The sequence below is a fragment of the Triturus cristatus genome, chromosome 5_2 (genome assembly GCF_964204655.1).
Source record: "Triturus cristatus chromosome 5_2, aTriCri1.1, whole genome shotgun sequence".
Taxonomy (NCBI): domain Eukaryota; kingdom Metazoa; phylum Chordata; class Amphibia; order Caudata; family Salamandridae; genus Triturus; species Triturus cristatus.
This window is the reverse complement of record NC_140588.1, coordinates 362077678-362149766: the sequence shown is the minus strand read 5'-3', so window position 1 is coordinate 362149766 and position 72089 is coordinate 362077678.

Below are 72089 nucleotides of genomic sequence, written 5' to 3'. Positions count from 1 at the left end.
CACTTCCCCACTGTGTAAACACGCCCTGTGGCTGTTTTAAGTTGGGAGATTAAGTCCCCTTGAATCCTGAGGGTCCCTAGGGTCCAACTAGACCACTAGGTACCTCCAGTAAGCGCCACAGAGCTGCGTTGCAGAGAGATGTAAAAAGTGGCACGGCCTAGACCACCTCTCTGCAACGCAGTGGAGTGGTGCTTACTGGAAGCACCTGGTGGGCTAGTTGGCCCCCAGGGTCCCTCAGGATTGAAGGGGAATTATTTCCCCAACTTAAACGCGCCACAGGGCTTGTTTGCACACGTTAACTCAGGCCCCGTCCCCTCCCTTCACCACAGTGTGAACACGCCCTGTGGCCGTTTTTAGTTGAGAGATCAAGTTCATTTGAATCCTGAGGGTCCCTAGGGACCAAATAGCCCACTAGGTACCTCCAGTATGCGCCACAGAGCTGCGTTGCAGAGAGGTGTAAAAAGTGGCACGGCCTGGACCACCTCTCTGCAACGCAGCTCAGTGGCGCTTACTGGAAGCACCTGGTGGGCTAGTTAGCTCCCAGGGGCCCTCAGGATTGAAGGGGAATTATTTCCCCAACCTAAAATGCGCCACAGGGCTTGTTTGCACACGTTAACTCAGGCCCCGTCCCCTCCCTTCACCACTGTGTAAACACGCCCTGTGGCCATTTTTAGTTGGGAGATTAAATTAATTTGAATCCTGAGGGTCCCTAGGGTCCAACTAGCCCACTAGGTACCTCCAGTATGCGCCACAGAGCTGCGTTGCAGAGAGGTGTAAAAAGTGGCACGGCCTGGACCACCTCTCTGCAACACAGCTCAGTGGCGCTTACTGGAAGCACCTGGTGGGCTAGTTAGCCCCCAGGGGCCCTCAGGATTGAAGGGGAATTATTTCCCCAACTTAAAACGCGCCATAGGGCGTGTTTCCACACGTCACCTCAGGCCCTGTCCCCTTCCTTCCCCACTGTGTAAACATGCCCTGTGGCCGTTTTTTAAGTTGGGAGATTAAGTCCCCTTGAATCCTGAGGATCCCTAGGGGCAAAATAGCCCACTAGGTACGTCCAGTAAGCGCCATTGCAGAGAGGTGTAAAAAGGGGCTTGGCCTGCACCACCTCTCTGCAACGCGGAGCAGTGGCACTTACTGGAAGCACCTGGTGGGCTAGTTGGCCCCCAGAGTCCCTCAGTATTGAAAGGGAATTATTTCCCCAACTTAAAACGCGCCACAGGGCGTGTTTGCACACGTCAACTCAGGCCCCGTCCCCTCCCTTCACCACTGTGTAAACGCACCCTGTGGCCGTTCTAAGTTGAAAGATTAAGTCCCCTTGAATCCTAAGGGTCCCTAGGGTCAAACTAGCCCACTAGGTACCTCAGTAAGCGCTACAGAGCTGCGTTGCATAGAGATGTAAAAAGGGGCGTGGCCTCAGAACACCTGTCTGCAACGCAGCTCCCTGGCACACACTGGAGATACCTGTTGGGCTAGTTGGCCCTCAGGGACCCTCAGTATTGAAGGGGAATTAATTCCCCAACTTACAACTGGCCAGGGGGCGCGTTTGCAGAGTGCTGCAAGGAGGGGGCGTGGCCTCCAGCGCGATGCCGGTCTTTTATTTATTTTATTTTTTTAAGAAGGAGGGCTGTGTGGCCCCCCTTCTTTTTCTAATTTACTGGCCCTGGGGACCCCATCCCCCAGGGCCTGCACCCTAATTTTTTTTGTTGAAAAAAATAAATGTGGCCCTCCCAAGGCCTTAATCGGCCCCGGGGACTCCAACCCCCGGGTCATGGCCTTTTTTTAATTTAAATTCTTTAGGAGGGGGCTGCGTTGCCCCCCTCCTCAGGCCACTTATGGCTCCGGGGACCCCACCCCCGGGGCCGGCCTTTGTTTTTTATTATTTTAAAAATATATAAATTTATAGAAACACCTAGGACATGCTGGACAAACCGTATGTACCTATCACCATGACGATTTACGTGATATTCATTAAAAGGCGACTATGCATAGAATGAATCCACATATCTTTTTTAAATATTAAAAAACAAAGGCCGGCCCCGGGGGATGGGGTCCCCGGGGCCATAAGTGGCCTGAAGAGGGGGGCAACGCAGCCCCCTCCTAAAGAATAAAAAAAAAAAGGCCATGACCCGGGGGTTGGGGTCCCCGGGCCGATTAAGGCCTTGGGTGGGCCAAATTAATTTTTTTCAACAAAAAAAATTAGGGTGCAGGCCCTGGGGGATGGGGTCCCCAGGGCCAGTAAATTAGAAAAAGAAGGGGGGCCACACAGCCCTCCTTCTTAAAAAAAGAAAAAGAAATAAAAGACCGGCATCGCGCCTGAGGCCACGCCCCCTCCTTGCAGCACTCTGCAAACGCGCACCCTAGCCAGTTGTAAGTTGGGGAATTAATTCCCCTTCAATACTGAGAGTCCCTGAGGGCCAACTAGCCCAACAGGTATCTCCAGTATGCGCCAGGGAGCTGCGTTGCAGACAGGTGTTCTGAGGCCACGCCCCTTTTTAGCATCTCTATGCAACGCAGCTCTGTGGCTCTTACTGGAGGTACCTAGTGGGCTAGTTTGACCCTAGGGACCCTTAGGATTCAAGGGGACCTAATCTCTCAACTTAGAACGGCCACAGGGCACGTTTACACAGTGGTGAAGGGAAGGAAAGGGGCCTGAGTTAACGTGTGCAAACAAGCCCTGTGGCGCTTTTTAAGTTGGGGAAATAATTCCCCTTCAATCCTGAGGGACCCTGGGGCCCAACTAGCCCACCAGGTGCTTCCAGTAAGCGCCACTGCGCTGCATTGCAGAGAGGTGGTCTAGGCCGTGCCCCTTTTTACATCTCTCTGCAACACAGCTCTGTGGCGCTTACTGGAGGTACCTAGTGGTCTAGTTGGACCCTAGGGACCCTCAGGATTCAAGGGGACTTAATCTCCCAACTTAAAACGGCCACAGGGCGTGTTTACACAGTGGGGAAATGAGGGGACGGGGCCTGAGGTGACGTGTGCAAACACGCCCTGTGGCGCGTTTTTAGAGGTAGTTTTAATCCCCTGCCCTATTATATACTAGGGGCTTACAGAGTAGGTCATGCTGATCACAGGGGGACCCCAACGCATAGTGTTCCCTAGTGTATGTAGGTGTTTTCAATGTATTCTGAGTGTCTTTTAACATAGCACTGGCTCTAGGACTGGTTAGTCAGACTCAGTTACCACCAGTATCCGTCTGAAAAAGTTGAGGGTACAGGATGATTTTGCAACAAGGCTTCTTTCTGCTCTTCTGTTTGTTCTTTCTGCACGTTATCCTTCTTCCTTCGTCTTTGAGGACTTCTGTTGCTTCTTTCTGCATTGCTTTTTTTTCTTTCTGTGCGTTTTTTCTTCTTTCTTCACATGTCCTATCTCTGTAGGCATAGTTAGATATTAGCATTTAAAAAACCTTTGAAATTCACTGAAAAAACCATAGGTTTTAGGCAAGTTATAGTTAGGAATTAGCATTTCAAAACCCTTAGGTTTCAGGGGCGTTAAAGTTAGCTGGACTTTTCACTCGTACAAAACCATTGAAATTCCCCCATTATAGTTAGTTCAGCTAACTATAACTTGCGCGCCCGCAATATACTGCTGATGACGTCACATATTACATCACTCATGACATGGTCAGTGACATCACTCATGACATCACTGATGACATCTCAAATTACATCACTGATGACATCATCCTTGTGAAAGAGTGGCAGACCTCCTCTCTCCCTAATATAACCTTTGATACACACATTCAAAAATAGAAACTAAAATTTGCAAAACAATGGACATACCATTATCAGTTACAACAACCTATTCAGTAATTCTAAGATCCACATACACATCCACTCATTCACCAACAGTCCTATACAGTCACTCATACATGTACTCACTCATCATATGTACTCATACACCTATACATCCTGTTACACAATGCCACTCATCCATAGAGTTACTCACACACATAGTCACTCATGTTAATAAAGAATCAAACATCCATTTACTTGCATATACAGTTATACACACACCACCACACTTACTTCTACCGAAACTTACACATACTAAGTCTTTTAAACAATCACTTATAGAAACACATTCTTATTCATACAGGAACTCTTTCAATCTCTCACTCTCACATATACTCACTTATATACACCAATAGTCAGATATACTAGTTTAAAACATATGTAGTTACTCATAAAGACACTATTGAGACAGTCATTCACTCACTAACACACCCATGCACACACTCATCCACCCATACAGTCCTGCACACATGCTGTCTTCAACATATACAAACAGTGAGTCACTCATTCATGCACCTATGCACTGCGTAATACCCTCCACCGAACCATACAGACACTCAGACACTCATACTGATACTCAAAAAACCAACTAATAACCTATATAGACACTCATGTAGCTACTCACCAACCCATGCAGCCACTTATACACAAAGTGAGAGACTGATACAGATATTTACACATTTAAACATTACTCACTAAGCCATGTATTCAATAAGATACACTTAATCAGTCAGTTATACAATCAATTTTTCAAAAACAAATCATCCATTTAGACACTTATATACCCATTTACTCTTCCAACGACCTTGAGATATACATATATAAAACAGTAACAACAAAGTATTAGCCAAGACATCAAACATTTAGGCAGCTGATCTTTTGAGTCACGTACCAACACAACCATTATGGTGCTTATTAGACTATGTCAAATGTTTTTAACTCCATTGTCTATTTTTATTCACATAATAGAAAATGCTATTTTACACCTGTACGTTATTTATATATATATTTTTTAACACTTTTTTTGGGTGAATAACAATGCCTTTTAATTCTGCAATCGCCTTGAGAACCAAATAATATTGTAAACCCTGACCTAAAAAAACTATTTCCATACCTACAAGGGAAAAACATAATGCTCTAAAAAAATGTCTTTTAACTATTTAAGAGTGTTTTTATGTAAACAGCAAACAATGAGCAGCAGTTTATCATATGGGATAAAGTACCTATTTTACATCAAGTTTTGAAATGTTTGGTAACATAAGGTTTCTTTTATGAGGCATTGAAGCCAGAATTTTAAAGAAACCAGAAAACTAAGGTCAAATCTGTTTTACTTGCCATCTCTGCACACTTCATCCTAATGGTATTTGCACAAAAATATATGTTCTATTTGCACTGCTTTGCTATTTTGCACAATGTTGGCGTTTTTGGGTCTCTAATGGACACCAACAAACAGATTAGAAGTATATGGGTCATCTAACATATGTACAAGTCTTAATGCAGAAACTTGGCGCATTGTTGTTAATGTATCAAATGGGTATAAAGCACTGTCACTTTAAACAAAGTTGCAGAAAAAAAGACCCAAAAAAAGCAAGAAAAAAATGGTTTAAAATCATGTGATTATTGTTGGACGTGTCATGTGATCAAGGCCCTCCGGGGCTGAAACGCGTAATGGCTGTTCCATCGCTTTGCTGAGGAAACAATAAATTATTTTAACCGCTAAAGCTTTGTGGTCTGCGCTCCTTCTGTCACAGGATTGGACAACTTTAAGAGGAGTTCGAGTCATATGTAAAACATATGTAATTTTCAGAAAAACCCACATTCACTGGATGATGTCATCAGTAATGTCATCAGTGATGTCATTTGAGATTTAATCAGTGATGTCATGAGTGATGTCACTGACCATGTCATGAGTGATGTAATATGTGACGTCATCAGCAGTGCATTGCAGGCGCACGAGTTAGCTGAACTAACTATAACAGGGAATTTCAATGGTTTTGTACGAGTGAAAAGTCCAGCTTACTATAACACCCCTGAAACCTATGGTGTTTCCAGTGAATATATATATATATATATATATATATATATTATCTACTGGCGGTCGCCAGTAGATAGTTATAGTTAGGACCGTGTTTCCATAGGAAATCTAAAAATTCTATTTTGAATAACTTTGGCGCCGGTTGACGAATCTTCGCGAAATTTTCAAAACTAATGGGGCGCTCCGCTCAGCTCCTACCCTGAAAGTCTCGGGGGGATTCTTCAATCGGGGGCCGAGAAAAAGGGGGGTCCCAAAACGCGTTTTCCCCATGCATTTTCCCATAGGACCTTTAGTCGAAGGTACAGCCCGAACAGCTGAACAGAATTACTTGAAATTTGGCAGAGAGGTAGTCCTCAGGTCAGGGAAGTGCCTTTTGCATATATGGAGTCAGTCTGTTCAGTAGTTCCTGAGAAAATTGCAGTTAAAAGCACATACATATCTATAGCCACGCACCGTGCGCGCACCGTGCGCGCACCCTAACGTGCGCGAGCGTAATTCTGATTGGTTGTTACATGTCAGTCAACGTTCGAATCGGTCGAAATCAGGAAGTGCCGGCCGCCATTTTGTTTGTTTTCAGTGCGAGAGTGGAAAAGGAAGGTGGCGAACGTGAAAAGGGGGCAGGGTAGAGAGTTCCTGACCCCCTAGCCATTGTCAGGGGGTCCCTGAAGGACCCCGAAGGCAGAAAAAAATATTAAATTTTTTTTTTTTAAATCGCGGGGCTGCGCACACCATGCACGCATGGTGAAAAACCATAAAAAAAAAAAATGTAATACGTAGTTTAATGAAAAATAAAAATATATATAAAAAAAAATACATACATAACTTAGCATTTAAAAAACCGTAAAAATTCACTGAAAAAACCATAGGTTTCACATACGTTATAGTTAGGGATTAGCATTTAAAAAACCTTGCAAATTCACTTAAAAAACCATAGGTTTCACACATGTTATAGTTAGGTGGATATTTCACTCGTAAAAAACCAAAGAAATTCCACCGTTATAGTTAGTTCAGATAACTATAACTCGTGCGACCGCCACTCTATCACAAGGATGATGTCATCAGTGATGTCAAGAGTGATGCCACTGACCATGTCATGAGTGATGTAAAATGTGACGTCATGAGCAGAGGATTGCGGGCGCACGAGTTATAGTTATCTGAACTAACTATAACAGTGGAATTTCTTTGTTTTTTTACGAGTGAAATATCCATCTAACTATAACATGTGTGAAACCTATGGTTTTTTAAGTGAATATATATATATATATATATATATATATATATATATATATATATATATAAATATATATATATACATATATATATATTCACTGATAAAAACATAGGTTTCAGGGGCGTTATAGTTAGGAATTAGCATTTATAAAACCTTTGAAATTCACTGAAAAAACCATAGGTTTCAGGTATGTTATAGTTAGGAATTAGCATTTAAAAAACCTTAGAAATTCACAGAAAAAACTATAGGTTTTAGGGGTGTTATAGTTGGCTGGACTTTTCTCTCGTACAAAACCATTGCAATTCCTCCATTATAGTTAGTTGTAGTAAATGTAACTCGTGCGCCCGCAATCCACTGCTGATGATGTCACATATTACATCATTCATGACATGGTCAGTGACATCACTAATGACATCACTGATGACATCTCAAATGACATCACTGAGTGCACACCTACTATTGCTTTTCATTGCAAAACAATGGCTTCAGGACATCAGCAATCATCTGAGTCTGAACATTCATCAGATAATGGATTTGTGGCTGAACCTCCACGCCCTGAGAGGTACACATCAGTTTGTGTGGACATTTTTTATGTTTCCCGAAGGAGAAAAAAAAGTTAATGTGACCAAAGTAACTTGTAAGATCTGCAAAAGGGTCCTGTCACGTGGCGATCCAACCAAGAAGTACTCTTGTGGGACCACAAGTATGCTCAAGCACCTAAAAAGTCTGCACCCTGTAAACCTGGCACGTGAGGAGTGCAGAAGACTGTGTGAGAATCCACCACCTGCAGTACCCAGTACTTCTGGGATGTCTCCATCTGCACAACATCTGGACATACGTCCACAATTCGCCAACCCGAAGGTGCACTGCATAAAGTGTAACAGATTGCTCTGTTACGGAGAGCAGTCCGTGGATTTTATTTGCAGAGCACAAGAAAACCCTGAAGTTCATTGCTTTGTTCCTCCAGTTCTCTTTTTTTTCCTCTTGAAAAAAAAGCAAAAAAATCCAAAAATTGTTCAGAAAAACAAAAAAATATATAAAAGAAAAAAAAGAAAAAAAAGTTATTTTCCAAACTAACTTCTCTGATTAAAAAAAGAGCTATATTTGTATCATAGTGTGTGAAAGTTTAGATGAAGGTATGCATAGTGCATAATTGACTGAAAGAATGCATTAGTAGTGTATTGTGAATGTATAAGTGCAGAACTATAAGGAAGTGCTGCAGCATGACACTGAAAGCTCTTTAGCTGCAGTGTGCTGTGGTACTTCTGAAGCACAGGGATGCAACATATGTACATACATATGTTGCAAGTCTATGCTTCCCAATGCACTGCTGCTTAAACTGCAGCCATGTGGTGACACAGGCACCCTTGCACCATGGTGCAAGGATATCTGTGTTGTGTGGAGTTTGTTGTTGTGCAGGAAGACACACCTTCCTGCACAAAAACAATCAGTAACGGCATTTTTCTCCCTCAATGTATGCTGTGCATTGTAGCATATATTGAAAGAGAAAAAATGAGGAGAAGTGAAAACAATTCTCCTTGTTGTGCCTTGCTACACCAATTGGAGGATGGTGCAGCATTCACACACATGTCCAGATTTATGATTTATGATAAATCTGGAGATGTGTCTTGTTCTATGAGTGTTCTATGCAAACACGTACAGCAACACCTATAGAATGCCCTTTCAGTGCAAAGTGGTGTGTATGATGAGGTCGTATTTACATGGAGAAGAAAAGGTACACAGAGTGCCTTTTCCTCTCTTTGTAAATATTAAAGAGTGTCTTGCGCTATAACTATGTTACAAAAAGTGACATATTTTTGGCACAGGATGCTTCTAAATTTGCCCCATAAGTGCTTAGGTATTGGCAGACTGTTAAAATAAGAACAACTTGCTAGTACATTGTTTGAAAAATTGCATGAGAATGATAGGAGGTAAGCACAGAGTTATGTCTCCAAAGATGCTCAAAGAAGAATGATTGAAATGATTGCGGTCCTTCAATAGGTACAATGGGAAATATTATGAACCAATCAAATCTTTTTTTTCAGGTGACATGATATTCTATGACAGGGAGATTCCAAAACTACATAGGTATAAACTGGGTGTTTTGAAGACTGTATTAATACTTTGTAGCTTCTTGCAGATCTGCTTGCATAGTATATAAATAAATTAACTTGTACTAGGGTTAATGGCTAGGACAATCCTTAACTATATGACTAATAAATAGAGTAATTTCAGTACTGCAAAGAGAGAACAAGATACATTTATAAGTACTTATGTTTTGGCAAAGTGCTAGGACATGTTTATAGAGTGGTGAAGGGAAGGGAGGGGGCCTGATGTGACATGTGCAAACCCACTGTGATGTGTTTTAAGTTGAGGAATTTAGTGTCTTTTAATGTCAGTCAGTCAGTCAAATACTCTTTATTCGAATCGTTAGACTCATAAAAGACATATTAAAAACAGCAATACAAATACAATCATCAAATACATATAGGAACATTCAATAACAATTTTACATAAAAAGGGGAACAAACCCTAAAAAGTACCGGGCGAGTGTCTTTTAATCCTGAAAGTCCCTGGGCCCTACTAACCCACCATGTCTCTCTATTGAACACCATACAGCTACATTGCACAGGGGTGATCTGAAACCATGTCCCATTTTATACCTCTCTGCAATGCAAGTCTTTGGCACTTTCTGCACATATCTGGTGGGTTAGTTGACCCCAGGGACACTCAGTATTCATGTTAACTTTATCCTGTAACCTAAAATGCCCACAGAGCATCTTTCCACACATATCTACTCTCGTCCATCCCCCCTTTCTTCACCAGTGTGCAAACACAGCCCATTGTGCATATTAATACTTAGTTAAACTTACCTTCACAGTAATAGAAATAAAAAATGCTACACATTTTTTCAGTTGTTTTTTATAATTTAAATTTCCGAAAATTTCTAATTTTAGAATTAGTATCTGTGAAAGAGAAGAAAAAATACAGTTATAATATATAATATTATAATTTTTACTACACAACATAATTTTAACATTTTATATATTATTTTCTTTGCCTTTTTTTGCTGTTCTCAGAATATATTGAATTTCACTACAAACAGTGATTTCAATTGTACTCATCACATAACAGCAGGCAAAAGAAAACCAATCAATTAGATTGTTTAAAAAAAAAAAATACATCTAACATACTTACCATATACCCAACTATTTTTGAACATTCCACAAAAACTACATCCTCAATAACAAATCATAGAATACAAATCACCCATATGTAAAATGCTTTCTTCTAAGAGAAATTTCTTACTTGAATATGAATGAAATAAAATAATAATACGATGAACAATTATTTTTAATTTTCATACACTGTAAATAATGTTCTTTAAAAATATATGGTGACAGAATGTGCAAGAAAAAGTCATTAATTCAAATAAAAACTTTTCCTCTAGGCCAAATAGTATTCTTGAAATCCTTTATATTGCAATTGTTCAATAGTAATCGTATTAATACATATTAATAAATTCCTCAGAGGCCGAATTATGTTCCTAAAACTTTGGCTTTAAAAATATTAGGTAGGAATTTGGTAATTCGCTAGGCAAACGTTGTTTAAAAACCAACTGAGCATCATTACAATATGTCCATCCTTTCTTGCATTTTAAAAAATAGGCAGTGTAATTTCCAGATGTTGTAGAAGGGCCATCATGGAAAATTATTGCTACTGCTACAAATGTTCTTCCTGATATTGATAGTTGACTTGCTACAAAATGTTTTATTAAAGTTTCCAATTTTCTTCCATCAGCTGTACAACGTTGCATCATTAAAATTATATATTGTCCATATCTTTCTATAAATAATGTTGATAACATTTCTGATTTGCATTGGCTACACTCCATGTTTTGATTTGCTGCTTTAACTAGTTTGTTGAAAGACACTGATTTACAGTCTGGTGATGTCAAATATATAAATCTTTCAGTGTCTATGTTAGTGGTACATGTAAACATACAATTTTCATATTGATGTTCCCATTTATAACGAAGGCCAAAAAGATTTTCAATTTCTATGCCTTAATTTTCCAATACGTTAAGCATATACATTAGAAATTCCTGAGCATCTTGTTGGATATTCTGCGTAAATTGTGTGGAACCAGAACATATATCCAAAAGATTACGAATATCAGAAACGCTTTGCATTTTAGTTTTATTAGTTCTCAATTTTTCAGAAACAGAATGCAACAAGGAACAAAATCTTTTTTCCCGATTCTCCATAGTTTGCTGTTGCAAACTTTCTAGAAAAAAAACAACATTGACCACTACATTAGCATAGCAGTTGATACCTGAATTATGTTCAAACTGATAACCAACAATCTCTTCAACAGTGTCCTTTTTCTTTTTGCTTGCAATCTCAACATTATCTTGATTTTTTCCTTCTGTTTATCTTCACTACAGATATTCTCATATCTTCTTTTTCGACCTACCACACGCTTTTCAAATACAGGATATTGACCTAAATTGGGAGCATACGCTCTTCTTAACCTATTATACTCTTTTACACAGTTTGCATCTGCAGTTATCTTTGACTCATCAAAATCAATCAAAAACAAACCAGATAAAGTTCTGACTCAGGACAAAGCAACATATGCCATACCCTCTTTAAACACAGTACTTCCAATGTTCACCAGAGCACTCTCTACACTTAATCCTTGGATTTATTAATAGTCACTGCATGCTCCAGAGAAAATGGAAATTGTTTTCTACGGACATTTAAATCTTTAACAAGCAAAAAACTAACTGAACAATGACCAATTTCTTTTACTTCTTCAATTTGATCAAATTTGATTTTTAAAAATTCAATTCCATCTCTATTTTGATAATTAACAAATTCAACAACTTTACCCATTGCTCCATTTACTAAACCTTTTTCTACATCCAAATTACGCCCTAAAATAACCTGACAGTTTATACATACATATAGATTCTTTTCTCTCTAAACCAGCAGTTCTAGATTTCGATTTCTCTAAAGAATCCAATTTTGTTTTCAATTTTCCCATCAAAATAATAGTGATTCCTTCATGCTCTATTTTATCAATGACTTCCATTTTTATTATTTCTTCATTTTCTAGCTTCAAAAGTTGTTCATTAAATATAGAACACTCACGCAGTATTGGCATTAAGCAGATTATAGATTTACTTTCTGCAATTTTCATATATATTTTCTCAGGAACTATATTTTCATTTGGAAACATATTCGAAAGTAATCGACTCTGCAAAGCTTATTTGCCATGTTCTGTCAGTACTCCAATTCTTATATCTTGAAGAATAGTTCCATAATCAACATCATTTGCCTGTCGCATATTTGTAATGAGTTCTTTGTATTCAAAATATGACCAAATATTAACGTTTCCAACACAACCCAAAGACTTTCTGGTGTCTTCATGCGCAAGTGTTTTAAATACTGGTTGTCCTTTTACGGGAGTAAGTTGCAGTAGATCTCCAAAAACTATGACATGTTTTCCTCCAAATAAGACATCGTACTCTGTTTTAAGAATTTGCTGCTTTCTTAAATGCACAAAAGTAAGCATTAAGTTTCAGATCATGCTTACCTCATAAATAATCAGAAGTTTCATTTTCTTTAGCACTCTTGAAACTTCATAACAAGCTACTCCAGATAGCTTGTGATATTCCAATTTGTTTTCATGCTCCACAGGTAGCATAAGTAAACGATGCAATGTAATTCCTTTAATGTTGTGTGCTGCCAACCCAGTTGGAGCAGTTACAACACAAGACAAATGTGAGTCAGTTGTTTTCTGCAGATAACTGGTGACTACTTTAATTAAGAAACGTTTTATTGTTCCAGCTTGTCCAGTCACATACATTCGTATAGGTTGAAATGAGGTGCATGTGCATTCTTTCTTTTCATGAAGAAATCCATGGTAAATCTGTTGTCTCACTTGCTGATATATTTCTTTCTGTTCAACATTTAGTTGTTCTTCCAAGTTGGCTAAGTCCATAATATCTTCTTGAGCTTGATGCATTGCTGTTTCCACCTCATTCATGGCGATTGCTGCTTCATTTTCAACAGTTGGTTGTCCTAGTGGATCTTGACTCAGTGGAGCAGAGCTTTGAGTGTCTTGAGAACTGTCTCTAGCAATCTCAGCTGCAATAGTAGCTTCTTGATCAATTTAATTGTTCAACATTTTCACATAATTTGCAAAAACAGTACATTCTTTGGTATCTTTACAATCATTGAAGGAATCTTCATAGCTGTGAAAATCTCCAAGTAATTCCAATTCTGAATGCCACGGTTTGAACAGTTGCAAAAGTGCTAAATAGTAAAATTCCCTTTTATCAGGAGTGTCACAACTCAGTTTCCTGTGATTAATTACATTTCCTTTCCTTTGTTTCACCAAACATCCTTCGGAACCAATCACTGCATATTTTCCATCATTGATGTTTTCTGTAGTATTCTGTTTAAAAGTGTAGTTTTGCAGCACTTAGAGACATATGTTCTCAAGATGATGACTTCTATTTAGATAATATGTGTCCAACATATTTGTTTTCACAATATCTGTACTTTCCAGTTCATTTAATGCTTAATATTCAATTTCTTGTACAGATTTAAGTACTCGATTTCACGTTGCAGCAAGACCTAGACTCACCCAAATGATTCTTCTAGATTTGGAGTATAAACTTGCAGATGATAACCGATTTGAGCATTCATACGCTCGAAGTTCTCGATGGGATAACATCTACAAACTGAAACTGTATAATTTCTTACTTATACTCTTCTCGTGAGAAATCTCTTCCCACATTTCTTTCAACTCCGTCTTTTCTGATTTTGTAATGTAGGATGTTTACATACCGAGCGACAGCAATGGAATTATCCGCTACGCACTGAATATCCATGTTAGCATTCCACATCTAAATGACCATCTGTCTGATGTACTTTATCCATAAATTCCTTTGCAGAAACATTTTGAAGATGTACTCCTGTTTTCAATATGTGATTCACTGCATATGAAAGCCCAGACAAGTCACTCTCAACAAAAGATGAAATATATATGGGATACATTGTTGAAATCTTGGATCTTCTGCATACAATCTTGTTGTGCGATATTCAAATGCAGGAATCTGCACAGGTCGTTCATCATATCGTCCACTTTTTCCTGTTGGGAACAACTGCGGAAAACAACGAGCTTCCAAGCTTTTTTCCCATACACTCATGGGACTTCCCTTTGCTTTTTTCATTTGTAATAACTCAATAGTATTCCCCATCACTTCTTTGGAATGAAGTGGATGTACACTGTAATGTTCATAGATTTCTTCACTTCTGGACATGTCCACTTTTTCAATTTGTCCACTTGGCGTTTCAGTATCCTCTGCTGAAAGTATTTCTTCTTCTCCCACATACACATTTTTATAGTACTCATTGTTTTTAATCAGATACAATGTTGCCTTCTGCACTTGGCCTAACATCCACTAATTCTTGCCAGATTTTCTTACTCTTAGTAGGAACGCCATTAACTAGAATAACTAGTGCTTCATTTTCCACATTTTCTACACCAATAGTTTCAATATTTGTCTTTAAATCTAGAGGTAAATATACAACTCTTCCTTTTAATCCTCTCTGTAAATCTGAAGGAGGCAATTTGCCTGTTTTAGGCTCCATATACGAACAATAGCCTGAAATGGGTGCACGCATTGAATGAGAATAGACTCATAGGTATTTAAATCTATCAGTTCTGGAGGAATAGTTACCAACTGTAGATTATTATGCACAGCTCTAGCGGGCATTTTATTCTCATCTAATTTATTATAGCAATATTTACAAATACGCTGATCAGAACCCAAATCAAAACAATTCTCTACCAACAAATAAGTTGCAAATTCCTTCCACTTATCATTATTTTCTCTTTCATTTTTTAAATACAGATCAACAGTCCTAGTCTGATTTTTATAGTGAGTTCGCCAACAACAAATACAAGAATAATTTGGCCTTTCACCTGAAATCACCTTAAACTTTGTAATTTGTTCTTCAAAGTTTTTTGTAGTACTATGTTGCACATTGTCTTCAACATTTTCTTCTATTATTGTGTCAGTTTCTGCACTCTCTTGTTCAGGACCAAAGTAACAAAACTCAATTTCATCACAAACCTTCTTCACATCTGATACTGATCCACGCAAAAGACCACTGTTCAACTCATTTAAAATTAGTGCTGGACTTTTTGCATAATACATTCTTCTGACTAACTTCCGCATCTGAGAATGATGTACTGCTAACATTATGAAATGGTGAAAAACACTTTGACATACTTTCCTAGAAAGACAAGCCAAAGAATGACCTTGCAAACCAGTATTTTTTCTCACTCTGCAAGGGTCGAATCTTAATCTTTTGTTTAACACTTTTTTTTACTATATTCTCGTAAGAAATTGCGCAAAATATCAATAGATTCTTGTCGTACACTATAAATACTACTGCAATCCCAAATGTACACTGCGGCTTTAGGATGTCTCCCTAGAACTTCATCAGCTAACACTTTTTCTACATTTCTGGGAACCATCTTCTCTTTCTCAATTGGACAACCCTTTCTAACCTCATAAGTTCAACCACTGGTATCAACTGCATGCAATAAATTATTGGTCTGAAAATAACTCTCTTCATTAAAGAAAGGCTCTGAACTTGAACTGTGTTTCCATTCACCCCAAAAAAATCACAACAATGAGCTCTGTTAATTACTCTTTTCCTCTTACTTTTGGCCTTCATTAAATGGATTGGTTTATCTAATGATCGAATTCTGTTTAAAACTAAAATGAATAGTTTTCTTTTTACTTCAAAAGCCTTTTGAACAATGGATTCAATATGCTTCTTCTTTTTATAAAATAGTGCTCTTTTTCTATATTTTTTCACATCTTTGAGCAAGTTAAAGACCACTCTACTAAAAATAAATAAATCCGGATTGCTTTATACTGATTTTGCCTTCTTCTGCCATACATCGAATCTTTTGAATTTAAATTTTCTTTTTTTTCTTTCCTGTTATTCATAGTCTTTTTTGTGGTCAAACCATTCTCAGTAGTTTGCACATTCTGCACACTGCTTCTAGGCTTTGAAAGTTTTTTAATGAATGCTTTTGTTGTCTTACCGCAAGACTTTTTCTTTTTACCCACATGATGTTGGTCATCCAATACTTGTTGTTGAATTCTCTTCAAATAATTGTCCTTTAACTGTTCTTTTCTCTTTCTTGATTTTTCAGGCATGAGAACTTTATTTTAATGATGATAAACAATATCTGTAAAAAATAAACATAAATAAATGTATTTTAATACATTTATAAATTATACTTTTCTAATATTATACAAACACATTCTATATAAAAAACATTTAACCACTTTCTTTTCTCATCACTAATTGAAATTGTAATTCAAGGTGTATACATAACTGTATAGGTGATTACAGGTCTGCATGTGTAATGGGCAAAGGTTTGTACCAGTGTTTGTGTTAAGCCTTAGGACATTATATGAGTACTTAGGCACTGACTGAATGATTACAGTCCTGCAAGGAGAATGCCTGGGTGAATGTATAAGTGGTTGGGTTTTGGCGCAGTGAATGGTTTAGTATATGGTGGTGGATGAGTCATTATAGGACTGCAATGGGAATGACAGGGTGTTTGCTGGAGTGTATGGACACTGACTGAGGAATTGAAGATATGAAAGGCAAATGTCTAGGTGCTTAGAGGACTGTATGCATAGTGGATAGGGTTTTGAAGCAGTCCATGTGCTAAGGCCCTGGATCGCTGCATGAGTACTTGGATACTGACTGAACGATTAGAGTACTACAAGGATTCCATTAGTATAAGGAGAGACACTGGGTACATTTATAATTGATTGTGTTTTACTGCAGTAAATACATTAGTACATGGTGCTGAAAGGGTCATTAGAGGAGCGCAAGGGGAGTAACAGAGTGTTTGCAGGAGTGTATGCATATGCATACTGACTAGGGAATTGCAGGCCTGAAACACAAGTGTGTAGGTGATTACAGGACTACATGCATATTGCAAAGGAGTTTGAAGCAGTCCATGTGCTAAGGCCCTGGATCACTGCATGAGTAATTGGGTACTGACTGAATGATTGGAATAGTACAAGGAGACATGAAGTTACCAAATGCTTCTCTCACAATGGTTGCCCAAATGCACACAGACTCACAGTGTGATTCTAGACAAGCAAGACTATTCCCTGGACTTTAGCAGAAGAGACTCACTAGTCTGGAAAGGGTTAGGTGGCTGCATACATTCTAAACAGTTCACTACAGCACTGCTACTGTGTATGCCTGACTCATTCTGCAAATGCATAAGCAATGACTGGTTTATATTTCTACCAAAACTTGAGAACAGGATAGATTTTTAAGCAGTTATTTATCTGCAAAGTCATGAAGTACCCAAATGCTTCTCTCACAATGTTTCCCAAATGCACACAGACTCACAGTGTCATTCTAGACAAGCAACACTATCCCTTGGACTTTACCAAAACACATTCACTAGTCTGGAAGGGGTAAGGTGACTGCACACATTCTACATATTTCAATACTCACACTACTGTGAAAGCCTGACTCATTTTGCGATTGCATAACCAATGACTGGCTTCTAATGCTACTAAAACTTGACAACATGACAGGTTTTAAAGCAGTTATCTGTCAGCAAATACATGATGTAACCAAATGCTTCTCTCACAATGGTTGCCCAAATGCACACAGACTCACAGTGTGATTCTAGACAAGCAACACTATCCCTTGGACTTTACCAAAACACATTCACTACTCTGGAAGAGGTAAGGTGAGTGCACACAATCTGCATATTTCAGTACTGCACTTTAGTGTCAAAGCCTGACTCATTTTGTGAATGCATAAGCAATGACTGGCTTCTAATGCTACTAAAACTTGACAACATGGCAGGTTTTAAAGCAGTTATCTGTCAGCAAATACATGATGTAATCAAATGCTTCTCTCACAATGGTTGCCCAAATGCAGACAGACTCACACTGTGATTCTAGACAAGCAACACTATCCCTTGGATTTACCAAAACACATTCACTACTCTGGAAGGGGTAAGGTAACTGCACACATTCTACATATTTCAGTACTGCACTTTAGTGTCAAAGCCTGACTCATTTTCCGAATGCATAAGCAATGACTGGCTTCTAATTCTACCAAAACTTGAGAACAGGATAGGTTTTTGAACAGTTATCTGTCAGCAAAGACATGAAGTACCCAAATGCTTCTCTCACAATGGTTGCCCAAATGCACACAGACTCACAGTGTGATTCTAGACAAGCAACACTATCCCTTGGATTTACCAAAACACATTCACCACTCTGGAAGAGGTAAGGTGAGTGCACACAATCTGCATATTTCAGTACTGCACTTTAGTGTCAAAGCCTGACTCATTTTGTGAATGCATAAGCAATGACTGGCTTCTAATGCTACTAAAACTTGACAACATGACAGGTTTTAAAGCAGTTATCTGTCAGCAAAGACATGAAGTACCCAAATGCTTCTCTCACAATGGTTCCCAAATGCACTCAGACTCACAGTGTGATTCTAGACAAGCAACTCTATCCCTTGGACTTTACCAAAACACATGCACTAGTCTGGAAGGGGTAAGGTGACTGAACACATTCTACATATTTCAATACTGCACACTACTGTGAAAGCCTGACTCATTTTGCGATTGCATAACCAATCACTGGCTTCTAATGCTACTAAAACTTGACAACATGACAGGTTTTAAAGCAGTTATCTGTCAGCAAATACATGATGTAGCCAAATGCTTCTCTCACAATGGTTGCCCAAATGCACACAGACTCACAGTGTGATTCTAGACAAGCAACACTATCCCTTGAACTTTACCAAAACACATTCACTAGTCTGGAAGGGGTAACGTAACTGCACACATTCTATCAAAGGTTATATTAGGGGAAGAGGAGGTCTGCCACTCTATCACAAGGATGATGTCATCAGTGATGTCATTTTAGATATCATAAGTGATGTCATGAGTGATGTCATTGACCATGTCATGAGTGATGTAATATGTGACGTCATCAGCAGTGCATTGCGGGCGCGCGAGTTATAGTTAGCTGAACTAACTATAACGGGGGAATTTCAATGGTTTTGTACGAGTGAAAAGTCCAGCTAACTATAACGCCCCTGAAACCTATGTTTTTTTCAGTGAATTTCTAAGGTTTTTTAAATTCTAATTCCTAACTACAACGTGCCTGAAACCTATGGTTTTTTCAGTGAATATATATATATATATATATATATATATATATATATATATATCATCAAACAAAAGGCTCAGCCTGCGAGGACGCACTCGGGAGGTCAAAATCATCCGAGGGAGATGCCAGTACCACGACCACAGAGTATGCCTGACGCGTTTCGAGTTTCCCCTTAATCATAGGCAAAAGTACTCATTTCACTCAGCTGCAAACAATTTATTTAAAAATGGTGGCCCGCCAATGGGCTTCTAGATAGAAAGTCCTGGAGACTTATGGGACTTGTAGTGTTGCAGCCTTCATCTTAACCCCAATGGGTATGGTATGTATTAATATTTCACATCAGCCTTGGATAGGCCGCGAGGCAGTGGCAGTGTCCAAAATCCATGGGCGGCCTCCCCACATCAGCGCAACATCATCTATTGCGCCCGTGGCCCCCTTCATGTCCTGGGGTGGTGCATCCTCCGCGCCCGAAGCCGGCGCGTTAACATCATCAAACAAAAGGCTCAGCCTGCGAGGACGCACTCACAATATATATATTTGCAAGCATCACCCACGATACCTCTAATGCCTTCCAAAAGGTTGGAGTGGTTCAAAGAAATTCGTTTTTACTCTTACTTACTCCATTTCAATCGCATTTTAATGTAAACCAATGTCAATTCCATATGATAAAACCAATGTGGCATTGTTTTATCCTATTTAGGTAAGAATGCTACTGAATGGGCGGTTTCTTCTTGAGTACAAAGGATGAGATGATCTCGTCCACAGCACGATTGAGGCCGGCTGTACTGAGGGCAGGGCCATCTCGTCCTTAGCCCATAAGTGGTAAATAGAGAAAAATTACCAATTTTTGTATACGTTTTCTGCCTTCTGCATGCAGATGCAGACATTGTTTAATAGAAAATCGCATTCCCCCTCTTTGGAAAATTAATGGTTACATTTGGAAGCTGGACCCGTATATCCATTTTTGTAATTAAGTTTTGTTCGCCCAAAGAAAAAAACATGCATGAAACAACACTTGAGGTAGTCGTTATAATAAAAAGAAAGAGTTTAGTTTTCAGGAAATTACAGTTTCATATTGAGCTACAGACAGTTGGTTGCACAGAGATAGAGTTCAGCTACATCTATCCACAATTATAAGAAGGCTTAGTTCTAAGAAAGAAAGAAAGAACACTTCAGCTATCTCTGTGTAGAAATTCATTACATTCTACAAACCTCACTGGCCAACCGAGTAATGAGGCGGAAGTGGAGTGCTGCTTCTCTCTGTTCTACCCTTTGCCCAACTTTATCTCTTGCCATCATATTTCCATATATATGATCAGTGACAGGAGTGGAGAGAGGCTGAACTATGCATCGCTTCTGCGCACTATGTTGGTGGTAATCTCATAAGTGGTAGATTCAATGAGCAGAAGTGAGGAGGGTCATCAAACTGCTACTGTGCTCCCGTCATGGTAATGCCCTTGGAAAAACAGCAGTCTCTCAACCTAAAGTATGTCTGATGAAGTACAACAGAGCAACTTTTGTAATGTATCCAAGGCCTACGGAGAATGATAGGAGCATGTTGTGTACACGGTGCTTCAAAATTCATGCATTTTAGTTGATTCAACTTTTAGCAAGTGTGTGAAAATAAAAGTTGATTTGCCAAGTAAAGCATCTCTCTATACTCCTGCACTGATAATGCCTGCACTATTAATCTTCCTAGCATTCTCACAATGACCGGTAAATCTCTGTCCACAAATCAACAATGTATCCACCATGCATGCAAAGATGAAGCCAGACAAGGATTACTATTGAAAATGCAATTGGACGAGCAGATATGTATGCATGACTTCCACTCACCTGAGATGTAGTCGGCAAATATATGTATATTTTGTCTGTAGGGTCCAGAGCAAGCTTGGGAAGGACAGGAGTTTCTTCAGCAGTTTCATACAGGATGTCTGGACAGCCTGCTCTGAAAGTGTGGTCAAGGGAAATCTACGAAGAATCACAAGTAGCAACATATATTGTCCAACCCTTTTCTTTGAAATAACACAACAGAAAATGCTGTGACTTTGCAACCTATGTGCCCAGTTCCTGGTTTATATCACAAGTGTAACCCTTTTTCCCTCACTGAGTTTCCTAAGACCTCCCTCTCTGTGGCATTTCCTTACGTTTGGACCTTGTTTGATGCTATGTGTGCAGAAGCGGATACCCTACCTGCTCCATGTGTTATACATATTAGAGGGACATGACATGACGTGTACTCAATTAATCATAATGCCTCTCACTGGCTTATGCCCTATTGACTAATCTGCAGAAGGGATAAAAAACCTATCTTCCCACACATTCTTGGACAGGGTTACATCCGTCCTCCCGAAGGGCGTCAACTTCCCAGAAGGGTTTTACACCTGCTCTGGGAAGTGAACTGCAAATTTGCCCTGACGTCTCCTTTCGGTCTGCAATTGTTGGTCTTTGCTAATGATCTCTAGCTGTCAAAGCAAAGGTTTGCATCAAGCATTGTGGGCAAAGGCTCGTGAGAAGGAACCACATGCCCAATAACTCATCATACAAGAAACCATTATCTCAAAAGCTCTCGTGCCAGTCTTCCCTCCTGGAGGACTTTCATTGCTAGCTTGCTTTCAGGCCTCCAAGCACATGGCTTGGCTTGGGGCTGAAGAAGTAAAGCACCAGCTGCAGTCTGCAAGTTCTCACATGCACACTTATACACACCTGCAGGGTAGGTGGCCCTGGACAAGCCTTCAGCAACATATAGATGGTGGCTCAAAAAAACAAACAAAAACAAAAAAGTGATAGTCGTTGTTGTAAATACTCATCGTTTTGTATTGTTAGAGTGAAATAACAATGCCCCTGATGTATACCAGCAGCTCAGTGCCTGAACTATTTGAAGGCATTGGGTCTTTGTTAGCTGCTGGTATTTCATCCCTTTCATATAAAAGAGACTACACTTATTGCCTGAAGCTCCAGTTATAGCCAGGCAGCTTTCAAACTATGGTTTATCACTCACCACACGTGCTCTAAGTGTTATTTCCGGGTGAGATTATCACGTCTTCTGGTCTCTTTATTTATTTGAATGATATGTTTATTTGTACAATTGGTATATACATGCCCCTAGGTCTGCCGTTGGAATATAGTGCAAGATATGGGCTGGATAACTGGGGCACAAGAATTGGCTAGAAATGGACCCCCTCTTTGCCTTCAGCAGACCCTAGTTGACTGTATTCCACAAAAAAGGCTGTCTTTCAGCTTTCTGTCATGTTTTCAATTTGTAATGTTTGGTTGTTACATGGGTAAGTTGCAACACAGCCCCCAAATGCCAAGCCAGACCCTGTTACATATTGCTTTAGCACCTGAAGCAAGTTTGGTGAATTCTAATCAGGACTTTTCCAGATATTGAATGCACATAAGGGCCATCAGCCCACACCCGAATCTGTTAATGTACCTGCCTCCTTCTCCGCCGTAGACGCTACACAGCTTTCTGTTATGGCTCACAGCTTTAAAAAAAATCAGAATAAGACGTAATTTAGCACTCTCCAGGCTAGAACACACTATTATTCAATAGGACAGGTGGGTTTTTTTCTAACCAAAGGTGGCATTTACTCAGTCTCTCACACAACACAACATTGTATGATGGAAAGATGCCCCTTCCGACCAGAACTGATGATCACCAGTTCTAGAGCCGCTTTGGTCCAGCCCGGACTGGAAGTAACTCTACGTCTGTTTTCTTTGTCTATAGGCTATGATTGTTCTCTTGTGTCTAGCCTACTGTAGTTACTTTTATGATTTTTCCTGGGGACTCCTGCTGGAAGGTGACACCATGAATCAACAAGCCATTCCAGAATTGTGGCCTCAGGAAGTGAGCACAACTCTCTTGGTGTGACCTTATCAATTATCAAATCACTTCTTCGCTCTGCTTCTTTAAGAGTACCTCTCCCCCACATTCTCGCGGTTCTTTTAAAAATCTTTTAAGTACTTGGCTAAGACCTGCTTCTCCTATGCCTCAAAAGCTAGACTTTAGATTTCAGCTTCTTTTAATGTTGCTTACAGCTTTGAAGATGTATGTTCAAGTTTTCCAAGACCTTTCTTTTCAACGACTTTAATTCACTCCGAATTTACCTAACCATCTGGCAGTCTTAATTCTGTCAGATGCAGGAGATTGAATTCCTTGTGCAGTTTAAAATGCATATATATGGAAATTACATTTCAAGTTTCCCAATGTTATATTTTAATGACTACACATGAAATATCTACCCTGTTCCCATAGGCCAAACTAAAAGGATGGACTGTCTAACCAATTATTTATGTACATGGAGTGGTTATACAGCAAAGAGCACAACATCTGCCAACATTAAGAGATGGAAAGGGTATTTTAAAAGTAAAAGGAGTGATTTGTCAATGCTGCAAGTACAGTTCCACAACATGTCCGCATTCAGAGACCCACATTTAATGTAAGAATGGCATTTGCATCACTTCCTCTAAACCTCTGGGCAACTCTGTCATACTTTCACTCGAGGGTCTGGAAATATCATGGGGCTCTTAGAAGGTACAGTGCGTGAGAGGTCAGTGAAAGTATGACATTTTTAAGGCTCCACTCTTTACAAGACTGCCATTGTTATCAGTCCCTGACACCTGTTCCCCACGTGGAAGGCTCAGTGTGTCTTAGCACTGTTTTAAGACGGTTTTTTAATTAAGCATGCTTACCTCAAGAATGATATGCTCTCCTCATCTCGGTTGATATTGAGTACCCTCCAGAATCATTACAGTGCTTCCCTCAGAGGAGGCACTCACTGTACAAAAAAGGCGGTGCAAACATTGACGACATTGAAGTGGCAGAAAAGGACACATTACTTGTATCAGGATTCATACGTTTTTGTGTTGTGGCTTCTGAGGAGGTTTTCCTTGTGAATTGTATTTTCTTTTCTTTTGCAATGTCCTCTGTACTGTATGTCGCAATGTGAAACAGGCTGCCCAGAGGTTTAGAGGAAGTGATGCAAATGCCATTCTTACATTAAATGTGGGTCTCTGAATGGAGTGCTCCCAACATTACTTCGCTGAGAACCAGGGCTCGGTAAATTCCCAGTTAACCCTGTGGGAAGCTTATAAAACAGTCCTGAGAGACCAGGCCCAAGCGCTGATTGGAGCCCAGAAAAAGGAGGAATCGCTTCAGATCAGGCAGTTGGAAAGGGAAATTGAGTCTTTGGAGCAACGGGCCAGCGAGACGCCCTCGCTGGACCACTGTCATGATATCACCCACAAGCAAAAGGAACTTTGTTCACTGGCGGAGGGCGAGGCGCGTGCCTACTCCCTCGCCACACAACATCGGATATACAACGCGGGGACACGTGCATGAAACTACTGGCATGACTCGAACGATGGGATAGGGAGCGATCCCGGGTGACCGAGGTAAGGGATGAGTCGGGGTCCTTGGCATCCACCGGCACCGACATAGCGGAGGCCTTTGCATTATACTATGAGAGGGTCTACACCCCGGTATGCACCAGGACGGAGCAGGATTGCGAGGAGTCCCTACGGGACTTTGCGTTGCCCACAGTGTCTCAGGAACAAACAGACTGTCTAGAGGCTGAACTCACAGGGTTGGAACTAGGAGAAGCCCTGAACTCCCTTCACGCCGGGAAAGCACAGGGACCCAATGGGTTCCCAGTGGAAATATATAAGAGGCAGGCCAACGTTGTCATTGACCCTCTAAGACAGATGTTCCTTGAAGCACGAAAGTGGGGAAGCTCCCGCCTGATCAGATAGAGAAGCCACAATTGTGGTCATCCACAAGGCTGGGAAGCTGGCTGACCAATGTTCGTCTTATCGGCTCATCTTGGCGACGAGACTGCTATCGGTTCTACCAGACTTGATCCATGTCGACCAGTCAGGTTTCATACCTCATAGGAGCACTCGACACAATCTGCAATGGTTATATGGGGTCCTCTACATGACGGAAGACGTGGGCAGTACTCAAACGGCTTTGATGGCGCTGGACGCCTCAATGGCCTTCGATAGCATCGAATGGCCATGTTTGTTCATGGTTCTCCAGCGACTGGGCTTCGGTCCGGTTTTTTGTAGCTGGGTGAACAGCCATTAGCGATGGTGAGAGTTAATGGAGCGATGTCCCGAGCAATTCCCCTGTGCAGGGGCACCAGACAAGCGTGTCACCTGTCCCCTCTCCTCTTCGCCCTGGCCCTTAAGCCGCTGGTGCACTGGATTCGGAGGGACAGGTCTTTCTGGGGCCTGGCACTCACTGATCAGTGGGAGGAGCGTATATCTCTATACGCAGATGACATTGTGCTCTACATGACCAGACCCTAACACTCAATACCGCAGGCGCTTCATCTTTTCGAACTGTTTGGTAGCTATTCCGGCTACACGATCAATTGGGCCAAATCTCTGATTTATCCCCTCTCGGGCCCTCTGCTGCGGATCCCGACGAGGTGCTCTGCCTCGATAGCGATAGATGGATTCAAATACCTGGGGATGTATGTCACCAGGGACAGGGCGGAGTTCTTCATCAAAAATCTTGAGCCCCACCTGGCGCGGCTAGCATCGGACATGACCCACTGGAGGTCCTTGCCTCTCTCCCTAATAGGACGTGCCGCGCTATTTAAGATGCTGGCATTGCCGCGACTCCTATATATCCTACAAAACACACCATACCTGGTTCCAGGTGGGGTGTTCAGACGTATATCCCAGGCTTTGCGAGCACTGCTCTGGGAGGGTGGGAACCCGAGGATAGTGCTGCGAAAGCTCACAAGAGGGGTGCATGACAGGGGGCTGGCCCTCCCGGACATCCAGTTGTATTATTGGGCTTCCCAGCTGCAAGTGGTCAACGACTGGGTATACGTGACAGGATCGGAACCAGCGTACAGAGTGGATAGGTATTTTATTTAAAAAGTTTTATATAGCGCTGGTTAGACCTGGTGGTATCAGAGTGCTTTACACAAGGTTCCACAGAAATTATAAAATTACTTCAGTTACACGTTACATCAGTCACTAGAAAAAAAATTCAAGAGTGTAGAAGCCTAAATAAATGGAGTTTAGAAGGGTAAGGGGGTGTGGTAAAGGGGTAGGAGTTAGATAGAAATGGAGAGACGAAGGAGGGTCTGCCCAAAGTCCGGCTGGGCAGGTGACGACCGAGGGGGAAGTCCACAGTCCATTTCCTCTTTAGCTATCAGGTAGCTCCACCGGGCATCAGCCAAACAGCTAGGTCTCAGCAGGAAAACAATTAAAGAGCAAAAGCAGCGACGGGGAAGAAACGAGACAAATGTCAGAAGTCCGGCTGGGTAGGTGATGGCCATGGCAATGTGCCGGAGCCAATCTCCCCTATAGCTGTCGGTGCAGCTCCACCGGGAATCAGCCATGTATGCATTTCAGGTTCCACCAGAATAGAGAGAGGAACAGGAGGTGATCCAAAGTCAAGACTCGAGAGGGGTAGGGGGTAGGGAGAAAGGGGAGGAGGGAAGTAAGGTCAGGAGAGAAATCGGTCCTAGTGTTACTGGGGAGAGCCTTCAGCTACATTCTCCAGCTGGCCACTGGGACAAAGATGGTGAGAGGAGAGGTGAGGAAGGGACAGACTCCAAGTTCAGAGCTCCTCGTGGTGAAAAGTCTCCCCTGGCGGCCATCTTAAGGTCAGGCAAGGAGTGAAAACCCCTGTGGGTCCCCACATCCGGGTCCTTTTCAAGGATTACTAAGACCCTTCCTGGGGCCCTGCTATTACTGCTTTCCCCCCTCAGGGTGCATCTGGGGTGCCCCCGTTCCATACCAGTGTCTGGTAGAGTGCCCAGGGTGAAAGGAACGGCTACTGGCACCACTCAACCTCTAGTTCTGGCTCCTTTCGAGAGGTTTGTACTAGACTTTGGTGCTGGCCACACTGCTGGCTCTCGCCAGCAGGCACTCACTAGCGTGGCAGTGGTGCACTCCTCACCTCCTGCAGCAGGCGCGGCCACGAGTGGCAGCCGCTGTTATCAGGGAATCTGGTTGTGGGCTCCGGCTGGAGGCAGCCAGCGGTGACGATCGTCAGGTCCGCGGGAGCGCACTGGGCACGTCGGCTCCCCGCGTGGTGTGATTTGCGGGTGGTGGCTGGTGAGTGTCAGGGCGAGGAAGCGGCCTCTGGTGTCGGTGACGAGCAGCTCGTCAGCCACACGGGCTCCTCGGTAGGTGGGGCGCTGTGCTGGAAGTCCGGAGGTCGGGTGGCATTGCCAGGTCAAACAGCTCCCGGTTAAACGTGGGTCTGTCCGGGGTATCAGTTGCGGTAGCTTGAGGGTAGGGTCTGGGTGGGCAGTGCGACATACTTACGGAGCAGGCTGGTCTCGGAACCGGCGGCCGCCATAACATGCCATCTGAGGAGGCTCAGGCATGAAGACCCATGCGGAAAACCAGGAGGAGATAATATTGCCACGTTGACACGGCTGGCCCCCTGAGTCGCCCGCCATTCCTGTCACCGCAGGGCCTCCGGGGGATTGTCAATTGGGCTTACTTGTGCTCTGTTGCTGTGCCTCCTGGTCAGCAAGCCCCCGATCCAAATGCAGTAGTTCCGGGCGGGGCGTCCGCTTGGCTCCGTGCCTCCATCTTGCATTCACTCATCTTTAGGTCTCCAATCATCGCGGTACTGGAGTGCTGCGCACATTCACACGTCACCGACCTGGCTGAATAATCGAGCTCCCGGGGACTTGGTGTTCGCGTCTCGTCTCGGGTTCATCGAGACCTCCGCAGCTCAGCGTGTCTGGGCACTCCTTTGATTTGACAGCTAGAGATCATTAGCAAAGACCAACACTTGCAGACCGAATGTAGACTTCAGGGCAAATTTGCAGTTCACATCCCAGAGCAGGTGTAAAACACTTCTGGGAAGTTGACGCCCTTCGGGAGGAGGGATATAACCTTGTCCAAGAATGTGTGGGAAGATAGGTTTTATATCCCTTCTGCGGGTTAGTCAATAGGGCATAAGCCAGTGAGAGGCATTATGATTAATTGAGTATATGCTGTTCTGGTTACTGTTTGTTTTTGATTTGCTGGAGTGCTGTGGTTCTGTTTCTTTATAGTTTGTCCTGCTGTGGCAGGAGCTGGAAATATACGGAGAGTGACACTCAGCTAGCTTCTTAGTTTACGCGCTGCATTTACACTGACACCTCATATCATGTCCCTCTAATGTGTATAACACACGGAGCAGGTAGGGTATCTGCTTTTGCAAACATAGCATCAAACAAGATCCAAACATAAGGAAATGCCACAGAGAGGGAGGTCTTATGAAACTCAGTGAGGGAAAAAGGGTTACACTTGTGATATAAACCACGAACAGGGCACATAAGTTGCAAAGTCACAGCATTTTCTGTTGTGTTATTTGAAATAAAAGGGTTGGACAATATATGTTGCTACTTGTGATTCTTTGTAGGTTTCCCTTGACCACACTTTCTGAGCAGACTGTCCAGACATCCTGTATGAAACTGCTGAAGAAACTCCTGTCCTTCCCAAGCTTGTTCTGGACCTTACAGACAAAATATACATATATTTGCCGACTACTTCTCAGGTAAGTGGAAGTCATGCATACATATCTGCTCGCCCAATTGCATTTTCAATAGTAATGCATGTCTGGCTTCATCTTTGCATGCGTGGTGGATACATTGTTGAGTTGTGGACAGAGATTTACCGGTCATTGTGAGAATGCTAGGAAGATTAATAGTGCAGGCATTATCTGTGCAGGTGTATAGAGAGATGCTTTACTTGGTAAATCAACTTTTATTTTCACACACTTGCTAAAAGTTGAATCAAGTAAAACGCATGAATTTTAAAGCACCGTGTACACAGCATGCTCCTATCATTCTCCGTAGGCCTTGGATACATTGAAAAGTTGCTCTGTTGTACTTCAGCAGACATACTTTAGGTTGAGTGACAGGTGTTTTTCCGATGGCATTACCATGACGGGAGGACAGTAGCAGTTTGATGACCCTCCTCACTTCTGCTCATTGATTCTACCACTTATGAGATTACCACCAACATTGTGTGCAGAAGCAATGCATAGTTCAGCCTCTCTCCACTCCTGTCACTGATCATATATATGGAAATATGATGGCAAGAGATAAAGTTGGGTAAAGGGTAGAACAGAGAGAAGCAGCACTCCACTTCCGCCTCATTACTCGGTTGGCCAGTGAGGTTTGTAGAATGTAATGAATTTCTACACAGAGATGGCTGAAGTGTTCTTTCTTTCTTTCTTAGAACTAAGCCTGCTTACAATTGTGGATAGATGTAGCTGAACTCTATCTCTGTGCAACCAACTCTCTGTAGCTCAATATGAATCTAATTTCCTGAAACCTAAACTCTTTGTTTTTATCATAACAACTACCTCAAGTGTTGTCACATGCATATTTTTTTCTTTGGGCGAACAAAACTTAATTACAAAAATGGATTGGTCCAGCTTCCAAATGTAACCATTAATTTTCCAAAGAGAGGGAATGCGATTTTCTATTAAACAATGTCTGCATCTGCATGCAAAAGGCAGAGAAATTATACAAAATTGGTAATTTTTCTCTATTTACCACTTATGGGCTAAAGACGAGATGGTCCTGCCCTCAGTTCAGCCGGCCTCAATCGTGCTGAGGACGAGATCATCTCATCCTTTGCACTCATGAGGTTAAAGAAACCGCCCAATTAGTAGCATTCTCACCTAAATATGATAAAACAATGCCACATTGGTTTTATCATCTGGAAATGACGTTGGTTTACATTAAAATGCGATTGACACTGAATAAGTAAAAGTAAAAATGAATTTCTTTGAACCCCTCCAACCTTTTGGGAGGCATTAGAGGTATGGTGGGTAATGCTTGCAAATATATATATACACTTAAAAAACCATAGGTTTCACACATGCACACGTTATAGTTAGCTGTACATTTCACTCGTAAAAAACCAATGAAATTCCACGTTATAGTTAGATCAGGTAACTATAGCTTGCGCGCCCACAATAAACTGCTGATGACGTCACATATTACATCACTCATGACATGGTCAGTGACATCACTCATCACATCAATGATGACATCTGAAATGACACATTGTGGATTGCGGTCGCGCAAGTTATAGTTACCTGATCTAACTATAACGTGGAATTTCATTGTTTTTTTACGAGTGAAATGTACAGCTAACTATAACTTGTGTGAAACCTATGGTTTTTTAAGTGAATTTGCAAGGTTTTTTAAATGCTAATTCCTAACTATAACGTGTGTGAAACCTATGGTTTTTTCAGTAAATTTGTACGGTTTTCTAAATGCTAAGTTATGTATTTATTTTTTATGTTTTTTTTCTGATTTTTCACCGTGCGCACACCCTGCGCGCACGGTGCGCTTCGCGCACCGTGCGCGCGCTGTTGCGCAGTTCATACCGTGCGCGCCTCGCCTTTTTTTACACAGTAACAATTTTTTTTTCTCCCTTGTGGGTCCTTCAATTTATTTAATAAGTCAAGTCAAGTCAAAATCCACTTTATTCGATTAATTAAAATCATAAAAGTATTCTACAACAAATATCTTACAATTCATATAAAACAGTATTAAACAATTGGTAAATTTAAAAAGCAGGTTAAAAAGGCATTATTTACACAAAATTCATTACAATTTGCACTCAGCTTTGCAATAAACGTGGAATCAAATATCTATCCTCAACTGTTCTTCCAATCTTAGCCTTGATCTCTTACATCTAACGGATGCGGCCAAAAAACTAGCAGTGCAGTACATGATTATAGGAGAAAGCGACATCTGTAAATATAACAACGCAGGCTTATACTGGATAAAACCCAACTCCTTCAGAATAGATTTTAAATATCCGGTACGAGGTTCATGATAAAAGGAACAAAAGAACAGAAAATGGGCATTATCCTGAATAGAGAAACCATCGCATTTGCATGGAGACGATTCCTCGAGCTTGCACCAGTCTTTCTCGTCCCACAGTACCATATAGATTTGATTAAACCGAAATTTGGATAAAAGCCATCTATGAAAAGAATTGGTTACCACTGTTAAATAAGGAGCCAGCTCACAAGATGGGGTTATCAATACATGAGCCCTCACAGAGGGTTTACATAAATCATAAGCTTCACGCTCGGCCATACGTATTCTAAAGAAATTGGTCTTCACCCACGACAAATCAGCTTTACACAGGGCTTCTGGGCTACTAAAAATTTCAGGGCGACCCAGAAGTGCTGCCGTAGATTCAATATAAGACAGCCACTGAATATCCCTCCTGTGATCTAGTGCAAGACAATCTTTGATGATCCGATGATTAAGGCTAAGGTTCGGGTTAAGCCAGAGCTTAATCCACATCAAGAGTGGGGCTAGATTGATTGTGTCTAGAATATAGCCCATCCCCAACTCAAGATGTACTGAGTGGGTGGCAGTTGACTGGGGTAAACCCAACAATGAACAAAGAAATGTATTTTCCTCTATCTGGATGCTTTTTGAATTAACATAACCCCAGACAGCTGCACCATATCTAGCGATTGCGACTGTCTTGGCTTTGTAGACGGTCAAAATAGCCTCCATAGGTTTCCCCCCCAATCTCTTAGAAAACCCCAGGATTGCAGCATATGAACTTCTTACCGCATTCATTTTAGATGTTAACTGCGGTGTCCAAGTTCCCCTTTGGTCAAAAATCACACCCAAATATGTAAAGACTTTGACACTTGTGATCACCTCTCCATCGCAAAAGAAGGTTTTTTCTTTACGCTTACCACATCCTACTGACATGGTATGCGATTTATTTTTGTTGATCACCAGGTCGAGACTAGACATAAAATTACCAAAGGCATCAAGTAACTTTTGTAGGGCAACTGGGGTCCTGGCTATTAACACCGCATCATCGGCATAGAGGAGCACCGGAATTGGTGCGCCCCCCATGCTCGGGATATCCTTTGTGGCAGACGTTAGGTAGCCCTCCAAAGAGTTCACGTAAAGCGTGAACAACATTGGCGCCAGGATGCATCCCTGGCGGACCCCTATAGTTGAACTAAAACTCTCGGTACACTTTCCGTCGGTGGTCATTCTAATGCGGGCCCTCAGATCTTTGTGGAGCTCCGCCAGAAAGGGTACCAAGGAACTATCGAGGCCCATCTTCAGGAGCATTGCCCACAGCTCAGATCTATTAACAAGATCAAAGGCTGTGGACAAGTCCATGAAGCCAAGGAATAAACTACCCCCCTTTGCTCTGGTGTATTTAGAGAGTATGAGGTGGGGGTTGAGGCATTGGTCCTCAGTACTCCTCCCTGACCTAAAGCCAAATTGTGCCTCGGACAGGATGTTGTTCCCCTTTGCCCACGCAGAAATCCTCGCCAGGACAGCCTTTCCTAGGATTTTTACCGAGGAGTCCAACAGCGATATAGGTCTATAGCATTTTGGATCTCCTCTCTGCCCTTTTTTGAATATTGGGACAATTGTAGCTAAAGACCAGGTTTGGGGGAATCCCACTACAGCAGCAGCGTTAAAAACTCTTGTTAAAATATTAGCCCAAAACAGCGGATTTGCCCTGAACATATCCGCTGGCACTCCATCGGGGCCCGGGGCCTTGCGTCCTGCTGTCTCCTCTATGGCTCTAAGTACCTCACTGGTATCAAATCTCACGGGCTCCAGGGGGATCTCATTAGTAGGGATTGTGAAAGGTTCCGGCTCCCTGTTGCTATCATAAATTTTTTCGAAATGTCGAAGCCAGTCCTCCTCTGAAATGTTTAATTCCAGCACTGAGTTTTGGACACCTGTAAGTAATGGGGAATTAATTATTGTCCAAAACTCAGCACTGTTTTTTAGAGTGGCTTTATCCCTTAAGTCCTCCCAGGCTTTGCTTTTTAATTCATTTTTACGCAAAGTAGTGGCCGTGTTAAAATCCTTTCTTAATCGCGCCACTAACGCCTTGTCCCTTGGGCGAGTATTGAGGGCTTTTTTAAGGCGGTTATGGGCTTTGCTACAATTTTTGTCAAACCAGCCTTTAGCCGGATTATATTTGCCCCCCTGCCCTTTGGCTGTGAGACTGCTAGACACAAACCGGCAGATATCTTCGAAGGAAGATATAATCTCCTTGCTCCCAGCTGACGAATTGGCACACACATTTAGCTCTTCCGAGACTGAGGAGGATAGAGTTAGGAAAAAGTTGTCCGGTACGACCATCTCCCATTTAATTCTTCTCCCCTGATCCTTTTCCTTTACAGGCAATATAGTCCGATGGAAGGCAACTGATTTTGACAAGAAGGAGCTATTCGCTAGCTCCAACCCCACAGGGTTATGGTCACTCATAGGCATAGCAATTGCATTATATGAAATCACATAATTAAGAAAACATCTTGAGACAAAAATAAAATCAATTATCGAATCGCAAGCCCTTCCCGTATAAGTGGCAACCCGTGTACTTTTATCATAAAATTCTGGTTCAAATAGCTCATTTTCCCGCAATACATTTTCAAGCACCCGACCCTTCTGTGTATGTTCTAGGTGAGGGGGGGACACGCTATCTGGCCCGTCTTCTTCCACTAGGACACAATGTGAGCACAAATGAACATTAAAATCACCCATTAAAATGAATCGACACAAAGTGGATTGCTTGTCTCCGTAGAGATTTAAAAAGTCTGATAGCCATGTGAAATGCATAGATTCTGGATGGCTGTTTGGAGCATTATAACAGTTAACCAAAAGCAATTTGCAACCATCCTCTAAAGTTAGCTCCAGAATGATGAAACTATGGGAGGCACAGTCTATCGGGATAATTTTACCTTTTATGTTCACCGAAACCAACGTCATAAGACCTCCTTTGTTCCGGCCTGCAGGGGAAGGCAAAGCAGGTACAAAATAAGATGTGAAACCGTCTAACCAGTAATCACACTCCAAATCCCAAGTTTCTTGCATAGCGATAATATCGTGACGCTTAACAAAATTTTCCCAGTCAGGGTCTCCCTTCTTAGACCGCAACCCAGCAATGTTCCATGATAACAGTCTAACCGTGTCCCCTTTATCAGTAATGATCTCTGATGAACTGTTGTTGACCGCCTCAGAAGAAGGTACAAGGATCGTTGGTGTTGGGACCACTACGGCGTCGTCCACTGTACCCTCTCCCTCACCCCGTCAATCACAGAGGTCAAGGCCTGAGAGCGCATTGAATCTGTTATAAGTTGTAATGGGGGGAACAAAAGTAAAGAGGTTATCTCGGCCCTGCAAAGAACTTTGATGAGCCAAACTGGGCGTGATTGGATGTTGTCGGTTACAATCGCGTTTCAAATGAAAATAGAGCTAAACAAAATACTTCAATCGCAGAAATACTTGTTAAAATCCATAAATATATAAATAACTTTAAAACCAACATATTCTCACACATATGTATGTGTGTGTATATATATATATATATATATATATATATATATATATATATATATATATATATATATATATTCACTTAAAAAACCATAGGTTTCACACATGTTATAGTTAGCTGGACATTTCACTCGTGAAAAACCATTGAAATTCCCCCGTTATAGTTAGTGCAGGCAACTATAACTCACGCGACCGCAATCCTCTGCTGATGACGTCAGATATTACATCACTGATGACATATGTGTCTTTCTGAAAAAAAAATATTTGTAATATATGTATAGCTAAAAATTAATGGAAGAAGACATGGGTAAATAAGTGTCTAAATACAGTGATGTAATATCTGACGTCATCAGCAGAGGATTGCGGTCGCGTGAGAATATGTTGGTTTTAAAGTTATTTATATATTTATGGATTTTAACAAGTATTTCTGCGATTGAAGTATTTGGTTTAGCTCTATTTTCATTTGAAACGCGATTGTAACCGACAACATCCAATCACGCACTGTATATAAATCATGTGTTTCACCGGGGGGTCATGTGATCAGGGCTGTGTGTCAACAGCCGAAATGTGTCATGCTGACCGTGGAGAAATAAATTAAGCATGTTAAACTTACATGGTACTTTGTGGTCTGTGCCTGTTCAGCAATTGAGAATACAGGACTGTTGGAGGAAAAAAAAAATATATATATAATATATATATAAAACCCGACATGAACCAGGTGGGAGCAGCGCTAAGGGGAGGCTGGCTCAACACACTACACCAATCAGAGCGGACTATTCTCTATTCTGGCCCCCAGGTGTTACTACAATCACTTGATGGAACGTGGCACTGAGAAAAGCCGACAGGCTGAAACGGGTCTGCCTAGCGTTTCATTAATTTCTATCTGGAGCGCTTGAATTTGAAAATAAAAAGCATCTGACAACTCCGAGCATGTGTCGGCCCCGTTTTTTCTCTGGAAAAATAGGGGATTGGAGTTTATATATATATATATATATATATATATATATATATATACACTAAGTTGTTGTGTACAGATATATGTATACACAGGTACAAGAGAGAGGTACTATCAGTATTCGTGTTACATATGTACATTTGCCATAAGCGTAGCTATGTTTGCACAGGTTATATACTTGATGATTTTTAATATGATTTTAATATTAGAAACTATGTAAGCACTATGCACTTTAGTTTCTGATGATAAAGCGTTTGGGGGCTAGAGCTATTGAGAGTATACTGAAAATATATAGTGCAAAGTGTGTAGCGATTGCGGCCTATGGTTCCTCTATATGGGGCTTTAAAGAACAGCCTGGCATTCAAATAGCCGAAAACAAATTTTTACGCAGTCTCTTATCAGTCCCACAATCCACGCCAGTTTTTTGTATACACAAAGAACTTGGGATTGGTCATATCTCAGACATTTTGAGCTTAGCTTCGTTGCTTCGTTGCTCTGCTGGCTCAAAACGTGGATAAATACAGAATTGATTTTGAATCATAAGATTTTACGAGACTGTGTTCAGTTAGACAACTCTAATAAGATCAAGTGGCTGTCTTACGTTAAAAGTATGTTAACCAAATTGGGGCGGCCAGAGCTATTTGAAGCTCCCAAAAAGATCCAGAAGGAGGATGTGCTGTGGGTGAAATCTAATTTTAAGAATCTATTTTCTGCAGAAAGGGAAGAACTAGAGCTGCAGAAAAACTCTGTTAGGGCTCATTTTTTAACTAAAACGAATATCTGTATTGAACCCTATTTGGTAATAGTAAATAAACCCTTCCATCATTGGCTTTTAAATAGGTTTTAACCTAGTTCCTTTTTTATTAGGCGACTTCCAGGAGTGGTGTAACCCTGAGTATGCGATTCCTTGTAAGTGTGACAATTTTTCTTCCCAGAATACCCTCCGTTTTATGATGTTTTGTCCTTTTTATACTGACATTCGTAACAAGTATATAATTCCCATCCTGAGAGGAATTGGCTTCCTGCAGGTTAGACCAGCATTACTCTATCTCCAGTCATTGAGCACATCATGGGATATTTTTAATATTGCATGTTTTTTGGTTGCTGCTATGAGGTTCAAGAAAAACAGACATTTGTTATCTGATTATTGTTTAGATTCTTAAATGTCACCATGTAAATTATAGAATCGTGTTTTTAACATCAATGCAAACTCATATGAAGGATTGTTTTTAGGAGGACAATAACGTGTCAAGATACTAGTAGATCACCCTAAAACTATGAGCTTGTCTTATATGCACATAGCACTTTAAATAACGTTTTTATTGTATGTAGAGCAGCCCATGGTACTTCTCATGATTGTCTGGAATGAAATGTTTGCACTTTATCCCGTATGCACTTTGCACTTTACAAAAAATGTTTTACTCTAGGACGTATTATGGCGAGAGAAATTTGAAGCCTCGTATCCTAATATGTTTACCCTTTTGTTATTGAAATGTTATCTTGAGGAGCAATGTGCCATTTTAATTCATGAGCTTTTTAATTGCATTCTGCACTTTATATAAAACTTGTATTGTATGCCTAGAAAAGCTCTAGCCCCACAAGATGAAATACAGGAAAATACATTTGTAGTTTTGCACCCCAATACTGTTTGTATGTTTCTATCTCTCAAATCTTGCACTTTAAGCTTTTTTTTTATTGAATTGTTATGAGTTGCTAGTTGATATTCAGTACATTTTATTTTTTAACTGTAATGTATGATTGATTGAACTGTTTACTTTTATGACATTAAGTTGTCGAATAAAGCATTTGATGATGATGATGATACACTGAACATCAGATTGCACTATGTACTTTATTTTGTCTGTTCAAGACATTAGCTGCTGTGAGCGCTAAGATATAACATTGTCACATATCATCTGTTTGTCAGAACTGAGTAATGCATAGCGATATTTGCACAGTGTACATACAAGGTTTGTTTTAATGTGTTTTCAATATTTACAGCAACATATGCACTATGCACTTTATAAACTGATGTTAAAGTCTAAATAATTTGCACCAGTGTGCATCAGTGTGCACTATACACTTTAGTAACTGAGGATGTAGTTTACAATAATTGCACTATGCGCTTTGCACTTTCGGCAAGGATTCATTTTGAGTTTAATCATTTGGGAATATGTTATTTTAGGATTTGCTTTATTATATTTATGTTAGAATTCTAGGTGTTGGCATACATATGAACATTGTATAATCTTTGACATTTGCGAGTATGTACATCATGTTGGTATACAATTTGATGTTATAATGGTTGCATTTATACGGTAAAAAAAAATGATGTATAACCATGTATGTAATTATGGCACTAAAAGAGTTATTAATAGCATAGCACCATATGTACCCAATGTAGCTGTTTACATCATGTATTGGAAAGTAGATGCTCGCAGTATAAGTATTACTTCTGTGTTTGGTAGGGTCGTTTACGTCACAGGAAGCATCCCTGTACCTTTAAATTCCGTTTCTGGTTAGCATATGTTATGTGATCAAGGCCACCGTTTGTGGCCAAAAAGCCAGAGACAAACACCGTTCATTTCGCATTTTTTAAAAGCCCACGGCATTTGCTAATTATACATAGGCCTTACTCTGGTGCGGGTTGGGCACTGAAATAGGTGCTGAGGGTTTGGTTTTACTTAGCCTCACCTGCTTGCTCTTGTGAAAGCACAAAAAAGAAAACCTGAGTTTGAAATGTAATTACTTGAAGTGTGCATTGACAGGCTGGGCAGCATAGATAATAGGGGTGGTGGTAGCAGCTCCTATAGAAAAGGTGTATCTGCACGAAACCCCCTTGGAGTGTTGGCCGTACTTATCTGACTGTTACAAGGGATTCCTGCGTTAAAAAAACTCAGCCTTACAGTTTTTAGAGGCACTGCTCTAATATGGAATACACCCTCATTGCTTCAGTCTAGTCATATGTTGCATGTAACAGCCTAGGGCGTACTGGGCACTTATCTAACCTCTGCACAGGTTACCGGCGTCAAGCCTTCGTTTTTTACATGTCTTGCTTTAAACTGGGATACACCCTTCGTGCTCCATTCTGATCAATTTGGGGCATGAAAACCCCTCGGGTTTGCTGGTCACACTTATCTGTCCTTTACAAAAGTTTCCTTCCACAATACCTCTCTGACTGGCAGTGTTTTTCGAGCCTGTGGTGTAAGGAGGGATACACGCTAGCTATTCTATGCTGTCCAGGGACTGGATGAAGATTTCCTTTTTTTTTGTTTCTTTTTTTTTTTTTTTTTTTAAAACAGGCATCCACGAGTCTGAGGGCTTGGGGCTTGGGCTGTCTGCTTATTCTCAACTCCTATTTCTGAGAACCCCACCCTCCTGTCACATCTCTGCAGCCCTGTTTTTTTTTTTAAAGTGGGCTTTGGAGAGCGCAGAGCAGCAGCCAGTGCACCTACCACAACTGGCCCCTTGTAATGAGCAGACACCGGATTTTGGGGAGCCCTACCATCTCCTACATATGCTGAAGACCACCAACACTTAAGATATGTGTATAAAAGGCATTGTTTTATTTTGTGATTTCTACCCTCTTAAAACTGTTGGGTCTCTATGACATAGTACTACAATAACACCTATATGCATGCTTATTTTTATAGTTATTCCTTGTCTAAAGTTTTTCACAAATACCAGAACTGCCTTATATATTAAAAACAAATTCCATAGCTATTTACAATAAGTATAAAATTTGTTTTATCAGCGTGGCTGTTACCCCTCTGTGCCAAGTTAACTCTGTAGTCTTCGCCAAAACCTGTTCACTCGCAAAGATACAATAAGGTATTCCAGACAATTTTCAGAGTGCAAGTGTGTGCTTAAGTTATGTTCCTATTTTATACCTGTTACAATCTGATAACTAGGCCATGGGGGTCGTCCTCTAGACAGGAGGAAAACTCATGGAAAAGAGTTTACATGTTGCAATTCAATTTTTTCTCTGCACACTCCCAATGTGTAAAAAGCGTGCCTTAATAATGTCATACTTTCACATCTGTTACAATCTGATAAATAGGCCATGGGGTGGGCGCCCTCTAGACAGGTGGGAAACTCATGGAAAAGACTTTACGCAGTGCACTTCAATTTTTTTTTCGAGACCCTCCTAAGGTGTAAAAGCGCACCTTAAAAATGTCATACTCTCACTGCCTCTCTCACGCACTACCCCACCTAAGAGCACCATGTGCGTATTCCACGCCACTCTTGTACAAGATGACCATGCTTATCAGTCCCTGACACCTGTTCCCCATGTAGAAGCCTCTTCGTGTCTTAGCACTCTTTTAAGGCGTTTTTTTTAATTAGGCGCTGAAAATGTTACATCAGCAAACTTACATTTTAGTTTGCCGCTCTTATGGAGCAGTATTTCATCCTGCTCTTTCTGGGGTGCAGCAGCACTTTTTTACCCTGCTACATCACTATGACTGGTTGGTTTGCCGCCTCTTATGTGGAACTTGCTCAATCCAGCCCTTTCTGGGCTGTGGCAGCACATTTTACCATTACAGAACGATGCATGGCCATGTTCCCATACCCGCGGTGCATGCTTTACAAGATTGCCATGTTTATCAGCCCTGACACCTCACTCCCACGTAGAGCGAAGCCACAGTTGCATAACACACGTCTTATTTATTTAAAAAACATTTTTTTCATAACTAGCATCAGAGCCTTTAAAATTAGTGGGTAAAAATGTTGCACCAGCAAAACTTACAGTTTAGGGTTGTGGCAACACCCATTACCCTGTTAAAGAACTATGTATGGGCCTGTTTCCCGGTCTACAGCTCATGCTTTACATGATGACCATGTTTATCAACCCTAACACATTACTCCCCCGTAGAAAGAAGCCGCAGTTGCATAACACGTCTTTATTTATTTATTTATTTATTCCTTTCATAACTAGTATCATTTTACATCAGGGAAATAACACGTCTTTATTTATTTATTTATTAATTAATTTTTTCTTTTCATAACTAGTATCAGTTGACATCAGCGACTTTAAAATTTGGCGGTGCAAAATGTTGCACCAGAAAACTTACAGTCTAGGGTTGTGGAAGCACCCTTTACCCTGTTACAGAACCATGCATGGACTTGTTGCCAGGCCCCTGGCGTGACTTGGCATTTATGTATTTATTTTATTTTCATAACTAGTGTCACTTAACATCAGAGACTTTTTTAAAAATAGGCGGTAAAATTACTGTACCTGCAAACTCGCAGTCTAGCTTCCCACCTCTTGTGGGGACATTGGAATTCCCGCCCATGGCTGACTGTGGGTAGGCCCTGCACCACAGTCCACCACTCAGGAACTCCATATGCATCAGGCCCGCCTCCTTGGGGGCTTGGTCTACCTCCAAAAAGACCCCAGCAACCCTCTAGGGCTCCCATTCCACAGATGAACCATGCCACTGCTGAAGCAACACCAGACAACAGCCGCAACTACCCACTGAACATGCCCAGACATGTCCCGGCTTGCCCCACCAACATGGCGCACACAGGTAAATCTCTGCTTACGCATCCTATAACCCTAAACACCCCTAGTGGGCCCTATTGGGGTGGCTTACACCTAACCCTAGACACCCCTGACCCCTGTTCTACCCCTATGACACACCTACACATCAATTATTTCCTGTGTTGAGGGCACACACACACTACACCTGCCCCACTTCCGGGGCTGCACTTCCGGAGCTGAACTTCAGGGGCTGAACTTCCAGGGCTGAACTTCCAGGGGCTGTACTTCCGGGCTCAACTTCAGGGGCTGAACTTCAGGGGCTGAACTTCTGGGGCTGAACTTCCAGGGGAGGGACTTCCGGGGAGGGACTTCCAGGGCGGGACTTGAGGCTCCTACATCACTTCCGGGGGGCGGGGCACCTGTCAAAAATGAATGGTGATGAAAGGTATCACTGTATACTACTGAGGGGACCCCATGCATGCTACCTCCTTGCATGGGAAAAAATAATACTACGTCCCCTGGGCCCTGGTCCACCCCAGGGTTAATTGCTGACCGGGCAGCAGAGCTCCACATTCTCTGTTTTGAAAGACTGGGCCAAAGGTCACCAATATTTAAAAGGCCATAACTCGGGCCCCGTTGGACCTATTTTGGCGGTCCTGGGCTTGTTTTACGCCTGGAGCAGTTCCAATGGCTCCACCTGCTCTCTGTGCCAGTTTTCCTCCTGTCTCTGGTGTAGAAGTCCAGATCTTTCACTCAACTGGTCCTCAAGGGGATGTAAGAGGGCCAACCTCAATGGCCCTTGGAGAGACCCACTGGTCCTGGGGTGCACTGGGACATAGTCCTTGGTCCTTTTGGGCATCAGGGGGGTTTCTCCTGCCAGTTTTGCATGGTTGTCACAGTCCCAGGGTCCAGCAGCAAAAAGCACAACAGGTCCTAAAGCCCTTTCTCTTCCTTGTGCAAGAGGATTTAAAAGGGGTTGGAAGATTCTGAAAGCCAGGCAAACCCTGGACAATCCTAGGGTGCCACATTACCTCTCCAACCCTGTCCTAACCCTCCTGAATAGCATGCTGGGATAGTTCAAGATGGCATCATACATGAGTCGCTGATCACATCTGCTCTTGTGGTCTCAGCTCCGTCCTTCACTAACATCACTGCTAGGGGCTTTCTCACCAAAACGTCACAGAGGAGCCCCCCCCCTGTGTTGGCGTCAGTTGTCAGGGCTTCCTCCTTTGTTCAGTGGATGTAGGCTATCCCCAGCCCTGGTAGAGTGTGACAGGTAATTAACACATCCCACCCCTTACTACTCAGGTGCTGAGGGAAGCCCTGATAATGACTCCTTTTGTGTGGGGAGGCATTTGTTCCTCCTGCTGGAGAGAAACTTAGCCAAGCAAGGTGACAAAAGACCTGGTCTCTGATCCTGAGCTGAACCAGAGAAATATGACAATTCTGGATGACCGATAAAATGTACATATATGGTCTTGGAACTTGCGAATATGAACTTGGCCCACTTTTTCCACCCCAGTTTCCTACCCCTCAGGAATTTGTAGGCATAAGGGAATCAAAACTGCACTCCAAGGCAGATTTCCCCCAAATTTTGGTCTATGTACACAGATATCCCCTTCTCTCATAAATCACTCTTTCCACAAGCATGCACCAGTTCAAATACACCTTCTAATCGCTCAGTTCCGATGGCTGTTCGGCTCTCCAAACAAGAGCAATATTACGTTTAGCCACCATTAACCCCAAAAGTCATCCAGATCTAGTCCATGCATGTGAGCTCAGTTTCTTCCCATATATTTAACAAACACCAATTTGGGTAAATCTCAACTCTGCTTCCACAAACATTTAAACAAGTCACCACTGACCCCCAATACCCCTGTATGGCAGAGCAACTCGATATCATAGGATAAAACGTGTCTCTTTGCCCACATTTCCAAAGACAGTTTGACGTAGCTGCTCCGGCCATCTACGCAAAGGTAGTACATGCATAATAACATCAATGTAGAATTTTCAATTGCACCAGACGGAATCTAGATTGTATGGCTACCTCCCTTGGGGATGCCAAGGCCACTGGTCACTCGTCATCTTCCAGACCCCCAAGGTTGTGCTCCCAATGTTCTCGTAGGCTCACTAGGGTGTCAGGTGAGTTGTGCATTAGGTTGGGGTAGGTGAGGGAAATCACCTTTTCTGGCATATAATCCATCAATAATCTGTCCTCAAGTGGAGATGATTCCGGGAGTTCCTCTCCCTTGAACAAAGTCTTGTGTAGTGCATGGCAGATTTGAAGGCAGCAGTAGGCCTCAGTGGGTGCCAGCTGGTAATCAATGTGCAAGTCCGCGAATGGAACAACCCTGCCCGAATCCAAGGGTCACCCACCCTTAAAATTACAATGAGATCCCACTTATGAAATCCAGAATGTATTCCCAATGTGCCCAGTCGCACAGTGTCCCATAGGACAGTGGCCTGAGTGATCCTACCCGCCAACCAAAGGAGTGTAGTGTTTCATGCCAAAGTGTGAGAGTAACAGCCGTGGGGCTGGGAAAGGATGTGAGACATGCCTCTCCACATATTGCCCTAAGGTAGTCTCTTGGTTGCATGGCATGCCAATCCATGCAGTGAGCTGGTTCTGAGTCAGGGAGATGGAACCAATAGTTGGCAGTTGCGAGCTGCACTGCCCAGTAATATTTCCGTATGTTCAGCAGAGCAATGCCCCCATCGTACCAGCCATTCGCTAATTTCTTGTTAGGAATTTGTGCGGCTCCCCCAATCCAGAGTAGTGTTCGAATTTCCCGGGTGATAGCCTGAAAATAGGTAGCTGGAACTGGCACATAGTGGAGCACATAAAGGAAACAGGGTAGCACCATCATTTTAAATTAAACAGCTTTCCCCAGAAGTGACAGGGGAAGGGACCGCCAATGCATAACATCTCTCCGAAGGCTTGCCAGTGAGGGCTGCAGGTTATGAGTGTGAAAATCGCTCAGTTCCTCTGTGATGCACATCTGCTGGCAACTGTGGGGCACGTCCATGAATGAGATAGCTGGGGTTCATCCAACTTAATAGTTTGTCCAGAGTATCAACAGAACAGAGTGAGCACATGCATTATTCTGTCAAGGTGTGGGTGGGATCCACGCCGTAAAGCAAGATGTCATCTGCACAGAGGGAGATCCTATCCTCCCATTCCTCCGTCCACCTAAGACCTCTAATCAGGGTATCCCCACGTATTAATACCACGAGGGGTTCCAGGACTAGTGCAAAAATCAAGGGGGAAAGTAGGCATCCCAGACGTGTGCCCCTCTAGTGCGGGAACACCAAGGACATGCCACCATTGCTGGTCACCTGAGCCAGAGGGTCAGCATAAAGAAGATGCACCCATGATAGAAAATGTCGGCCAAAACCAAACCGCAGGAGGACCTTGAACATAAATTACCAAGCCAGTGTCAAAGACCATACGTGCATCAAGCGACCTATGACACCATGAAGGCGCCGCAGTTTGAGGGCGAGGCTTTGCCCCAGCATGAAGCCAGACTGATCCAAATAGACCAACGACTTGACCACTGGAACCATTCAGGAGGATGATAGTTTTGCTAAAATCATTACCTCCGCATTGAGAAGTGAAATAGGCCTGCAAAAGTAGCAGTCTTCTGGTGGTTTGCCTTCCTTGTGTATGACAACTATGCTGGCCAGTCTCTGATTTTTGGGTACGGAGCCCCTTTCATGGCTTTCTAGAAACAATTTGAGGAGACGGGGCAATCATGAATACTGTAAGCTAGTAAGGCTTGATAGGGAGGCCTTTGGGTCCCACAGTCTTACCAGAGGTCATGTCTTGCATCGCCTGCACTATATCGTCTTCTGTAATTTCTAGTTCTAGGAGCATTTTATCCGATGCGGAAAAGGTGGGGAGATTAATATCAGACAGCAATTCTCGTGACTCATCAGCTGTGGCCGTAAGTGTCTGTGAGTACAGTTGGGCATAGTAGGCGAGCGCAACCGAAGAAAATCCAAAGCAAGACTACATCCCAGTTAGATTCCTCAACGCGGGCGGACGCTGATGGTGGTGACCGCTCGCGTTGAGAAACCTTTTGTTCGTGTTGAGAAAGCTGCCACTTCAATTCAATTCAAAAATACTTTATTTCGGCCTGCAAAGCCATAAGAGTAGGAAAACAATCAAATACAGTACATACATAGCAAGCTTTTTTTTTTTATTAATACGCTCACCCTTCACTCTATTCATCACATCAATATGCATCTGATTCGTTAGAGTTCATGGTGAGTTTGAATGAGTCCCACAGGTAGGTGTTGACAATCTAAGAGCTAATCTATTGGCTTGCTCATATGTAAAGTGCCTGTGCAGTTTATGAGCAGCAAACTTTGACTTTGGTACTGCTGCCCTATGGTCCATTTATTAACCTGCTCACTTTAAAAAATTGCTCATTTAAAAAATGTTTTATATACATTGCACCGTATCGAATTTGGAAAACTGCTCATTTAAAAACTGCTTTTATAAATTGCACCGTGTTGAATTTGAATTTGTATTTTACCTTTCCACTGCTTCTTTGTGCCCTTGATCTCGGGCCCAGTTACTTCTGGCTGTTATGCCCCCTCTGGCGCCTATCACTGAGAAGAGGGTGGAGCCAAGGCTGCCACCGGCTATTTCATGCTGGTCACAGTGCGGTAGCGGGGACTTTGACTTTGGTACCGCTGCCCTATGGTCCGTTTTTTAACCTGCTCACTTAAAAAAATGACTCATTTAAATTTTTTTTATACATTGCACCATGTCGAATTTGGAAAACTGCTCAGTTAAAAACTGCTTTTATAAATTGCACCGTGTTGAATTTGGAAAACTGCTCATTTAAGAACTTCTTTTATAAATTACACTGTGTTGAATTTGAATTTGTACTTTACCTTTCTACTGCTTCTTTGTGCACTTGATCTCGGGCCCAGTTACTTCTGGCTGTCATGCCCGCTCGGCCGTCTATCAGTGAGAAGGGGTGGAGCGAAGGCTGCCACCAGCTATTTCATGCAGGTCGCAGCGCGGGAGTGCAGCGGACGCACGCCGAAGGCACGCCAAAGGCAAGCCCATCTGCGCCCGTCTGCGCCCGTCCGTGCCCGTCCGCGCCCATCCGCGCCCATCTGGGGCCGGGGGCCAGCCATTATGCCCAAAAAGTAATCTATTCCGCTGCTGAGCTCAAACAACTACATGTAGATAAACTTAAACTCAATCCTCTCATTTATTCCAGTTTTGTTGACTATGGGATTATGGTAAAAAGAACATCCTATCCTGAACTGGTCTGCCCCACTCATAGTGCAGGTCCCCCCCCAATTACATGAGGGAATTGGAGCTCGGAGGCTCTCTGTTATATATTTGAATATCCGCTCTATGGTTAAACATCAGTTAGACATTTTTCTTCTACTTAAGGTTGAGCAGCCGGATATCCTTCTACTCACAGAAACCTGGTTGTCCCAGGAATCCTCACCAGATATCCTTGCAGCTATACCCACGGACTACTACATCCTCCAAGCCAACCGTCCTCTGGGGAAAGTTGGCCGAGGCGTAGCTGCCATCATACGCCAAGACTGGAAATTCACTGCCTTAATGCTGCTAGACCTACCATTAGTAGACAACCTGGTAGTTAAATTAGAATCTGATGCCGCCCCCCTAATTTGTGCTCTGCTCTACAGGCCTCCCCACAGTATGCCCCTATTCCCTCACTCTCTGGGAGAGCAGGTAGCTCATTAAGGAACCAACTATGGAAAAATTCTGCTGATTAGTGACTTTAATTACAGGGCCAACTAGACATCGGGTGGACCCCAATCGGTTGAACTCTCTGAGCTATTCACCGGGCTAAACCTTACACAACAGGTGCCCTCTGGTACACATATTAAAGGGCACACCCTAGACACGTTTGGAGAGCTAACCTCACCATATCCACTATGTCGGTCTTACCCTGTACTTGGTCGGATCATGATTTGAATAAATTCACTATCAATGACAGTTTCACAACCAAAATCTCCATTCCTGAAGGGGGAATAAGAAGAAATTGGAACAAAATTGATAAACCTCTATTCCTTAACACACTTGCCAATTCCGTTCCACTGCCTAACCCTTCTATAAATATGGCAGATGGACACTTAACCACTTGGCTAACAACAGCCAGTGACAAGTTCACACACCTCAGGAAGATACACTCTGCCCGATGCCATGACACTCAGAAATGGTTTTCTACTGACTTAAAAAATAAAAAATTGGCTCTGTGGCAACTTGAAAGAAAGTGGAGCCGTAACTATCTATCTGAAGATAAAAAGATCTACTTACACACTATGAAAGCATTTAAAAAATGTATTCGGATCGCCAACGTGGCATAATTCTCCTCCAAAATCCTTACTGCAACCAAAAGTTCAAAGGAGATCTTCTCAATCGTGAATGAGATGTCTAATCCTGAAAGAGTTGCAAACCCCTTTTCAAAACTTTTGCAGCTCTCTGAACTCCTTTTTTATTGACAAGATCATAAAATTTAAGGCCAGCTTCCTGGCCTGCCTAACCTCTGAAACTAATTTCAGTACAACTAAAAATCCTTGTACCTTCACTCAATTTCCTACTATCAGTAACCAGACTTTTGTTGATCTCCTATCCAAAGTCAAATCTGGCTCCCCTAGGGACTTATGCCCCCATAGCATTTTAAAAGAAATATTTACTGCTTTTCCTTGCCCGGCCCTAAATCATCTGAATGAGTCGTTGACCCAGGGCATTGTCCCTGAAACCTTCAAGGAGGCAACTGTTGTCCCCCTCCTGAAGAAACTAGGTTCAGAGCCCCAGATCCTGACAAATTATTGCCCTATTTCTCTCCTCCCATTCCTAGCTAAGGTCCTGGAGGCCTATGTAACTAGATGCCTCTCCGGGTTTCTAGAGGAGTCTGAATATCTCGATCCTCACCAAGCTGGCTTCTGTCAAGCACATTCTACTGAGGCAGTGATACTAACAGTGTTGAACACACTTCGTAGTGATGCCGACAATGGCTCCCCGCAGGCTCTTGTCCTGCTCGATCCTTCTGCGGCCTTTGACACGTCGACCATGGTTTACTGGTCGACCGTGTGAGAGATGCTGGGATTTGGGGACCCGCACTGGGTTGGATTAGCTCTTTCCTGGAAAACCACTCCCAAGCAGTTTGCACCGCTCAGTTTATGGCTCCCAGAATCAGGATCTCATGTGGAATCCCACAAGGCTCCTCACTTTCTCCCCTGCTGTTTAAATCTTTACCTTCTCCCCCTCATCCGGGCTCTGCAGGAACGACAAGTTTGCACGTTCAACTACGCTGATGATTTATAACTTATATTACCCATCAGCAACTCCCCCAACTCGGTCAATGCCTTTCAGTCCACTATGCTGTTCATTAGTGAATGGGTGAACAGTAACCACCTAAAACATAACCCGGATAAGACGAAGTTGGTTCTAACAGGAAATATTCATAAAAATCCCTGGGACCCTCACTTCTGGCCCAAGGAATTGGGTCAACCTCCCTCCCCCTCCAAAGCGCCTTAGGGTAACAATCAACCAGGACCTCACCAGATTGGGTAAGTAATTTCCACCTGTTTCTTCCATCTGAGGGAAAAAAAGGACAGAAGATTACTCACCCAGGAAGCTTTGATTCAGTTGGCTCTTGCCATGGTTATGTCCCATATGCCAATTCTTTGTACTTTGGCATCCCCTTATAACTATCAAAACGTCTGCAGCTGGTACATAACCAAGCCGCGTGCTTGATTTTCCATCAACCCAGGAACCACCATGTCACTCGGCTCCTGAGGAAGCTACATTGGCTCCTGATTACTCAATGTTGTGCCTTCAAGGTTTGCTGTCTCATTTTTAAATCTCTAAATGGAAGAAGTCTTACATTTTTTAACAGCCTGATTAAAAGGCATGCACCTACACGCAATCTGTGCTCGGCCCACAGGCGATTCTTGTCCATTCCCTCATTTAAATTGAAGCATGTAGGCGGTGCGAGGTTTGCTATCCTAGCCCCTAAACTCTGGAGCTCCCTTCTTCTGAAATTAGTTTTGGCACCGATCTCCTAGGTTTTAGGAGACTCCTTAAAACAGGCTTATGAGTAATTCCTTAGGGCACAGGTAACTATCAGAGTAGTGCCATGAAACCATCCCGGTGTACGTGCGCTATACAAATCCTTTTAACATAACATAACTTAACAAAGTGCTTTTTATTCTGTACCAAATATCGATTTATGGAAAAGTGCATATACACTGAATGTGCAATAGCGCAGTTGTTAAAATGTACCATTATGCACTGACATAAGCGTGAATTCATTTGTGTCCAAAATGATACAAAGGGGTCTATTAGCATGGCGGGCGGAGGCACTACTGCGGTGCTGGCGGAAAATGCTTTTTTCCGCACTCCAGCAGTGGTCCTCAGGGCTGTCATATTAGTATGGCCAAACATAGCCCATTTCTCATCGGCTGCGGTGCAACGCGAACCGCCATCAAAGTGCGCCCGCCACTGCGGCAGTGGCAGCCAATGACGTCCAGTCCACTGTACAATTCAGGATGCCCCAAACAGCCAGTCGCACCGCAGCAGAGAAACCGCCCAACCAGAGACGACGGAAGCACGACAGTGGAGCGCAAAACCAGAATCCCGGTCCCTTCCACCCGGTCCCGACCTCAATGGATCCAGCTTTACACGTCTTACTGGTGCTGTACTTGATACATTACCAGCAACTCATGGACCATCGCGGATGCCACTGCAGGTAAGAAAACACACAATTCCACACACAACCACAACACACAACTCATGGGCTGATATAGGGTTCCTGTCCACACCAGACACCCTGGTGGGGACAGGAACACATCCACAAGTGTACCCACACATGTCCTACCTGTCACCAAATCACCCCTCTGCATCCAGGTTACCCATCTACCGCAATCATGAAGTAATGTCCCGGTCACGTCACTGCAGCGGTGAAGACGCATGAAAACATGTGCACAATGTAGAAGGCAGGGCCAGCGCCAGGCATGGGCAGTGCACAAAGATCATAGGGTCACACCTCCACCTTTGACACACTAGCTCCCCCAACATGAAGGGACATGCCATGTGCCCCTCCTGTGCTCCCCCATGCACAATAACCAGCCAGGTGAACCCACACCCTGCACCACACACCAAACAACTAGGGAGACAGCCACAGCAGGTGTGGCTGCAGAGGAACACACAGCAAAAAAGCACAGGGCCAGGGCAACCCACACACCACAACAACACCACACTCATGGCAAGAAAATTGAGTCCAAGCACAAAATGAACACACACACAGATAATGATCAATCACTCTACTAGACACACAGCCTGCCAAGTCACACAGACATACCCCACACTGACACACTGCCACATACACAGACCACATGTCTGAAGCAATGGAGTACAACATATAGGAAAGCTAAAGTGAGGTGCACACAAATGGAAGGCCAAGGAGCTAACCACCAAGCATGTGTACATCACATGCAAGACAAGGAACATTTAACAACACCCTCAGCCCATCAAATCACACATGGCTGGCACAGTGAGTGAAGTCAAACCACAGTCACCTCAGTGAAACAACTCAGGGAGACAGCAAGGCAACCCATGCATAGGCACAGGGATGAAAGGAAGGGTATGGAGTCAAACAGTGAACAGCCACACATCTTTATCCAACTACTTTACAGGAGTATGTCAGCATCACAACACACAGGGCCCATTACAACACTCCATGACTGTCAAACACAAGTAGGAATCTTCACACATACCCATCACACCTGCAGCACACAACACCAGTGTCAAACACACAGAATGGTGCCAATAATGTCCAGTCAATACACTGACAAACAATCACACTCCCTGGGGTTATCCACAAACATCACACACCCAGGGATGCCTGAACCAATGTTTGCACAAAAACAACAGCCAAGCACATAACTCAACAAAACACACACAGAACCACAACAAGACCAGACATGACCTGTGCAGCAAAACTGTGGAAATGCAATGGGAGCACAGACAAAACAAGAGTACACAACCTCATGAGTCAGGAACAATGCACATACAACATACCACAACACAGACAAGAAGTGCACCATCACAAAACAATCATGGACACAAACTGGGAGAAATGGGCCTACAATGACACACAGACAGACATACCACACCACGCATCAAGTCAACATGGAGTCACAGTGTACCACATGCCTACACATGCACAAGAATGACAAGAGACAGCTCGAATATGAGAGGAGAAAACACCAAGATGCACCTAAAACAATCACAGGAACTAGGATAGACCGAAGTTCATGTGACAGACACACAAGTAAGGCACACCACACTTGCAACACACCTCTGAATGAAACACACCAAACCAACAGAACACACACACTGACATACACATAGAACACCACACACAGAGCATCTGTCAGCTGCAAGAGACAACACAGCCAAAACAATGCACACAGCCACATCAAACATACAACAGATGCACATGCCAATAAATCACGTTGCAAACACAGCAGGACATCAGGGGATGTACACCAGGCAAGGAAGGACAAGGCAACATAGACTCACAGCACTGCATGCACACCAAGTAGTGTGTGCACACCAAACATACCAGTTCCACACAGATATGAGTGACACACCATGAACACCCACTACAACAATCAAAACAGCACACAGACAACATCACACTCAGGAAGTGAAGCAGTACCTCAGCAAACACATATACAGCTAACCCAACACCCACAGATGCACAAGTCTGGGACCCCAAAGTGGAAACAACATCACCAGAGGACTGTGCAGCACAAACAGTTGAACTGCATATGAGCAACCATGACTGCTAAACAGTGCAAGAAAATCACATATAACCAATTGGGACAATGTCCTGAGTGGCACATTGCTCCTGTGCGCAGATCTGCACCACAAAGCACAGTGTTACAAATGAAGTGATGGTGAGGCACACACACAGGCAACACAAGGGGACAGCTGACATGAAAGTGAATTGTTGTGTACATCAGTAGTGGACATGGCAGGAGTGTACCATACACAAATAGATGGAGTGCAGACTCACAATGGGTAGGCATCTGAAGCACAGATAGGGGATGGTATGACACCACATACCACATGCCATACCAGAGGCAATAAAGCCCCATGTGACAGCAATGCATGAGAAAACACACCCACAATGTCAGTGTGGCTGAGCAGGTCTGCACAGTGACCACAAACAGTATCAAGACACATGGCTGATCAACAAAACACAACACTGACTTGCCAGTCATATACTCTGCATACTCACAATTGCTAAAATCAACAAGTAGGAGTCAGCCAAAACTGCAAGGACACACCAACACACTGCACAGTGCACAACATACAACACACTCATGTGCACACAATCACAATCACAGGGCTGAACAATCACACAAACAGGCACTCTACGCCTGGGTGACACATAGGTGTAGTTGACATTGCAGGGGCACACACACATCAACACTCCCAACACAGTCACCCCCTTCACACTGCACACTTCGTGACCATCCAAGGGCACACATTGAAAGTAACCTATGTGACTAGGATGACTGCCCATCACAAGATGACTATACACCTACACTGCTGGGAACACATAAAGTAAGATCCCACATACATTATTTTCCTGGCCAGCCTGCCTGCAATCCTGTGGATAGAATCTCACTCTGTGCTGGCAGTGCCTCCAAACCTGACATGTGTACAATATAGATAACATGAACAAAGAATGATAATGATAACGGTATTTCATCTAAAACCACCATCATTGCACCCACAAGCATCAGAGTCAGGAAGAACTGACGTCCCTGTCACCCCTGTAAAAACTAGAAAAAGTGAGACAAGCCATTGGCAATGTTGAAGTGGCATACAGAGCATGTGTCACAGTAAACCATACCCACACAGAAAACATTATAATCAGTAAGGACAATGACAAACCAGACAACGGGAGCAACTGTCTTTATTCATATATTACACAGATAGGCACCAATATTAGACAAGAGCAAGGCCAGTGGCCAGCACAAAGTGCAGAGTATTTACATGAGATCCTGCACAGGCAAGTGGCAAACAGCAGTGAACAACAAGGCCAGTGGTCATCACAAAGTGCAGAGTAGTTACCTGAGAAGCTGCACAGGCAAGTGGCAAACAGCAGTGAACAACAAGACCATTGGCCAGTCCAATGTGCAGAGTAATTCCATGAGAAGCTGCACAGGCAAGGGGCAAACAGCAGTGAACAACAAGACCATTGGCCAGTCCAATGTGCAGAGTAAGTCCATGAGAAGCTGCACAGGCAAGGGGCAAAAAGCAGTGAACAACAAGGCCAGTGGCCAGTCCAATATGCAGAGTAAGTCGATGAGAATCTGCACAGGGAATATGTGCGACTGTACCCTGCCATAGTCAGCAACACAGTCAGGGGGGTAACAATGGGCAGTACAGGCATCGCTGTGGGCGAGACAGGTGTGTGAGGGTGACTACCACTCAGACGTGGCTGCCAGTCGGACTGGGAGGCTGTGTGTTGGGGACAGTTGTAGGACTTGACCGGGGAGAGAGAGGCCCAGCTGAGGTAGAGGCATCAGTGGCTTGGGAAGCCGGAGGGCTGCCTGGGCCAGGTGGTATAATGGCACGTGGAGGTGGAGTCATGCTTCTGTGAGTCACAGTGTTGGTGGGAGATTGTGGAGGGGTGCCTTTCCACTTATTTGGGACTCTAAATCGCTTCCCTGTCTTGGGATTAATGGAAAGTGGTGTTGACACAACAAGCACAATCACCACCAAAGGTGCATCAGGTGCAGACAGTGGCCCTCCCTCTGGGGACATGCTGGATCCAGCTGTTCGCTAGGCCTGGCCTTGCCTATGCCCCTCCATCCCCTGTTTACCAGGTTTAACCCCTACAGTGCCCTCCTTTCCCTGCTTCACAGGGCTTTGGATGGGAGTTGAGGTTGTGGGTGAATCTGCCTTGGAGCTCTTCTTATGTGTACTCTTAGCAGGCACCACCTTCTCAGTGGGCCCGGAAACTGTCTGCTTGTCTTTGTGAGACACTTTCGGGACAGGAGAGTCCTTGGCTGGGGATGCCTCTGAGGCATGTGAGCCTGAGGCCTGCTTCTTGGCTTTGTGGCCCTTGCTGTTGCTTGACAGGCTTTTGCCTTTGCGCTCTGGGGTAGCTTTAGTTTTCTGTGGGGATGGTGTCTGTGCCCTGGACCGCTTGGGCTGCTGTGTGCTGCATGTGCTGTATCTTGCCCTTGATGTCTGTGGTGCGTGGTCACTATCATCAGATGTGGCCACTGGCTGGTGGGTGGACAAAGGGACTGGAGCTGGACTCCGAAATGGTGCCAGTTGAATGGCTGCCGTCACTGCGGGGGACAAAGACTTGACAGTCCGGTGTAGCCCACCCACGTCTGAATGTATGCCCTCCACGAAAGCAACCACCTGTGCCAACTTTTTTTCGTGGTCTAGGAAGGCATTGAGGAGAGCTGTCGGGCCCACACACAGCTGGCGCAAAAGGTCCACAGACTCAGAACTGATGGCAGCAAGGGGGACAGGGGCAGGGGCAGCAGTGCCTGGGGTGAGGGACACTCTTACTGGTGCAAACACAGGCAGCAACAGTGGAAGTAGCTGGGAGGGTGGGCACTGTACGCTGTGTGGTGGAAGAGGAGGCAGAGTCCCCGTTCCCTGTGCCCGCCAACATGGATGCGTCACTGCAGGCGTCAGATGACATTGAAGTTTGCGTCTCTGGCTGTTATTCCTCAAGCAGACTCCTGTCTCCCTCCGAGGCGCTGGTAACATCTGTGTCACTTTGCTCCTGTCCAGCTGTTGTGCTTGATGCCTCACCATTGGTGTCCGTCCTCTGTCCTTCTGTGCCCACGGGAGATGCTGCATGAGAGAGAGATGTAGAGTCAGTTCATTGGCATCAGCAGAACAATCATATCCATGCAAAGCATCATTGAAAATGATGAAATCTACATGTTGCACACTACCCTGTGCAATAACATTGTGCAAACTCAATTTTCAACTCAAACAATGCGTGTCAACAAGCAAACCAGGCATAAGTGAGCCATGTGATGACCACACAGCACAATATCCTGCCGGTGGCTCTGTTCAACCAGACACACAAATAGCTCTGAGCAAACCTAGGGCCCTGATGGGGGCAAAGATGAACCCCACAACATTTTGCCACTGTCATATCTGGATGGAGCAGAAGGGGACAACACAGATACAGACTACAACATAACAGTCCACAATGGCCATGAGCTTATGCCATCCACCATGTTGTACTTTGGGGCACAACTTCTGTTGCACATTGGCGTCAGATGTCTAAGCCTCACAAATCTTAGGTCAGGCAATGCACGCATTGATGAAAGCACACTCAGATTATGCACGCTGACGTTCCCTTCCATGTGATTTTCCAAGACTACCCCAATGCAGAAGAGACCTGAAGCCCATGACTCAGAATGCAATGTCAATGCCCATTACTCAAATTACATTAGGAAGTACAGGTAGGGCAAATGCATGACAGCTGCACCCAACACAGAGGCCACTTACAAGCCACTGCATCACACTACCAAAATCACATAGCCCAGCGCTGGCCCAGGCTGTGAACACATGCAGCCACTCACAGCCAAAGTCAACCTTCCAAGAATACTCACCCCTAGCTTGCTGCTGATGCTCCTTAAAATGTGCATCCAGCTCAGGCTATGTCACGGCCAAGATGCGGGCCATTAGTACTGTCATGCTCCGCTGCGCCAAGCTGCGAGCCCCAGCATCATCTCCGCCACCTTCTTGCTCAGCCAGCAGATGTCATCCCACCTCTCGTGACAGTGTGTGTGCCGTCGATTTGAGACACCCAAAGCCCACACCTTGCATTTAATGGCCCTCCACACAGCCTTACGCTGGTGTACTTTGAGCTGCAGGCATGGGAGGCAAGAGGGGGAAAACATCAGTGACAGTGTTATGTACCAATATCTCTCATTTCAGGAGCATGATACTAACTTATCCCAAATCCACAGATATGTGTAACAGAGACAAGAATGCATCTCACATGGAACATCAGCATGAGAGAACCACATGTAAATGCATGCAGGTGTGAGGGTGGACACAGTACCTGCCCATCTCATACACATGCAGGATGCCAGCACAGAAAGCCATGTGTAGTCTGCCGACATCTACTGTCCATTTTTAGGTAGAGCAAGACATACATTACATATCAATATATGTTTGGGGGTAGACTCACTGTGTCCAACACTGCGCAGCCCTCAATGTCCTTGCCCTGTGAATGGCTCACTGTGTCATGGATGTCACATTGAGGGACATGATCTCACAAACCCACACCCTTCTCACAAGGCCTGTCGTGTGCAATCTACAGGGCTGAGATGGCTCATTGGTGGAGAGTAAGGAAAAAAAGACACATGTAACACTGTACATTCAGTGATGTGTCCTTGTCAGATTGGGCGGTGACTGTGCAGGCCAGGTGGGCTCACTCTGAGAAGGACAACAGGGACCCACACAGCTATTCACCCAAGCAATCACTGCCCTGACTCCTGCATTACCAACTTGCTGCATCACTGTATGGCTGACAAGACAATACATGTACCAAAAATCTTGATGTGCAGACAGGGAAACTTGTGAAATAGGCTTCACACCCCTTTCCACTTGAGAAAGCATGCTAGGCAGTGCATGACAACATCCCACACTCTCAGGCACATACTGCAGCAGCTCTACTTCATGTGTGCCCCCCTGCACTCTCACTCCCACTGTTGAAGGCATTTGGGGCGCCATATAGCCTTGGATACTGTGGGAGCATCTCGTCCACCAGGACCTCCAGCTCCTCGGTGGTGAAGGGACTGGCCCGGATCTTCTCAGTCCTCACCATTACTGTGGCCAGGAGACAACAGCAGCAGCAGTTGGTGGTGAGGGGTGGCAGACAGCAGTCCCTGGGACAGCAGCAGTTGGTGTTGAGGGGTGGCAGGCAGCAGTCCCTGGAGACAGCAGCAGCAGCAGCAGTTGGTGTTGAGGGGTGGCAGGCAGCAGGCTCTGTGAGCTGTGGAAATGTGAGGCTCTTCCCCACACATATATAGCACCCTGGGCTAGTTTCAGTGGTTCTAAGCTGCTGCAATTGGTGTTCCAGGTCAGCCTTTTTCAAATGCATCCAATGAACGGCTCCGCGGTGGCAGAGCACGCCTACCATGATTTTCAAAATTGCATTAGGCTACCGCGATTGCGCTTCCCATTGGCTGTAAGGGCATGGTCCATGGTGGTGACACACCGCAGGGGCCAGGTGGGTGCTACTGCGGTGGTGCATCTTTCAATTACATTCAATGACCGGCTCTGCGGTGGTGGAACACGCCTACAGCGATTTTCAAAATTGCATTAGGCTACCGCGATTGCGGTTCCCATTGGCTGTAGAGGCATGGTCCATGGCGGTGACACACCGCTGCGCTGGGGCCAGGCAGTAGCTACCACGATTTGCATTGTTTTGAGTGACCATGATCTGGGTGGCGGAGCATGCCAACCACCATTTGAGCATGTGTATATGCCTGTCACTACCGCGATTGTGTTTTGGGCATTGTTGGTGACACACCGCTGGGGCCAGGCGGTAGCTACCGCGATTTGGGTGTCATACATTGATATGAGTGACCGTGATTTGGGTGGCGGAGCATGCCAACTGCCATTTGAGCATGTGTATATGCCTATCACTACCGCAATTATGTTTTGGACATTGGTGGTGACACACCGCTGGGGCCAGGTGGTAGCTACCGCGATTTGGGTGCCATACATTGATATGACTGACCGTGATCTTGGTGGTGGAGCACTTTCACAGCACCTATGGACAAATCATGCTGTGTCAATGGCCAATGGGCAGTTATCAACAGTGCACAGTGGCCACATGAATAATGGCACATCATTGTGCACACAATGCCATGTAACATTTACCCCACTGCTGACTACACATGCCATGTTTGTGTATGTGATTTTGGTCATTGGCATGTACTCCCTCAAATGTCACTTGTGATAGTGATGTGATGTACACGGAACAGTGTTGTGATGGACTCTCCAATGTGTACACATGTCAATGTGTGAAAGTGCTGGCAAAATCACAGTGATGTATGTCTTAATGAACAATGTGCAGATTTGATAGTCTTCTTTTCTTGCCTCATGCACACACTTGTTGTTTACGCACAGCCAGTCATTGTGTTGTTGATGTGTGCCATGTTCAACTTACGCCTGAAGGTGTGGCAGGTGCAGCAGCTAGGTATGAGACAGTAGTGTTTCAATTTCACAGACATGCTGTAGGAAATACTCTCATGCCTGCTCATACTAGATGTGGCCATATCCCTTTGTGCATTCTCATAGTCAGATGTTGTTTCGAAGGTACTTGTTGTGTGAAAGGGGACAAGTGTACGAATAGTGTAGCTGAAGGTGTCCCTACATCTAAGCTGGTCTGTAACTCAAATGAGATGACAGTCATTGTTGGTGTGGTGTCAGTCAAAACGTAAGATGTTGTACACATCTCATGGTGTATTGCATTGACTTGTGTCCACTTTCATCTCAACTATGAGGAGACCAAATCTGCATCGTCCCTTCACAGTGCTGGCAGACATGTAGAATGAGGCGGTCATCCGGAAATTCCGTCTGGATAGAGCCACCCTACAAAACCTATGTGCTATGTTGGAGTCCCACCTGCAGCCTTGCAGAACATATCCAACTGCTTTCATCCCAACGTCTACGGTGATGGCTGCCCTGCATTTCTTTGCCACTGGATCATTCCAGCACACGGTGTCCAGCGCAGGTAGGATGTCGAAACCTATGTTCAGCATGGTGCTGTGTGATGTCCTGTCCGCTATGATGATCTACAAGGACAGATATATCCATTTCCCCAGGGGGTGAGAATTGGCAGCTGTGAAGGGAGATTTTAGTACCCTTGGACACATCCTCCATGTTGTTGGTGCCATTGATTGCACCTATGTTGGGCTTGTTCCACCATAGGCATGTGAGCACATCTACAGGAATCTTAAACATTTCCACTCCATAAATGTGCAAGTGGTGTGCCAGGCGGATATAATCATTTCATACATCTCACACATGTGTGCCACATTTCCAGGATCAGCCCATGACTCATATATCAGGCGTAACAGCATTGTACCACAGCTGATGGCTAATCTGCTTGCTTAGCGCGCATGGATTCTGGGTGAGTATGCATAGTCAAATAGCGTGCTGTGTGTGTGACATGCTGTCCTCTGCCGCAGTAACATTACAAAGTTTCTCTGTCTTTCTCACACCCAGGTGACTCTGCATATCCCAACGTCCTTGGTTTGCTGAGCCCACTGCGGAATCCCAGGACACCAGCGGAAGTCCGCTACAACGATGCCCATCGGAGGACACGTCACTGCCTGGACAAGACCGGAGGTGCACTGATGTACTCGCCCAGGGAGGTGTGTCAGATTGTAGTGGCATGCTGCATGCTCCATAACCTGGCCATTCGCAAGGAGATCCCCCTGCTCCTCATCAACCGCTACTTCACTTGAAGGTGAGTGACGATGTACAACGGACCCATTGTCTGATGATGTTGCTGTTGTTGTCAAGGTGTATGCGAGCTATGTGACTGCAGCTGGTTGTTGACTCAGTGATGGCTGACAATGTTTCTGGGACAGGGTAGTTTGGAACATCTACAAGATGTGTATGTTGGCACTGTTGCTCATTGTGATATGTGAATGATGGATTAGGTTGATGGTAAGTGTAGGGTGATGTCTGTGATGCCACACCCAGACTAGTGCATATTGTTCTGTTGTGTATTCCTAGGTCCCTTCAGCCTCTCCTTGCCTACATACATTCAATACTCCTGGTACATTGTAATCATGGTGAAGACTGCACATCCTGGAATAAACACGGAGCAGAAACAATGACATTTGTGTAAGGAGTATTTATTTACAATGGTGACATGTGAAGGGGTAAACATTTACATTGAGGTGATTAGTGAAGCAGCGAGTTGACAGTTATGGTAAATGAGAGAATAGAGTAGTCACCACATTGATGTGGTACCCAATCCAACAGACAGATGCCATTCACAAGGCAGTGTGGGGAAGGACAGTCCAAAAAGTCAATGCAGTAGTGAAGAGGGTTGCTATCATGGCTGGCTCCGTGACTGATGTTTGGCAGGTGCTTTGCCAGGGGATTCTACCAGGGATTTCTTGGGATGGCCCCTTTGTTACTTGGTAGGGGGGGCCTCTGCTGTAGGGCCAGTGGGGCCTGAGGACACACCCCTCTCTGTGGCCGCAGGGCAGGATGCTGAACTGTCATCTTGCGGCCCACCAGTGGGAGGTGGAGGTGTTGTTTGTGGCACAGGCCTGTCCCTCAGTACCGCCACTAGCTGGCCCAAGAGGTCCACAATTTGGCCCATGCGGGTGTGCATGGACCTCATCAGCCGAAGGAGCTCACGGGAATCTTCTTCTGACTGGCCGCTTTCTTCCCTGGGCCTGTTCATTGGCCCCAAGGACTATGTTTATGTTGTCCAGGTCTTCGGTCCTAGGCTCTGGTTGTCTGTGACTGACCCTGCACCTCCTACCTGCCCTGCTGCCACGGACCTGTTGCCTCACCACTGTGGGCCACCGCATCCTCTCCCTGCCCTCCTCAGTTCGTGGTGTGGGGTGGTCATCCTCTGTGACAGGGAGAGTATTGCAGGCAGCACTGGTGGTGGAGGACGCACAGGCCATAACAGTAGTGGTCTGCAGAGAGGTTAGTGGTGCTGCAGATGTGGTGGGGGGACGATGGGGTCCTGGGACCTGTTGTGCCCTGGCCCACCAGATGGGCCAGCTCTGAGCTCCTGGTCCTCTGAATCCCGGGATTCAACATCCGAGAGTCCATGTTCCAGGGGGGGAGACCGGCTCTGCAGGTTGCTGGTATTGTCCTCTGCAGTCAGTTCTTGGTCACCTGTGGGTTAGATGGGAAATGGTCATTGTAGTGCACCCCGCAAGCTTTGTGTTAGCTGTGTATTATTCACTGTTTGTACACCACACAGTTGACTAATCATCACATTGTTTGGCTGCGCACTACTGTGCCTCCTGACAAGATGTTAAGGTACATGCATTACATGTCCATGGTATGAGTTGTCAAAACATACCATGCGCCACGTGCATATTTTGTGATTACTGGGACATGTTGCCATCTTGGGACTAGCGTAACAAATAATTTCTGTGAAGCCTCTTTGTTGATTTCTCTGCCCAGGTAGACATTACATCTGAGCATGAGCTGGCTATTATCATCTCATGCATACCTATGTCATGTCATGTTCATATCTGAATTTGTACCACCAACCATGGTCCTAGCTGCTGTCGCCCCATGGCACTTACACATGGCATTCAGTGCTGTGCATGATTGTGCACAGACTTTCTTCTACATGTGAATTGGTGTGTCACACTTTGGTTGCTGTGACAGTTTCATTTGCTTAGCTGTCTGCACACTGTGACTGGCAATAGGATTGGTGTGTATATTTGTGCAATGAGAGGGCTGGTGTTGTCATATGGCATCATGCTTTTTGAGAGGAATGGCTCGGTGCATGTACTGGCTACTTACCTATCATGTTTTCACATTTGGCTATATTTGTGATTCATCTCTGTGTGTGTGTGGTGGAGGCCTCCATCCTGCTCAGGGGTGGGGCAAGAAAGAATAATATGTCTACCTTCCTGTTAGTTTGAAGTGGACAGAGCAATGACTGACACTGGATGGGAGGGAGTTCTGATCAGCTGGGGAATAAGGGGGCATGGTGGGAGTAGTACTGCAGTCTCCCCACCCCCAACTCCCCTCCCTGTTAAGATGGCTACCTACCTGTTAGTTTGATGTGAGCAATGCAATCTCTGCCACATGCCTTGGGGGGGCGTGCTCCATCCTGCTGAGCTTTGGGACAAGGGTGACTGGTGGGAGTTGTTGTACAGGCCTCCCACCCCCAAACAGCCCTCCCAGGGAAGATGGCTACCTATCTGTTAGGTGAGTGTGAACCATACAATGGCTGGCACATGCTTCTGGGTGGGGGGGAGTGCTCCATCCTGCTCAGGGGTGGGACAGGGGGCCTGGTGGGAGTTATTGTGCAGGGCTCCGACCCCCAAACAGCCCTCCCAGGAAAGATGGCTACTTACCTGTTAGGTGAGGGTGAACCATACAATGGCTGCCAACTGCTTCTGGGTTGGTGTGGAGTGCTACATCCTGCTCAGGGGTGGAACAGAGGCATGGTGGGAGTTGTAGTGCTGTTTGCCTGGACACATACAACCCCGTACATGTTGGCTACCTTTGGGGTGATTCAGATGGAGTGAATGTTACATCTGTGGGACATGTGTTGGATATTGTGGTGCATATGGATATACTTGGGCATCTGAGATGTAGCTTTGTAGTTGTGATAGACAGTAGATAGCTGTGTAATGGTCTACATTAGTTTGTACTTACCAGCCTGAACTTCCCCGGCTATTCCTGTGAGACTCTCTGGATGCAGTATGGCAAGCACCTTCTCCTCCAATACAGTGAATGTTATGGGTGCAATGGGAGGGCCACCGCCAGTCCTCTGAGCTAGCTCACGGTTCTTGCTCCTCTTGTCTTTCACAACCCTCTTTAAGTTATGCCACCGCTTCATGATTTCCTTTATTGATCGCGGGGTGGTTCCTACTGCATTGACCTTATCGACTATCCTTGCCCACATTTGTGCTCTTGTGGCTAATGGTGCCTGTTGGACCAGGATACCAAACACTTGTGGATGTACTCTGATTATCTCATCTACCATGACTGTCAACTCACTCTCGGTGAATTTGGTCATTTTCTGTGTTGCCATGGTGTGTGATGTGCAAAGGGGTTATAGGTGCAGGGGTGTAAGTGGTGGGGTGGTGGTGATGTGTATGGTGTGTGATGTGCAGAGGGGTTAGAGGTGCAGGTGTGGAAGTGGTGGTGGTGCTGTGTGTGGTGTAAATAGTGATGATGTGTTGATTTGCCTCTCCTTTGTGCTCTGGTGTTGGGCCCTTCAGTTGTGGAGTATTGCAAAGGATTCTGGTCAGGGAAGGGGCTGGTTTTATACTCAGCTATGTGGGTGTGTCCGAATGGGGTATTGCTGTCAGGTGTGTTGTGTGGGTTGTCCTAGGATTTGTATTTTTTTAGTTGCCATGTGGTTGTGTCATTGGGGTGTGCTATGTGTTTTTGGGGGCATGGCTAGTTTGCTGTGTGTACTTTGTGGCCTTGTTGTGAGTTTTTTCTGTCGACCGCCATATTTGTCACGGAGCGTCCGCAGAGGTGGCTATGCTACAGCTCTTCCGTTGACTCTCCCATTCATCACTGTTAGTGACCCCTGCAGTCGGAAACAGAGGAACGTACCACGGTCACATCGGGGATATCCTAATTTTCTGTGTGGTGTCTCAGCTGTCATGGCGGTGGTTTTGGTGGATGATCCTAATTGTACCGTCGTTTTTTCCACGGTACCGTGGGCGGTTGATTTCTGCTACCATGGCGGGTGGGGTGGTTTTCCAACCGCCATCCTAATGGGCCTCAAAAGTTGATAACATTTAGATGTTTGTAAAAAAGTTCCATGAATGCCTATGTACAACTGGAACCGTCAGTTCATAAGATCATCAAGATATTACTAAAAATATATAAACATTTAAGATACATGGCAATTAAAAGTACTTCAATATTTACACAGAAGACTAGCTATTTCCCTTTCGATACCATATAGTCTTGTACAGTTGTCTTCCCCGTGTATCTACCCCACTACATTGATTGCAATGCTATCTTAAAAGCCTTTCGGGTCAGCCTTTTCCAAGGATAGAAAAATTATAATCTTACTAACTAGTAATTCGGTGACTGTACAGTGCATGGTTAAGGTATCTAATCCCCATGGATTTTAAGCATGGCTGCTCTTGCCAAATAGTACACCATTACCACTAAATAGACACTAAGGAATGGTGCCCTGATTATAGAGTTAAAGTTTTTGCCCTCTCTTATTGAATATACAGCATTACTTTACAATGCAGGCATTACAATGCAAGTCATTACAACGACTTGCGCTGAAGGGCACTGGATTTAGGAATAATATGATTTATTATTCCAACTCCAGCCTACGGAAGATGTTGGAATAGTAAATCATACTATTCCTTAGCTTAGAGCGCCATCCAGCGCAAGTCATTGTGATGACTTGCGTTGTAATATCCGCGTTGTAAAGGTATTGTGGTGTAAACACTGTGATGTAACCAATGTTTCCCCTCTTTTTCCTTATGAAGTAAATAGCCAATAGAAATCGGCTGAGCCCAAATACTATTAGGCGTGAGTTGTCAGTTTTTAATATTCTCAACATATCGTTCATTCTCCTGACACTAAGGCACCTGCCTATCGGTTTTATCCACTTCCTTCTGGCGGATTTATATGCTGGGCAAAAAAACAGGATGTGTGGAATGTCCTCATCAGTCCCCATCTGTCATAAGGTACAGTGAGACTTACCCTACATAAGTTGTGATATTGACCATTTGGCAACAAAACTGTTTATCTGCAATGTCCCGTACCTGAATTTCAGGTATAGACACTTTGCCAATTGTGGTTCTATCTCATCTAGAAATGGCTCAAAACAGGGGGTTGTTTTAAACTGTAGGAATTGCACGGTGAGCCTGCCCAGAGTGCTGCTTGAAGTTATCTTATGTCTAATAAAGTCCCAAAATAACAGCTTAATCTCACGTTTTGATTTGAGAGTCAGCAGACTCGGATTCAACCAGTATCTGCCCAGACCCAGATCAAAAAGACATGTTCTGATGTGGATCGACCAGGGAAAGGAACTTGGGTGTCGAGTGACAGCAGTTTGCCTAGTCACTGTACACTGCTAATTCCGGTGTTGTCCAAGTTCGAATCCAAAATTACAGGGTTCTCCAAATTGCTATGTGCTCCAGGCGTTTGATGCCCAAGACATAGGTCAAGGGGATCAATGGAGTATGTTGAGGGAGGGTGACAAGCATTCTCCAAATGTTGTATTCACCAGTGGTTAGAGATTTGAGAGCGCCAGTTCCCCAAATCTCCACAACATACAAAGCAGCAGTTTGGGCTCTGGCCTTATACACTTCTAGAGCGGGGGCGAATGGCTTTTGAGGACGTTGCAGCTTGTTTTTTTACAATGGGACTCCCAAGTATACAAACTTTGATACATGTTCCAGTGCTGTACCATTCAGGTATATTTTGTTCTTAAAACGTCTGTGCGGCCCTATAGTCATATATTTTGTTTTAGTTGGGTTCAGTTCTTGACCTTTTGCTCTGCACTATTTATTAAGACTGTAAAGTAGGTTCTGCAGGCCACTAGGTGTTTGGGACAGCAGGATGGTGTCATCCGCCAATGTTAAGATGCAGATATAATTACCGCCCAGTTTTGGAGAGTCATGGACACAATTTTGGAGATGTTCAACCAGATCGTTTACATACAAGAGGAACAGAGTCAGCGCCAGGACACAGCCCTGGCACACTCCCCTCTTGACTGGGATCTTATCAGTAAGCTCGCCACCTTTACCCCATCGTACCTTAGAGTAGTTGTCTTCATGTAGCCTGATAATTTGGATTAGGATCTCGTCAGGTACACCCTGATGGTGTAGATTTTCCCACAACTGAGCCCTTGGGATGGAGTCGAATGCCACCTTTAAATCAATAAAGGCGACATATAAATGGCTAGCTCTTAATCTTGTGTATTTCCAGCCTAGGATCAGTAATCTAAATATTTGATCTATTGTGCTTGTTTTCTGCCTGAACTCAGCCTGGCACAGTGATAGTATGTCCTCTGCTATAATTTAATCAGTAAGCCTAGTTAAAATGTGTTTAGCATGGTCCTTCTGTAGAACATCTATCAGGCCTATAGGTCTATAGTTTGTAGGCTCTTCCCTGATGCCCTTTTTATAGATAGGGACTTTCTCAGTGCCCTTCCAGGACACTGGCATCGGCTGCCCCCTAGCTACAGCATTTAATTTGTTCATTTATGTACGGTACCCACACTTCCTGGCTATGTTTGAATAGATCTCCTGGTAATCTATCTGGACCTGGTGACTTTGATGGCTTAATGGTTGCTACAGCAAGCGCTGTGTCTTCCATGCTGAACTGTAAATGTGGTATTTGAGTTGTAGTCAGGAGCACCCAAGAGTTAGTTGTGGGGTATTTGACTGGATCCGTAGCAACAGTGGTATCATAGAGGTTTGCAAAATGCCTCTGCCAGGTGATAGGGTCTAGGTAGTGGTCATAGGCCGTCATGTCACGTTTGGTTCCATGGGTCATTCATTTCCAAAACATGGCTTGGTCCCCATTGTTTGCTGCTACTATAAGCTCTTCGCAAATATTATCTTCCCAGTTTCTTTGCGCTATCTTTTGTATTTGCTCATATTTTGTTCTTTCTGCTCTAATCTTGAGTGCGTTTTTGTTTTTGAGGGCACTAATAAGCCCGTTTTGACCAATCTACATTCCCTATTATACCAAGACTTGGATGACTGAGTCCCTGCCTTTGCAGTACATGTTTTTATCCGTGGTTTAATTAAGTGAACTTGAATTTCCTCTACCAGTTTTTGGTGGATGTCTGTTACCTGGTTAATTTCACAAACTTTTTCCAGATAGGAAGCTACAAGATGAAATGAAATGACATTTATAAAGCGCGATGGCTACCCTGAGGACTCCCAGCTCTACGGATGAAACCACAGAGGACCAAGCAGGTAAGAATTAGATACAGTTTCTAACGAACCATATTTTTAGAAGCTTTCAGAAGGCCATCAGGTTGGGCTCGAAAGTGAAGTGGAAGAGCGTTACAGAGAATTGCAGCGTTATAGGAAAAGGACCGTCTGCCACATCTGGCTCTCCTTATTCTGGGAGGTAGAGAGAGAAATGCGGCCGTTTAACAGAGGTCTCTGCTAGGTTGGTAAGGAGTGATCAAGCATTGGATAACAGCTGGGCCGTTCTTCCAGAAGGCTTTGTGGGCCCAACATACGGCTTTAAACTGAATCCTTTCCCTGATTGGCAGCCAATGAAGGGTCCCTAGGGCTGGTTTTGCAGACTGCTAGTGAGGGATCTGGAGAAGCAGGCGGGCGGCGCAGTTTTGGATAATCTGGAGCTTATTGATGGTGTATTGTGGAGCTCCCAGATAGAGGACGTTCCCATAGTCCAGGCGGGAGAGGATAAGGGTCTGGACCATGATCCTTCAAGCTTGGATAGGGAGGACGGGAAGGATCTTACGAAGCATCCTAGGCAAGCCATAGCAAGTGGCTGAGAGTTTCGCTGTCTGATGATTAAAGGTAAGAGAACGATCGAGCCAGATGCCAAGACACTTAATCTGGTCTTTCAGGACTGGGACCGGCCCAAGGCAGTTAGGCCAAAGCAAGGCAGAGTTAAAGGAAGGGGAGTTGCCCAGGAGCATGAGCTCCGTCTTGTCCCCATTGAGTTTAAGGCATGAGAGTTCCATCCATTTGGCAACCTCCTCTAGGCAACAGCCTAGGGTGCTAGATGACCTCTCGGGGTGGTTTAATGCCACCACGAGCTGCGTGTCATCTGCATAGGTGATGATTTTTATGCTAAAAGGATGGACAATCTCCGCCAGGGGTCTCATGTATACATTAAACAGCTTGGGGCTCAAGGAGGAGCCCTGAGAAACCCCACAGCTGAGAGGCAACTGATTGGCAGCAACATCTCCTTCAAAAACCTTGAAGGAGTGCTCACTAAGGAAAGACTGCAACCAGGTTAATGCGGTGCCGGACACTCCCAGATTCTTGAGTCTGAGGATCAGAGTGGTATGATTGACAGTGTCGAAAGCGGCACTGAGGTCGAGGAGGATAATCGCTGCAGTACCCCCTTGATCCAAAATCCTCCTTGCCTCCTCAGTTACTGCGAGGAGGGCGGTCTCAGTCCCAAATTGGGGACATAAACCAGTCTGGGAGAGATGAAATAAATCATTAGATTCCAGAAAATCCATCATAGTAGTCTTTATGTGTTTTTCAAGAATCTTACTCACCCAGGAAAGGAGAGAGATGGGGTGATAGTTGGCCAAATAATCCTTATTGAGATTACGTTTCTTTAGGCGGGCTTTGACCATAGCGCATTTCCAGGCTGGAGGAACTATACCAGATGAGATGGAGGAATTCACGAGGTTGAGGATAGCAGGACAGATGATATCAGTGGCTAATGTGAGGATCTGAGGAGAGGCAGAATCTGTTGGAGAACCAGATTTAAGTTTAGTCATGATTGGGCCCAACAAAACAGAATCTAGGGGGGGAAATTGCTCTAGTAAGATTAGGGTTCCATATTTTGATTCTGGCATAGGTGACATAATTTGATGATTATGTGATGCCGGAAAGGACCGATAGATGTTTTGAACTTTCTGTAGAAAGAATTCTGCCAGGTTGTTGCAGCGTGTGAGTGCGCCATTAGACGTAGGCTGTTTCAAGGGCAGTTCGGTGAGGGTCTTAGCGATACGAAAGATTTCTTTGGGGAGTTTGCAGATGAATTAATATTCTCTTCATAAAAAGCAGCTTGGGCAGCTTTGATTTCAAGTTTGTAAGATCTGATTGCCTCCCTATTTTCTAATTTGCTAAGGTCTGAATAATCCCATCTTCACCTCCTTTCAAAACTTCTACAAAACTTTTTTGTTCTCTTAACTTGGGTGAGAACCAGGGAGCGGTGTTCTGCCTGCTGATTCTGTGGGTAGGTTTCTTGGAAAGTACTGCATCCAGAGAGCCTTGGATCCATAAATTAAAGTTCTCAATGGCCAGGTTAGGATTTGAGTCGCTGACTGGTCTAGTGGCTTCCAAGGTGTGTTTCCACTGATCCGTAGGAAGTCTAGACCAGTTCTGTTCCCGCACCGAGATTGTATTAGGGGGAAGAGAGGGTCCGGGCGTTTCCCAGGTTAAATGGATCAGGAAGTGATCCGACCAAGGGAGTGGGACGGGAGTTCCTACACTAAGTTCATTACAGTTGCTAAAAACAGGGTCCAATAGATGACCCTTAGAGTGGGTAGGTTTCAATACTTTCACATTGAGCTGGAGTGCCAGGAGATTCCCAATCAACTCATTAGCCATATTGTCAGAAGGGTTATCTAGATGGACATTAAGGTCACCAAGCACAGTAAAGTTGGATGGAGCAAAGGCTACGTTAGCAATAGTTGTGGGAAGAGCATCAACGAATTGTCTTGGGGCGCCTGGAGGGCAGTAGATTAGAAGGCCAGAAAAGGCATTGGTCGGGGAAACGTCTATAGAAAAGACAAGACTTTTGCAGTCCGACAGAGGGTCTGCTATAATACGGCAGTTAAATTTATTATTAAAAACAATAGCTATAACTCCACCTCTGTCACTCTTGCGGACCACCCGATGTATCAGGTAGCTGGGGGAGGGGGTTTGAACAAGGATGGGATCCGACTCATTGTGGAGCCACATCTCCGTCAGAAAAAGGGCAACAGGTTTTAAATCTTGCAGTAAAATCGCAAGTTCTGTAGAGTGCTTTGAGAACAATCTGCAGTTTAGTAGGAACATCCTTAGTGGATGTAGATTGCCAGAGGTGTTTAACACTTTGATAGAGGGCCGGATGAAAAAGCCACAGTGGGGGCAGTAAGAATCGCCATTAATGACATTCAGAGAGTGCCGACGTGTATCGTTAGTGTCAGTTCTAAGTGTGTGAAGTAATTGGGAACTATAAGATATAACCTTTTCCTGAAAACAAGCAGGGGCTGTGGCTCCTGGTCCCGGCCGGGTGCAGCCGGGCGCAGACGGGCTTGCCTTTGGCATTCCGCCGGCATGCTGCGCACGTCCGCTGCGTGGGAGAACTGGAATCTATCTAAATAGTGAATTGAGGCTCCACCCCTCCAGTCTCCAGCCCGGAAGAGGGGAACGAAGGTTGCCAGTACTCCCTCAACAACAAGTGGGAAAAACCGTGATGGACCGGGAAGCAGTGCAGGTCAAGAAAGGAAAGTGCAAATAACACAACAAAGCAAGTTTAAGAGGTACCGTTTACTAAGTAAAAATCATCGCTGAAAAAGAAGCATATCCCACTCAGCTTGCCTGGCCAGCTACGCGCGTCACTAAAGATGTTATAAATGCAAGTTAGGGGTTCAACTTGGTCTAATATAGAAGGCCATCTGACTGACCTTCTGTTATTAGTTACCAGAGGCTGCCTTAGTTCTACTCTTGAATCAGTTTCGAGGGATGCCTGATTTTGAAAATATTTCCCATCAAAGACTAAGCATAACGGGAAATGGTCGCTCTCCGATCTTTTGTCAACTTTGAAATCCTGTGCATATGCCCAATGTGATGTACTGATGAGTATATAATCTAGACCTAGAGTTTCCTCTTGAGAAGGTATTTTGACAAGCAAGGTCTGAGGGGAAACGGCCATTGCATGCTCGAAGACCTTTCTCGATGGTGAGATGGAACATTTGGATGGCAGAGGTAGTACACCTCACTGTTTTTTTTCTTTGGAGAAGGGGAATCCCTCTAAATTGGTCTTCCTCTTCAGGCACTAAATCTCATCCCACCATAGGTTCATAACAGCAATTAAAATCACCTCCTATGACGATGGCATCTTTTTTGACGATGGATCCCAGACCTCTTCGAAATGTTCTGGCAAAAGTGCTTCTTTTAAACATTCCCTAGGTCTTACATATATATGAAAGAGGTACAGCTGTGTATCATTAGAGAACTTGAGTTTCAGGCCCAAGATGACCTTTCACTGCATCACGGGTCGGACGTGACTTGTACGATTCGTACGGAAAAAAATACGGATACGAGTCGTACGGGGAAAAAAAATACAGGATCGGAATCGACCCCTAAATCTAATTTATTTTTTGTAATTAATTGTATTCTTTATTATATTTATTAATTTATTTATATATATTAAAAATGATATTTTTTACAACTATTTTTATGATATCGATATTTATTTCTCGATATTTTTGTACTTGCCATTATAAGTATAGGATGTAGATATTTTTGGCATCATTATTTTGATCACAATATTTTTGTACGGGGATATTTTGAGTGTCGATATTTTGTCAGTGTACCCCCAGAAATAACTTCTTAGCCAAATGTACTCAAATTTCATTTAATAGAAAACCCTCCCCTGCAACCCAAGAAACAGTACTAGTATCAGCAATATTGATGGATTGGTTGACCCAATTTATTCTAGTCTCAGCTATCTTTATTTCAGACAGGACCATACTAACACGAATTAGTTAGGCCGATTACGATGGCAGACGGACTTGAGTACATCCGCCATCGTCACCGGAATTGGGACCGTCCACCGATATGGCGGCGGTCCCGTCCATGGGATTACAATGCGACTGCCACAATGGCGGTCACTTTGGGCATATTTACCATTGTGGCGGGTGCTGCAGACTGCAGCACCCGCCGCAATGGTAAAAATGCAGGGTTTGAATTTCTTGATGTCTTGGTCAGAGTCTGACCAGCCCTAGAAAGTTCTGCAGTTGCTAAACTCAGAAGGTCCAGACGGCATTGCTCTAAAAGTCTTCCTCCTGCTCAGAGTAGATGTTAATCTTTGTAAATCACTACATATCTACTGTCATGCTCCTCAGCGGTGACATGGCCCGCAGCGGGCTGTATGGTCCTAGACCTGAAAAAGACCTTTGACACAGTGGAGTGGTCTTACATGTTTGCGGTGTTGCAGTGCTTCTGGTTTGGGCCATATTTTCTTACTCTTGTTAAATTATTGTATGGAGCTCCTTCGGTGTGTGTCTATCTCAGAACCTTGTTCTCAGGGCCCATACCAATAGGGAGAGGCGATTCCCCCGGTCATACCGGACATACTCCGGCAGTTTGCTTCGGTGTCGGGCTTGGGTGTGAACTGGGGAAAGTCATGCTTGTTTCCCTTCAATCTACACGCGCATGCCCCTCACTTGGTAGTGGATGGCACGCTGGTGGCTTGGCAGCTGGTTATGTTCCGATATTTTGGAATCCAGATTTATCACACTCACCGGGCCCTTCTGGATGTG